This window comes from Cheilinus undulatus, linkage group 5, assembly GCF_018320785.1.
Source record: "Cheilinus undulatus linkage group 5, ASM1832078v1, whole genome shotgun sequence".
NCBI classification, from domain to species: domain Eukaryota; kingdom Metazoa; phylum Chordata; class Actinopteri; order Labriformes; family Labridae; genus Cheilinus; species Cheilinus undulatus.
The window spans coordinates 14,215,973-14,288,061 of NC_054869.1; the positions used below are offsets into that span (position 1 = coordinate 14,215,973).

Genomic DNA, 72,089 nt, shown 5'->3' on the forward strand with positions numbered 1-72,089 from the left:
ACGCTCAGTTAGCTCTATCACTTTCATTGGTTAAACCAGACACTAGGTGCATAAAGAACTTAGTGGTGTGCATATTTTATGTGGGATTGTGCAGCCAGAGTAAATGTGTACAGCTCATCCAGACCACAAACTGCATTGCTTTTGATTCCAAGACAAATCTGGAGATGCTTTGGCAGAAATGGAAAATGCTCTGTTTCATCTCTTTCCCCTGCCACTCCAGCGCTTTGTTCAGTAAAATTTGATCTAATTTTCTTTCCCGTCCTTTGGTATTTCCCTACAGAAATGAAGGGATAGTGATTGCTGGGTACGATTGGAGTGGATCTAATCTTCCACTGCTCTCAGTCATACTCCATTTCACTGCACATCTAATTTGTCACACTGCTGATGAATATGCCACAAGTTTCATGGGAAAGAGAAGGACATAATGAATATAAAACACACTGGGAGAAGGGAGAGGTGATTGCCATATGCCACTAACCACAGCGCATTGTTCACATGTCCCATCAAATTGCTGACACTATGCATGCACTGTGGATTCACTGCTCTCCTCCCTCATGATGTGATCCTGATTTTACGCTGAGGCTTCAGGGTCATTTTTAACTTTGACTACAGGGTCATTCTGTTTGTCCAAGAAGAGCAACATCACCCTCTTCTTGTAAAAAATCCAACCATTTCTTGCTCATAACTGAACACTATTGTTTTAGCAGCTTTATAAAAACAACAGGCAGGTTGTATGAATCAAATCTGCATAATTAAACTTCCTCTTTATTCATTATTTCTCTGGTCGTGATTGTCAGGGCAGTGATACACTCGGCAGTGGTCCAAGCAACAGGCACTAATGTGAAGAGACAGGGTCAAAAATCTGTTCAAATGTTTCCTGGCAACAAGATGTTTCTCTGTGTTGGAATAATTGCTTTTAAAAGTTACCCACTCCAAAGCTGCTGCTGTGTAACTGTGTGAGAAGACTCAGCGAGAGGCAAATTGTCAAACTGACCGTGTGGAAGAATGCAAAAGCATTTCTTTTCTGTCAGTCATGCTTGTGCTAAATTCATTGATGAGTTAGGAGTGAATATCTCTTTAAAGAAGGAAATGATAGAATCTGTGCGCAGAGCTGCTGCATCACCTATCCATGAGACTGGAGAGCGGCTGATGAGAAAGCCCTTCAGGACTCTTCTCTAAATAGGCATGAAATTATATCTCCCTCTGACTGAGATTAGCGTCCATGGAGCCTCTCGCATTCTGCCCCCTCTTTTCCTCAGGCTCCCCAACCAAACAGGCACTTTGCAGTTTCAGCTCGTTTGTGCTCAAGTTTAAGAAAGTTCATTTTCATCAGGAGGTGCTCAGTGTGTCCTTCATCTTCCTCTGTGGGGCCTGCACGATTTGTCACATATACTTAATGCATGTGCTGAACGCTAGCAGTGCTATTTGCTAATGATGTGTGTTTAATAAAGTTGCTATTTTACATTTCAGAGGAAGCCTGTGAGGAACTGTGTTAGGGTACTCTTTCATACAGAATGCATTCATAAATAACATACTTTTAGTTGTTGACTTCACAGACAAAGCTGAAAGAGGCTGGTACATGAAAATGTTCAAGTAAAGCTGACCCTTTAGGTTTTAGTTTACAGTGACAGGAGTAATAGGATGACATCTAATGCAACTGCTTATGTAATATGCTGTACTAACCCTGTAACCATAAAATGTGACAATTCTTGTCAATGTTCAATCTTTGTGTCATTTTAAAAAACAAAGAGTCAATTAATAGTGGAGCTTTATGGCCTGTCAGAAGTGTTTTTTAAGCATGCTTTGTACGGTCTGTCTAGCAGCTCATAGCTTGCTTTGGTTGCACCTGTACCATTGTTTTCAGACACCCTCTGCACCTGTGTTCAATGAAAAGTCTTAGGATGCACTCACACTAGAAAATCCAAGCCTGCTTGATCCCCAAAGTCTGGTTAGTTGGACTAGTGCAAGTGACCCATACCGCACTCAGGCACATTAGACTTCCTGGGCATGAATGGAAGACATGTACTTTGGCAAGGTACTATTGAGCATGCATGTGCACAATTACAGGTACAGCTGTTCTTCCTGACAGTCATTATAAAACAGCAGTGTTATCAGGGATATTTCTGTATTTTTGAAGTTAGGTTGTATGAGGTACTTAGCAATACTAGTGGCATTACCTTCCAGTGATTTCAGTAAGCGTCACCCCTTCAAACAGGTCATGTTCCAAGAAGCTAGGCTATGCAGTGTAGCAGAAGGGTACAGTTTCTCTGCATAATTCAGTGAGTTTTAGGTAAAAATGTGCCAAAAAACAATGCTGACTCAGTCGTACACTATATGAAAAAACTTTTATCATTTTATTTTTCATCCAAAAAGCCTCGGTGTTTGGCACTATTTTGTAATGCAAGCTTCGGCCACAGCCTACGTGCACTTCCTCCGCAGTGTATCTGAACAGCTGTTTGGAATAGCTGTCACCTCGTCAGAAGAAACAACAAGTAACTTCAACAGCTGACACATTTTTTTCATAAAGTAAGCACATTGTACTGACTGTAGTTTGCCTAATTATCAGCCATTAGATGAATACAGTTGCAGCCATGAACTTACTTGGGTGATATATTTCCATTCACTTCTTCTAGTCAGCATCCAATTTATCTTCAAAAACTTGACGAAGGCCCATGAACCACTGGCCTTCAGTAGGGAACTCTGGATGGGGAGTGACGCAGGCTGCAGGCATCTGTGAGCCGTTCTCCTTGGTCAGAAATGTCCTGAAGAAGTGTTGATAAGTTCCACTCATGACAACAGTAGCTCTCGTGGGCATGGGCTAATGGTTTTCACATTTATGCCAGCAGGCAAGCTAACCAGTCTCTACTAAAGTTTATCCCCCCTCTTTCTTACCAGAGTCTACATCTGTAGAAGTTCCTCTGTGTACTCCGGCTCATAAAAGTATCTCCTCATATCCATTAGTAAACAGCTTGGCATTACCATGCCAAACAGAATAGAGGCTTTTTAATACAGCGTACAGTTTAGCCAACATTGTTTTTTGGCCCATTTTTACCTAAACCTCACTAAACTACGCAGAGAAACTATACCCATCTCTAGCGCAGTATAGCCTAGCTTCTCCAAGTGCATTATATCTAAAGGGGCAATGGTCTCTGAGGCTAATTGCACTATTTTACCGTACCCATCTTATGCAAAACAACTTAAAAAAAATACCAAAATATCCCTTTTAGTATTTCACCACTGTACCAACTGGAGACCACATGTCTCTTACACTGTGTGTGCCACATAATGACGTGATGAAACATCTGTGCAGGCCAGCCAAGGAGTGCTAAAGGGTACAAGCATGCTCCAGTGCGGTGTGGAGCATCTGTGCCTACTGTGTGAGACCACACGAAAATCCCCCAAAGTCCAGTTAACATCCATGTTGATTGGCATGGCTCTTCTTTAACCCTTCGAGCCCCGAGCTATTTTTAAAACCGCTTTGTCTTGTCTGGACTTATTGTCTTAAAACACTTGTAAAACATCAACCCGGTGCTGCACACTTAAGCTCTACAAACCCATATTTTTTCAGGACAAGCTGAGCTTTAAGAATATGTGTGCTGCAGTGATTTCAATTATATTTTTAAAACAGTTAGGGGACTATAAAGACAAAAGAGAAAACTAAACGGTGATTGAAACTCAAAGATTCAAAGCACTCTGAAAACAATATGATGGTTAGCATTCTGAGCTAGCAGCATAAACAATTAAAAATTGATCAAAAAATGGATTAAAAGACATTCAGTGTCAGATTTATTGGTGTGGGTTTAATCTTTAAACACTCCAATAAGTCACCAAAGTTCCAGGCCTGCTAGAAAAGCTCCTGTAAGGGATCTGAAGGCATGGATAGTGTCATTTGAATGGCATAATGGCTATTTTCAAGATGGAAAAAACTTAAGATGCTATGATTTATGTTTCAAAAGTTATTTAACTTTTAATAGCCTGTGTCAATTCTTGTTGTATGTAACAACACTGGGCTGAAAGGGTTAAAGCAGAACTAAACATATCAAGGCCTGATCTAAAAGAAACATTTTGGTCTAGATAATTAAGGTTTTTGAATCAGGGTTAAGGCTGACCTCTAGTTTGTGTTTCTGCCTGTTGCCCCATTGAGCAGAAGTTTGTTTAAAACAGCATTTCTGGGGTGCAGATCCTAGTGGTTTAAGGCGTGCCCCTTATACGTGGGCGGCCCAGGTTCAAATCCAGCCTGTGGTCCTTTGCAGTATGTCTCCCCATGCTCTCTCGCCCCTGTCCTCCTCCATCGATACAGGCACAAAAAGCCCAAAAATAAATCTTAAAAAAAAAAAAACTCAACATTTCCAATATGGTAGCCACAATCAATGGACTTCAGAGCTTCAGAAACCACTGGTTGATGTCACTGAGACCATGTCCATATTTTATATGGTTAAAATTTAGGCTTTACTGTTGCTTCTTGAAGATGCCTGGTGGTTGTGTTGAAAAACCTTAAGACTATTCCTGTTTCTGTGTCGATACGAATATTAGCAATGCTAATAGCTTTGGATGTTATTATGGTGTCATGAGTGACACATCGATGACATAATCAGACGTGCAGAAAATCCTTTCAGGAATAACTGGGAGTTGACAGCAGTTCATCCTTTCATTGGGATGTTTGGTGAATCTTGAATGAACATGTTGTCAAAATCCACCAAGGGATAGTTGTATTTTTACAGGAATTCTGCTTGTTTGTATGAGCAATAGGGAAATGAAACAATACTCAAATTTTCCCCCTTTCAGAAATTCAAACAGATGTTGAAGTTTCCGCCCATATAGCCAAAGTCATGAAATAACAGCATGTATGGATATCGATGCAAATCTGCAAAGACCGCTGAAACAAGAGCAAAGCAAACATTTCATACCATATGCCAGATATGATAAATATTTTATTTCTTATCAGCAAAAGACACACAATTGATGCATTGTATCTTTCATGACTTTTCAGTACAGAGGAAAAAACCCAAACATATACACAGTATGGGTATATATGTCAATGGGTGTATTTTAAAGTGCAAGTGATTCACAAGGGTCAATCATGCGTTACATAGCATCAGAAACTTCAGTAATCTTCTTAAATCCTTTTTGAATCTGATAGTAAAATAACTGTCACTTATATTTATATATATATATATACTGTATATGAATACAAAATAAACTTTACTAGTCACTGAAGCTTTTTGATTTTGTTTAAGCACAACATTTATCAATATATATAATATAATATATATATATTTCAAGTCTTGAGAGGAAAGAGTACCATGAAGTGCCAGAAGTGTGGGTGTTGACAGGAGAAATTGTTTCACAAAAGTCACCAAGGGTCAATTTAATAATGCTCCAGTACCACCTTAAACTAAAGTCATTCACTTATTTTTTCTCCTAACAGCCTTCATGGGTCCCCGAACTCGGGCATGTCTTCGTCGAAACAGACATTCAGTATACAGGTACATTCTCTAAAATTACCATTACATTTGACTCAGTGAGGAAACAGTCAATTTGCCCTTGCCAAATATATTTGACACGAGGAGTTTTCATAGAAAATAAATACAAAGACATGGAGAGCCATTAAAATGTAAATGTGGACTGATGCTGAGCTCGCTGTGTGCTGACTGATCGGAGCGGATCTGGACCAGCATCACACAGGGAAGGAACAGTTTAGCAGCAGCTGTTGGGTTTTGGATTTACCCATGGACAACAAAGATACTGACATATGTATCGTTAGTACATGAAGAAGCCCCCGACCCTTCAGGATGCAACATATTTCAGACTGGTTTCCATTCACCGGCTAAATAAAACATGTCTGGATTGCACATGTGCTGAATGTTTCAATGCCCTTTATAGTGGTTAAGATGCAAAGTGCATATTGAACATAAAATAGTAAGCAAGGATATTTTACAGTGTGACTATAGCTCTTAACATCTTGTGTAATTCCTTCAGAACTGCTGCCCTTTCGCACCAAATGACAAAAGAAATGACCATCTTCACAGAAAAAAAAAGAAGTTTACAAAAAAAGAGCAGAAAACAAAAGATGAGCGTCGCCTTCACACTGTGAGTGCAGTATGAGAGCAAACATGCTGCTGCTTTATTCACACAGCATTAGCTGGCACTGGATGAACATAAAGGTCAGTTTCTGTGTTGCTGTGAATCCTTTGTGTGTGAGATTATTGCATAGTTTGGATATTCTTAACATAGCTTGTAAATTGACATTGACATCTCTTTTTCTGGTCTCTTGCTTCGCTCTTATCAGTCCGGGACAATTTAGCTTTCTTCAGACATGACTGGGTTCAGGTCCTTTCAAGAGGGGTCAACAGAAGACAAGCAGAACTTTTAGTACTTGTGTAATAAAACCCTCTGTGAGATAAATGAATGGCAAGGATTGAGCCAAACTGTTAAAGAGTGATCTGAACCCAGCCTCCACTTAATCTGGATTTCATTTCCAAAGTGAGCAGAAAGCCCACTGATTATCTCACTAAAGACCACTTTTATCAAACAGATCTGTTTATTTAAGTCAAACACCAGCATGAAGACCCTTCTCAGTGACTGCTGATTGTCTTGATCATCAACGACCATGTGGCATACAGTCTTGTATGTTCAGATTTCATGTGTTGTACTTCCACTAGATGAAAAAGTCTACTTGAACTTAAACTTGCTGAGTTTAAATTCACTTCTGGCTTTGTGCAGGCATGCATCAGGAATGCTTCACTGACAAGCTTTACAGTTACCTGTAATATTAGCCAGAGAAATGTTTCAACAGGTGGAAGGAGCATTACAAAATAAAACAATCAACTGCCAATTAAACACTGGTTCAGCGCTGATGAAACCTAAAGCCTTGGGAGTATGACTGGCTACACAGTAGAAGACCCTATCCCTCTCCTCAGGTATGTGGTGTAATTATGATTATTTTTCTGCTCCCTATCAAGTCAGAGTCTCCCTGATCTGGAATCAAAAAGCTCAAGCATGATTGATATGTGTGATTCCAGGACAGCATGCCTCTATCAGAATACTCACTATAACAAATGAGAGCAAGCGGACCGGTGTAAGTATAATATCTGCCCAGGGTCCTTTTTCTGCTTGTTATCCTACACAAGATGATTGGCTGTACCTCAGTATGATGATGTGGCACATTTTGATTGGTGTTTTCTGCACTTTTTCTGATTGTGTGTTTTGGGTGTGTCCTATCTTAGCTTGTACATCCAGGTTCATAGCAAGCACAGGTTATCAAAGTCAAATTTGTGTGTTTAAGCTTAGCTGGCCAATTAAGCTGATTCTGAATCAAAAAACACTACTGAAATATGAATTCATAACAGCTAACTAACAACTAACAAAATGAACAGCATGCCCACAGCCAGAACCGCACAAATACTCTACCTCGACATAATATCAACTTTACAATATATACAGTCATCTGCATAAGTTTTAGGCATGTAGGGCTCTCAGGATTCATCACAGGACCACAACCTGGGGCTGGAGAGGGCGGCCAGAGTCAAGCTCGACACACATCGATGCACATGTGTGTTGATTGGCAGTCAAGGTCAAGCTTGACGGCATCTCTTTCGTCCGGGCCTTTTAACGGCCCTGGGAACACGCCTACAGATGTCCATCAGCTGTTTTCGGGCCCGTGGTACATCCACAGCATGACCAGGGGTTTTTGGCAACCCCATTACCCCTCCGGCCATACTTGGCCATGCTTACTCGTCACTTCCACCCCTTACTCCGCCCTGATATTGAGGACTTTGTTATTCTTTCACCAGATTATTCACGGTAATATGAAAGGACATCCAGAGCTAAAGTGAGGTGGTGCCAATGGTGCCCTCAGGCGGCTTACTCGCCACATCTACACCTTACTACAACCTCAATTTTTGGCCCAAACATGCCTAAAAGTTCTTCACAGTACTGTATAGATATATATATATATTAAGGTATTTTTTTAATCAAACATTCTATTCGGGTCATACCCTCTTTTATCTTCTTTTAATTTATCTGTCTGTGTGTAAAGCACTTTGTGCTACAGTTTCTTGTATGATATGATATTTTAAGGTGCTTAAACTCTCTGATGTTCAGCCAGTCACCAAGTGCAGAACTATACCATATAATCACCTTTTTTCTCCAATTTTTTTCTTTTCACAGAACAGAATACACTCCAGGACAGCCAGCAGAGGATGCCAGTTGTCCTCCATATTTGTTTTTCTGTGAGATTGCATGTCTGTGGAATCACCATTGTCAAGTCGTTATAACAAACAGCAGGCGTGTGGTCTCACAGTGGCCAAATCATTTAGTGTGCATGTTCAGAGGATTATAATCATAAAAATGGTTTGAATCTGTCCTTGTGACTGTGGTCTTCCATGTTATGATGTAAAAACTGTCTAGTGTGTAGCCAGCCTAGGGTGTCTAAACTGATGTTTTGCAGAGCTGTGATGCCCTTTGGAATGCACATGTTAAAATGTGTGAGAAATCCTGAGTTATTGTATGTGAGCTTTCCTACTCTGTCAAAGTAAATCCCTGACGGTACATGAAGAGTCTGGTCGGTATCACTTGTCTGTAAATAACTTCACTCACATTGGTAGCTTTTTCACTCTGGCCTGTCTGTAGCTAAATAAGTGCAAACATGTGGACCTGAGATATACTGGACTTACTTCCATGGAGTAAATATGTTTACATATTTCTCACATTTTTCTTAGTCAGTTTTCTCCTTGTGGCTTCCTTCTTATAATTTAGCAATATAAAAGCAGGGCTTGGGTTGAAACAACTGACATACCGGCACCAATCAGGTTCAATGACAGTTAACTAGACACGGTCAGACATCCATAAATGCATGCACACTTGGACGTCTCAGCTGATGATCAGTCAATCAAAAGGCCTCAGTGGTGAGAGCAGTTCTCCTTAACATCTTTTTAAAAACATTTAAAAGTTAATAGATTTTTAGACTTTAAAATAACAGACTGCAAAATTTGTGATTAATTTAGATACTTACAACTGAGAAACAGCAGTTATAACATGTCTTATAAAATGACTAATATCAAGTTAAACATCTTTTAAAGTTAGCCAGTTATGTATTTGTATATGTCCCAGCTATATGGCTGCTAGTTAAAATTACATCATCATTGCTTTTACTTCATACTTCCACATTCATAATAAATTTAAATATTTTAAACCAATAGTTTTGGAATACAGACAGGCCTTATAGATGGCGCACGTGCTTATGGATGTCCAAGTGTGCATGCGTTTAAGAGCGTTTGGTGTCTGCAGCCAGGTGCCAGTCGAGTATCTAAGTTTTTATAAGGTTATTTAACAGGATGCACGATATCATCAGGACGATATTGGTTCTGGCAGATACTACCTTAATAATTCAATTATCACATCAGCAAATAAGACATCAGCACTTTTTTTGTGGGCCCTTATTACCTAGTAATTTTATAGCAATTTTATAGTAGTTATCCTGTCATTTCTCACAAATGAGGTGGTAATTAACTAGTAATAACTCAGTCATATTAAGGAATTATTTACCTAGTATTAATTGCCAAATAAGTCCTTGTAATACTGTTGCAATTCTCTGGTAATTAGGTGGTATTTTACCATGTAATTTCTTAGAGATAGTATGATAATTTTCCATATAAGTTGCTTGATAATTCCCGGGTATGTTTTTCATTTTGGCCCCTTAATTAAGTGACACCTTTCTGAATAATTTTAACCCTCAGGTATTACGGTTTTGTGTGTGTTTTTTCTTTTTTTAGAAAAAATATTATCCTGTTGTCAAACTGGCATTTAAAGGGTTAAAATCCTGAAAATTATTCAATATTTGATTGTTTTGATCAGAACTGAAGTTGATCAAAAGATCCGACCAGAAAAAGCAGAAAAAAATATTAATGTATACTATTTTTGTTGCCGTTTTTGGAAATGGACATTGTTGTCCTTAATGACTCAAAAAGGTAGTAAATTTTACATCGCATATATAATCTGGCCAAACAAAAGTAAAACAAAAGCAAAAATACACAGAGAAAATTACAATAATTGCCTATGCTGGGTACTTGATGCTGGTGTTTGTTTAATTCTGATCAAAAATCCTCAGCAGTCAGTTGTACTGAACAAGCTCGTCAAGCAGCTGCATAAAAACCTCCTTTTCAACCAGAAACTGTGTCAAAATGAAGCTATTGTTATGTCGTGGTCCCTTGTAACACCCAGGAAGTAGATCACCTGACTTGAATGACCAACCTTGTTCCCCTATGGCCAGCACAGAGTCATGACATGGGTCCCATTCAGTCACCAGAGTGTAAGCTCACTCTTTTTGGCATAGAGCTTATGTTCAAATAGGAGCCATGTCTGAACGTGTTTTAACCTGTAAACTAATTAAAACTACAATAAAATGCATTAAAACAAAAAAACATTAAATAATATAGTAGGAAAATAAATATCATTCCAACAAGGCTTTTTTTAAATAGTCATTCTCAATCTGGACACTGGAAGTCAGTGTGTATGTCATGACTTCACCTCAGAGGGCGCTGATAATCAGTCCAAGAGGATGGCTGCTCTCAGTCTCATCGGTGAACGTGCTAATCAGCTACGGCACATACACTACTGCCTCAAAACACAGACACAGACTCGACTAAACGTGGTCCCACGTGCACTTCAGAGCTCAACAGTCATATGCATTACAAGTGTCTGGATACAAGATATGTAAAATGGACTTTTTCTGATAGTTAGGCTTGGCCATGACCTGGACGAAACACACCACCACGGCTACATCCGCCATCAGAAAATCAAAAACAATTCTAAGTGCTATAGCTATACACTGTTTTGGTTTTTTCATGAAGAGCATTCAGGGCAGTTTGTAGTTTTTTGGTCAGTTTAAGGTAACCTCTCAAAGGTTATCATGAAACCTCTACAGACCTCCCTCCATGTGAGCGCTCTCTCTTCTAGAGGGCTAGCTATGGCTGTCTTGGATAACGTGGTTTACAGTACATTTAACTGTTATGTTGGTGTCAGAAAATAGAAAATTATTTCCACATCTCATGCTCACAACTTCACAGGTCTCATCGCTGAAATATTAGATACATCTACCAATAAATTCTCATTCCTATTGATAAACTAATAATAATCAAACTACTGATTTCTAGTCATGAACAAATGTCAAGATTATGAGTTTTGTCTTTTAACGTACATACTTGTGCTCTAGAGGCGTGAACCACTATGGCTGTTTTTTTCTTTTTTTCTTGGCATCAAAAGACTTAAGGATTCAGCTCTGTTGGAGAAGGTGAAGAGGAGTGAACAGGACCATGTCGCACCGATGCAACAGCCACATGTTCGACACTAACTGTGAGCGGACACATTTGAAAACAGTCGATGGAAGGGCCTAAGTGCGGGATCTACAATATAACAACAATCAAATTCTGATGTCGACTCTATGGGCGTTCCGGCATTCCCTAGAGGTGTTTCTGTGACTTCCAGTCTCACGGAGGAATGTATTCTGTCACCCCTAGGGAATAGAGGAGCTTTCACAATGTTTCGAGGAGTGTGAGGAGTTTCTGACTCTGAGTGGAAGTTAGGAGCTGTCACTGGCTGAGCGTTTTTTGCCAAAATGACTGGCGGAGTCTCTGTTTCGCAGATTAGGCTGGATCTTGTACATATGGGGACCCATGGACCAGCGCCAGCTCCCACGGCCCTCCACTCCAGTTGGGATGGAGGCAGCTGCAGCCGCAGCAGTGGATGGGCAGGGCTTGTTCTGCAGCAGCTGAATAAGCATGGTCATCTCTGGGCCCAGCCGCGACACCATGCTGGTCCGAACGCGCTCCACCGTGTCCTCATCGCAATCCATCAGGCTCTGTAGCAGCTTGCCGTAAAACCTGGGAGGACCAAACAAAGCATCACAGACCTGTCCTTTTAAAATGTCCAACATAGTCCAGCTTTACTCCAGCATGAGTTGGTGTGTATTTGCACACTACTCTACAGTCTGATGTCATCCATATGGGAGTAACCGTCCCTTCTCCAGTCTCTGCTAAGCCATGTGCTCCACCCTCCCAGCCCCCTTTTGTGTCCACTCCCAAACTGCAATCCTACATGTATTACAAGAACAATAGGAACAAAAAACATGCAAACTTGATATTCTAGTTTCATTTTCTCTCATTGTACAGAGGAATGCACGAGGCAGCTGGTGACCAAAAACATGAAAATCAAGCCATCTGCTATGCTGCATAAATTGGGCTCTGAGGGTTTTTGCAACATGCAAATCATGTGTATTTGTAGTTATTAGCACAAGTTAGACACACAGCTAAGCATTCCCTTCACTTGTAATGAATGCATGTAATAAAACCCTTGATTTGACATTATTTCTGTAGCCTGTTGAACCCTGAAATTACAGTTATTTGGATCAGCTTCATATTCTGGCCTGTGTTAGAGAAGAGGAGGAGCTCACCTATTTGGGAAGTGACTTGGAAGCTGTGCCACTTCACCAATAGCATCTGGATTCGATCGGGCCACGGTGCAGATATCCAGCTTGCTGTAACACTCCTCTTGGACTTCAGATATCATTCTTTGGAAGGTGGAGCAGCGGCGGATGGTGGGGAATGCCTTCGAGGTGATGCCATTGGCAATGCACTTAAGGCTCTCCTTCACAAATGCTTTACCCTGTGAAAAATAATAAAAAATAACAGTGATGCTTTACATATTCTCCCCCAACACGAAACAGAAATAAGAAATGACTCAAAGTGAGTACCTGAGTGTCAAATTTAGCAGCACTGTATAGGAAGGACTTGCAGATGTCATGCATGCCATCTGTGTCACAAGTCGAGTTTTCCAGGCAGGCGAAGGCTCCACAGCCAACTTGGAGGGCACTGTTGAGACAGCGTGCCACATCTGCTGTGGGCACAGAGAATGGACCATCAGCAGGGGTGCCAACAGTGGCTTCACTGGGAATCACTGCACACTCACTGAGCTCATTACACAAGAGGTTGCCAGGGTTTCAGCTCGAAAAATGTGGCGAACAAAAGAGAATTTTCATACTTTGGTGATTCACAAAAGACATACAGTCACTCGGGGCAAACTTGACTGGAGATTGGACACCTTACAACTGGGAGAGTCTCAGACACTGTTTGGCACAAGTGCTCTTTTCTCTTGGCAGGGACCTGTAGTCCACTGTTTGGTTCCTTTCAGCAGAGCTTGGACGAACAGCACCAGAAATACCAAAGAGTTTCCTGAAAATTGTTGGCATGCCTGTCGACACACACAAAAATACACTTGTACCGCTGGCACACAAACATACACACATAAAACGCACACTGTAACTACAGTCTGTCTTCATTTTTTTTTTTTTTTTTTACAACTTGTGACAGAAAAGCTGGATTTGAGGACTCTGCTTCCAAACAGCATGGATACTCTTCTCTAATAACCAAGCACATTTCATAATCAAGTTCACACAGGGGAATCAAATGATTAAAGCATATCTAAGGCTGATAAATAAACCCCAACATGCATGTTTGCAAGATCTATGAAAAATACACCCAACAGCAGAGCTAATCATAACCTCAAAGAACACCCTTACACCACAGCTAATGCTGTGTGTAAATCAGTGCATACAGATAATTGTCTTCTCATAATTCTTCATTCAAGAATCCACTGCCATGGCAAGCAGCCTGACTCCAAATCCTTTGTAATAACCATTAAGAAATGTCACCGCACAGCCTAAGCCCACTTGGCAGACTCCTGAATCTGGGGCCCCTTATTGACCTGCAGTCAGATGAAGTCTGCCTGCCATAAGGGACCACAGATTGTTCCCAAAACACAAAGAATGAGCTGCAATTCTTATGATGATGAAGCAATTCCTGCAGAAGGAAATCAGCATCCCATGTTCTCCACTGCCTTATCTCACTGCACTCTACCTCTGTGTTCAGCTAAAGCCATGCAGGGTTGCATCGTCATTCTTTGTTGAGATTTTAAGGCATAAGAAAGTATCAAACAGCACAGGTGACAAACTGTCTTTTTTGAGGCACACTGATGGAAAATATTGATGTCTCCTAGTTCTTTTTCTGACTTGAAGGCAGCACAGGAAGGCTACTAGAAGCTTAATGTTTTTGCATTAAAACTCCCCTTTCTAATTCTGAATAAAGGGATCTATGCAGCAGCCAGAGCCACGAGAAAGAGACTATCAGCATGACACAGCCTGCGCTCTCAGGTGTCAGCACCAAGCTCCATGCTCATCTGTTGCCGGCAGGACACCGGCAGAAGCACAGCGTTAATCCTGCAGCCTCCTCCGTCAATGTAGCGCTCGTTCACACACTAAAGGCTGCACAGGCCAGAAAATACATTCATGTGTGTGGAAAAATCTCCACGAAGTGAACAAGCAAAGGTAAATGTGTGCATTGTGGAAATGCTCCTAAAAAAAAGAGCCAGCAGTGCACTCTGTGATTTATGCAAATGGAAGCAGCGTGTTACTTACAAGGGCTGTTGGCAGTAAAGCGTGCTCTTCTGGGCGAATAAGACTCGTTCTGATCCAGTTCATATGCAGATGCGTTTAGCACCATCAGGAGAAAAAGTCCGGTCCTCAAAGGCATCGTCCTCTCAACACAGATAATACAACTAAACGTAAAGACACGGCTCCTGCTCTGTGAGGAATTCATAAGAATAGCGCTCCGAAAAGCTTCTCTGCAGCGCCGGAAACAGAAGAAATGTAAGATATGACAAGTACGCTGCAAGCTCTGTCTTTAGGCTCGACTCCTCACTATCGTTTTGACTTGCATGACAGATAGAACAGATGTCAAGTCTGCATGGGTTTATATGGGAGCGCTGAACATTACGAGTTCTGCGTTTGGACCAATCAGAGCGCAGCATTCATGCCCGTGGTCCCGGTCTTTCCACTACTAATTGATTAAACGATTTAACAGCGGCCAACACGGTGCATGTAATACAGCTCTACAGAAAGTCTGAGCAGCTTTATCATAATTTTCTTTAAAAAACATAAACAGAAATGTGTATTTTTTTTTCTTCGGTAGTGATTCTTCTCTGTGTTTCACTGAAATAACTCATCCTGCCCCTAAAACACCAGCCACACTTCCCTGCATTTCACAGGCAATCAAGGGCGGTTTTATTTATTTGGAGGCCCCAGGCAAAGAGCAAATGAGGCTCCTCTCCTTTTTAAAGAAAATCATCAAAAATCATTAAAGAAATCGTTTTTTTTTCTTTAAAACTGAAGCATTTCTTCTGAATGATCAAAGCCACAGAGCTACGTGACTACAATACAAAGCTAAATATGAGGAAGTAGTGCTCACTCATCACCTCATGAGCAACAACATCAGTCAGAGTCTCAGCATCCCAGTAGTTTAACATGTCCTGAGACAACCGGTGTACTTGAAGTGTCTAAAAGGTGTGCACTACATGTGTGATATCACTTTTCCAGACACAAATCATATATATTTTTTTATTCATTTGTTTGTCTATTTAGGCTATTTATTGCCATTTTATACCCATTGCAGATTAAAGGGATATTTCAGTGTTTTTGAAGTTGGGTTGTAGGCCTATAAGCTTCTTGGCAATAGTATTTAAGACAGTTGTGTTGCAGACATCAGCTCTCTTGAGGACCACTACCGTGAGACACTACATCTGTTAGGATGGAAATACACAGTAAAACTTTGACGATAATTTCTGGTTAGCTTTAAGGTAAGGGTTAAGGCTAGGGTTAGGGTACTAAATGTTAAAAGTAAGACACCATCTCTACAAAACCTAATCACAAACCATTTTATAAAACCAACTAAACAGTCTGCTAACTTGTCCTCCATGGAAACACTCTAATGCAACTAAAGTAGCTAAGGCTAAAGCTAACCAAGCTACATCAGCTACATAAGATAAGTATTTTCCAGACTATAAGTTGCACTTTTTTTCAGTTTGGCTGGTCCTGCGACTTATAGTCAGGTGTGACTTATATATCAAAATATATATAATTTAACATGTTTAAATGTACTGACTGACATGAACCAAGGAGTAAACATTACCGTCTATAGCCGCTAGAGGGCGCTCTAGGCTTGTGACAACTAAATGCTGCTCCTGTACCACTGAAAAAAATTAACTGAAGCATTAGAAAATTTGGAGTGAGTGAGAAACTTGTGAGGGACTGGCAAAAAAACAGAGGTTAATCTTCTGTAATGAAGAAAACAAAGAAAGCTAATCGGGGGCTGTAAGCAAGATGGCCAGAGCTGGAGGAACGAGTCCATAGATGGGTGCTTGAACAACGTGCTGATGGGAGAGGCTTGTCAATGGTGCAGTTACGTCTCCACGCCCTGGTAGTTGCCAAGGAGAGGAATATAAATGACTTTGCAGGTGGGCCTTCTTGGTGTTACCGCTTCATGCAACGCAACCGCCTCTCTATCAGAGCACGGAAAACTGTGTGTCAGACACACACTAAATAAGTGCGACTTACACTCCGGAGCGACTTATAGTACTGAAAATACGGTAGATAATGTAGCTAAAGACTTTACAACTTTTACAGTCTTGCAAATCTCATAAACCAATTTTTATTCATGTAAAATAAGTTACATAGCGAAAGCAAGAGCTAACTTTGCTACATTACATATGTAGCTTACAAAGCTACATTAGCTTTACCTACTTTAGCAACCTGAGCTTTAGCAAATGTAGCTAAAGCTAACGTAGCTTTGTAAGCTACATTTGCTGAAGCTTAGGTTGCTAAAGTAGAAAACTCAAGTAAAACTAATGTAAAACTCATTGTCTTAGGTTGTAATGTTAACTATGTAGCTGGTGTAGCTACATTAGCTAAAGCTAAAGCCGGAAGTAAGTTGTACCAGCATTATGTCAATTCCATCCTGAAAGATGCAGCATCCCACAGTAGTGGTCTGCAAGAGGGATCTGCGGTCTGCAGCCAGGCTCACAGTGCTGGCATTAGCCCAAAGAGATTTCAGAGCACACTGCCTCTTTAAGGAGAGCCTGATGGGCACATTGGCAAGGAAGTTAGGCTATACAGCAGTGCAGACAGGTACAGCTGCTCCACGTAATTTAGCGAGTTTTAGGTGAAATGGTCCTATATCAAAAGATTTTGAAGCAACTTAATTTTCCCCTAGCAAAGCTCAGAGTCTGGCACCATTTTCTGATACTTTGAGGTCAAAAGAATCCCTCCTTCTATTGGCTACAGGCCTGTGAGGTCAGGTAAAGTAGAGAGACATAAAACGCACCAGGGTAGAATCTTAGAGTTATGGATGTGTCATATGAACAAGACATTTTGATATGGATCAGTACACATGTGAAACATGATAAAGCTTCTACTTTTGGGGTTGGCTCTTTTTTTTGTGTTGCCACTGTTTACAATCAGAAAAGTAACTTGTAGGGAGCGCAGATGGTCGAGTGGTTTAAGGCGCTACCCATGTACGTGGGCGGCTGGAGTTCGAATCCGGCCTGTGGCCCTTTACCGCATGTCTCTCCCCACTCTCTTCCCTATTTCCGGATCTATCCACTGTCCTTCCTCTGTCAAATAAAGGCATGAAAGAGCCCAAAAATCAATCTTAAAAAAAAAAAAAGAAAAGTAACTTGTTAATTGAGAATGGATTCAGAGTTAAGAGGAGACGCTTATGAGCAGACGGTTAACAGCTCTTGGCTGCTGCTGGATTCGGGTAGAGAACTACAGAGGATGAGTTCCATCTTTTAAGTTTTCTGTTTTTCTGCAGACAGTCCAACTCTGATGAAATGTGATTGGATGATACTCCCTGGACAATAAATGGAAACCAGAACACCATGAAACACCTGCTTTCAGTATTTGAAGTGCATAGAATCTAAGAATAGAGGTTATGCATGTGGTGGTGATAACAAAGCAGCATGCCACCAAAGATGATGCTAACATGGTGTGAATGAATGAATGAATGCCTATGAATGATGTCTGCAGACATATTTTGTGGACTCCAGAATGAAATGAATGGCTGGAGACATCAATACAAGTCAAAACCATTTTGCTGGCATTCAACATGCATTTCCTCATCCGTAAACCTCTCAGTGGTCAAACAAGTCCAAAATAGTCTCCCTCAGCTTATTTAACATATCCTCCCCATTTCCTCTCCTTGTTTTCTTTGCATTTTATGAACTCCAATTCCAACATAATTTGCTTGTTTTTAATTGCCATGGTTTCTTGTACTAACCTGACACGACAGATAGACTGTTTCATATGTTGTTGTATACTTGGAGTTTTTCTGGGTTTGATGGTGAAGTGCATGACAATAATATAAAGATAAACCTATTATTTGCCAGTGCAGCCTTCCTCACAGCTTCATTCAAAATGGATTGTTTCCACAACTACCATGCCTGTATATGATGAGTCTTTAGAGAGATAGTGTTTGTTTTGTATGTTGCCAATAATTTCCTCTTCGGAATAATTTGCTCTTATAATGTCCAAATTTAATTTAAAAAAACGGACACCCTACTCTAATGAGTAATTTAGGATTCGGTGGAATATTTTTTTTTAGTTGAGAAAAGCTTCCAAAAGAAATAAGACTATTAAGACTTTGTTAAGACTGAGCTCTTCCCCACCCGTGTAATTTCTACATTCCCTCCTGTCATTAAATGAAACGCCCATCACACTACCAACACGTTTTTTAAAGCCTGTATTTATTCAAATGATGTGTCCAAATATCATCCCAGAATATTCAAATGACATGTCTTTTTATCACTCTGGCATTTTCCTGAACCATGCTCAGCGATGACACCATTGTTGCTTTAGCTTAGGGGAATCTTCAGAACAGGGAAATAAAGCACCTGTATTGTTGACATAAAGTGGAGGTCACTGTTGCTGCTGACCTAATTTTCAATGTTGGTTTGGAGTCTTTAAGCTGCATGTGCCATCATAGAAGGGATGGGATTCTCAGTAATCATTATTGAGGGAGGTCTCATGCTACAAATTGTAAAAAAAAAAAAAAAAAAAAAAAAAAATATATAAATTGTAAATTTATTTATTGATGGGATAGCCCCTTGAGATGGATCATCTCATTTTCAAGTTACAAAAAAGTTGGGGCACTGTGTTAAAAGGATTTGCAAATCTCAAAAATCCTCTTTTCTTATACAATGAACAACATATCAGATGTTAAACTGAGACATTTTACCGTTTCATGAAAAATGTTAGCTCATTTTGAATTTGATTGCAGCAACACATCTAAAAAAAGTAGTGACAGGTCCATTTTTACCACTCTGTAGCATTCGCTTTACTTTTAACAGCAATCTGTAAACCTCTGAGAAGTGAGAGGATGAGTTGAAGGAGTTTTGGGAGAGGCATGTTGTCCCATTCTTGTTTGATGTAGGATTATAGCTGCTCACCAGTCCTGGGTCTTCTTTGCCAGGTTTTTAGTTTTATGATTGATCTGGCCTTATGATCTGGCCACAGAACAGTTGTCCATTTTTGCCTCAGTCCATTTCAAATGAGCTTTGAGCTTCTCTAGAACACTTCAAGGAATTTTCTTCATACATACAACAAATGTCCACTCAGACTCAAGCATTATATTTCTAAGCAAAAGCCACCCTGACCTCTTGATCCACCACTGAGCTTTCACTGTCCAGCAGTTATACATCTTGAGACATATAACCCCCTGGTAGTAGTTCTAGTTTCTGGGTTTGTTACTTGGTTGCAAAAGCTTTTTTTTTTAGCTCTTATTTAAAAGTGACATAAGTATTTTGAAGATTAAATTCAAATTTCAAATACATTTTTTACTCTCAGCTTCTCTTCCTGTTAAAGTAAAGGAGGCTTCAGAGGGATGGCTCGCCCTCTTTCCTGTAAATTATGTGCAGAAAATAATATGTCAAAGACAGTCCTGCTGGCTTATTGGTTATGTCAGCACTCCTAAAAAAAGCCGGGCAAAAAAAGTCTGAGAAACGTAAGATTTGATTCAGATGTTGATCCTATATTCATGCTATGAATATGTTGCTGCTCTTGCATTTATTGCTTCCCTTTGCTTTTCATTCTGGTGGACGGGGTTTTGGTGTGTCTCAGCTGAAACTGAAGACGTGAATAGAGATTTTATTCATGAGTTTGGAAGTCGGTCTCGTCCTTGTTAGTACATCACTGCAGAATCTTACTTTTTGGAGCATAGCCACACCACAAACACATTTGAGAAGACCACTTGTGCGTCCTCTGGGGGGAAAAGGATAATGAATTCCTTTGTCAGGTAGAAGGACGTGATTCACCTTGTTTGCAGAAATATAACAGACAACAGTCGCAGGGTGCTGGAGATAGAGAGCAGAGTTCACTGAAAGGACAAATTGGTTACAGAGGGTGAACATACAGCAGACACGTCCGGCTGCAGCGTGACAGTTTGCATGTATTTACATTGAGGTGGACGGACTGATGCACTGATTAGAGGTCACTTTGCATCCAAGCTGAATGTTGCCCAAAGCTTATTGCCATTTGCCTGACAGCAACTTCCTCTATAATTATCGGATTATGAGATTACCCATTATGAGCAAGAGATTTGAAATTAGTTTTAGAAGTGGGAATATCTTTTTCAAGCATAACAAAATTAGTCATAAATATTTCCCATGTCTGCTGTGAAGCTTCTTTTTAACAAGTTTAGATGAGTTACATAAAAGCACCTAAAGGATGTTACTTGAAGTATAGTGTTAAACGACCTATGTCCACAAGAGGGACTTTTATTTTTCAATGTCTTATGTGAGATATTTCTGTAAAGCGACACCTTCAAACATGACTGTTTGTGGTGCACAGATTTGAGAAGTGAAAGGTACACAAGACACCCTGCAGAGTTATAATTACAACCAAGTTACCCTCATGTAAAACCAGCCAGCGGTGAATTTTCTGTGTGTGTTTTGATGTGTGATATTGGGTCAGAGGGATAATGCATTTTGCTTGTGGTGTTCACATGAGAATAACACTTAATTTGCTGTTGTGGGCAGCAATTCTGCTCAGGAAAAGAATATGATGAAAGAAGCAGAATCTATCCATTGTGCTCAGCATTCAGTGGTGCCAGCAAGCCGTTAAGGTTGAAAGACCCCAAATGGTTTAAAGAGGAGCATTGTCACTTTTAAATCCCATCAAAACACTGAAGGGAAATATGCACAACCAAGAAATATGATTGATTTTAAAAGAATGTCACAAATCCTTTAAAATTACATCCATAAATCAAACAAGTTTGTTTCAACCACTGTCATAATTTGTGCTGCTAGAAGAAAAACTATTGAAAGACCAGAAGTGGAGCAACCAAACTAAGATTTGGTTTCTGTGGTCACACTGAACAGCTAACCCCATTTCCCATTGTGAGAGGCCTTCAGTGCTCAGAGCGGCTGAAATTAGCTGACACCACTGTGTGTGGAGCTCATTTTATTGTGGCCCTGCGGAATTCACAATTCTTAGAAAAAGTATGATTCTGACTGACAATATACTCATTGTCACTTCTCCAGAATGGAGGGTGTAGTGTTTCAGTTTATTTTTTTAACAGCGTTTCTTACACTGTAGTATCTGTATGCATGGTGTTTTTCCTCAAACAGATGTCTGCATGACTTGAACATAACGCAAAAACTCAGGGGAGCTGCATTCCTGAAAGGGTATCCAATACGAGTAGCAAAGCAGGGCTATACATCTGGAGACTGGAATGAAAACACTGCTGCTCTGCAGCATGAAACCTTATAGGAGCAAAACATTACACTAAAACTGTTAATTGCTACAACTGTTTTCACATTTTCCATGTGTTGATATGAGACACATGACTTACATCACTTTAGTCACTGTTGTGCAATGAGAATTATACCCAGGAAAATGTAAAATGAACATGGTTGCATGAGATTTACTTTTTAAAATTTCTGCATGAAACAACCTTTTGCACACTTGTAACTGACATTTATTGGCAAAAATGTTTGTTTTTTTTTCTTGTGAAAGAGGCCTAAATAAACTGCATATTTTGTTCAGGTTGATCTTAAAGGATATTTCTTCTATATTCTTTATTATGATATTTTACCTCCCCAGCACTGCCTTCACAAGGGATGTCACCAGAATTTTAAACTTTACATGATACATGGCAAAATCAGTGTTAAAGTAACATAAAACTTCAGCATTTTTGAACCTGTGAATTTGAATGAATCCTATCAGTTATCTCTTATTTTCTTGCAGCAGCTCTCAGTTAAAATGTGACTGAAAATCTGGAATTTTCAAGCTTTAACTCATCATTGAAATAATTAAGATTTTATTTTTTAGAACATGTGGTATCAATATTGAAGCATTGAAGTATTTACAATTATTGTCAGCCTCAAAAATATATTAGTAAATTATCAAAGCAATCCAACATTACTTGGAAAAACAACCAGTTTAATTTAAAAAAATAAATAAACAAGTATTTAACACATAACTGCTGTGTTTAAAAAGGTAGCAAACTCACTTGACACTAAGTTGGATTAAAATGAACTATTAATTTTATATAAAGTGCATGGAAATACCAGAAGACAACAACAACAACAACAAAAAACCCCACAAACTTAGAAAATATTTTATTCATGCCAAAAAAATAAGTTAAACATCAGTCACTGTAGGCTCTTGTAGTAAAGCTTTAACAAAATATTTACTGGACTCTGGAACTGTTGTAGGTTGTATGTGCCAGACATGACTGATACATTTGATCCTTTTATCCTCTTTTAATTTGAAAAAACTGGGATTAGTTACTTAAGATACTCTGTAAAAAAAAAAGAAGAACAAACTCACAACCTAGCTTTGTTCAGTCTGTGTGTGAGTGGGTTGATTATTCTGTGATCTGTTGGTAATGCCTCAGAGCTCCAGCAGGGGCGCTCGCGCTCTGTTTCCACACTCACTACGACGGTTGGAGAAGGCAGTCGCGTTTGTGTTTTGTCCGTTTCTTTCCTGTCCTTGTTTCCTGTATTTAAGGTAAACTACCACACACAAAGCTCTGTAAACTTAAGATGACATTTTTGCAACACATTTTCTAGTGCCGTTATGATGTTTCTTATGTTTTAGCTAGAGTTTTAGGCTAATTCAAAAAATGGTATGCTAGCATCAGGAGACCGCTAGCTGCGTCATCAACGACTTTTGTGCACCTGTAAAACAAGAGATGACAACGGCAGTTTGATCCGACCGTTAATGTTATAGTGGTAAAACTTTTTTAGGTTAAGCACGCGATTCATAATACATGTGCTTGTAATATTTTTATTTGTATAATTTTATTCATAATGAGTAGAATTTTTGCCTCAGATCCCTCAGCTTTATCACTCTGAGAGTGTTAATTAGGGGTGTAAATCACCTGTTTCATACACATACACAAGGTGATATATTGGACGACACATTTTGTCACAATACAATTTCAATATGACTTTATATAAACTTAAAACAAAAAGTAAGGCAATTTGTGTTTGGTACATTATTTCTTTGTTGTAACAATGCTTCTTGGTAATAAATCTTATACCGTTGGAAAGCCTGTTTATTACCCTTTTAAATAATGCCACAATTGTAAGGATCATGCATTTGTGGGATGAGCAGCAGAGCTGAGTATGTGGGTTGCGCCCATGAAAAATCTGCTGAATCTTCTCTGCCAATGCCACACAGCTGATTCTGCCATTGACTCTTGTTTGGTGTTTGGTGGATTGGATGATTGAAGTTTGAAGAAACAAGACATATTGACAATTTAACAATGTATTCATTTAACAAAACGGAGCCTCAGTAGCATGTAGAAGCACCATACACAGCCACAACAGCCTGGCACTTCCTCCTCATGCTGGTCACCAGCCTGGTCACACACTGCTGTGGGATGGCATCCCATTCTTCAACCAACATTTGTCGCAAGTCAGCCAACGTGGTTGTGTTGGTCACTCTGGCACGAACAGCACACCCAAGCTGATCCCACAAGTGTTCAGTAGGGTTAAGGTCAGGACTGCTGGCAGGCCATTCCATCCTCTCCACTCCAAAACTCTGGAGGTAGTCTCTGATAAACCCCGCCCTGTGGGGGTGGGTGTTGTCATCTTGGAGGATAGAGTTCTTGCTGACAGGGTGAGAAAAAGTATTCTTGGGGTGTTGTCTTCTTGGGACGCCTGTCTCTGACATTCCCCGTTATATGGATCTTGACCTTCAGTTTGGAGATGCTACTAGGGTTCACTCCAAAGAATGCCGCAACTTGGTTTTGCAGAACACCAGCTTGAAGTTGCCCAACCAACTGGCCCTATCCAGATCAGTCAAACGTGGCATGCTTGAAGCAGACATCTATTGACCACTGTACCGGGGCCCATGCTCATAGGTGCTGCCAATCAGGCGCCTGATTGGCAGCACCTGGAGGTACCAGAATCTCAAAACAAGAGTCAATGGCAACAGCAAAATCAGCTGTTTGGCATTGGCAGAGAAGATTTGGCACATTTTTCATGGACGCAACCCACATACTCAGCTCTGCTGCTTATCCCACAAATGCATGATCCTTACAAATCTGGCATTATTTAAAAGGGTGATAAACAGGCTTTCCAACGGTATAAGATTTATTACCAAGAAGCATTGTTACAACAAAGAAATAATGTACCGATCACAAACTGCCTTACTTTTTGTTTTAAGTTTAGTAGCTTATGATTGATATCAGGCGATTTTGAGCACAAATTTCACACTTACAGAAAAAAGTTACAGTTTCTGCAGTATATTTACTGACAGGTCTCTGTATTTCACTACAGTAACATTTCTCAATGTTCCAGATGTTGTCTAATTACTTTAAATCGAGGGCTCCTGATTACCTTTAAATTAGGAACATAACAATGGGCACTTGTGATTAAACATGTTGAATTTAAAACAGCAAAAGACTTAGTACCAAATAGTTTTATTTCCTCACGCCCTCTGATCACCCTAAAGCACCAATTTGTTCTTTTTCCTGCAACGTTTTATAATAATAAGCAAACATTTTGGTCTGTTCCCATTTTAATTTTTTTTCTTGAACTTAATTACACACATGTGGACTAGAACAGAAATTTCTGCTCTATTTAAGACCTTCATAGATTAGATATGGACCTATTTAAGAGGAAACGGTTCATGTGTAGTGTATTTGTACATAATGAGATTTTAATGAGATCAAATCTGTGGCATGTGATGTTACAGTGATGAATTTACATTATTTTGGATTTACTACAATCTTGATTATGACAAATGGAGGAGTTAGACTTGCAAAGTTTTATTTCCAAGGACACTCTGGAGATGAGCAGCCTCATAATGAGAGAGAAAGAGGGGAAATGTAAAGAGAGCAGCTGTCCTGCTTAAACCACTTCGAGTTCGGACAGCTTTAAAGCTTTAAGCAACTGCTAGCTTATTGATACTGGGGCGGAAACTGTCAAGGGGCAGAATTTCAAGATTTAAGTGTAGCTTGAAGGTGATGATGTAGATTGATGTTTTGCTTTTCTGCCAATCTGATTGGATGATGAATCAACCAATCAATGTGTCAAACGTCAAGAGATTAAAATTTTTGATTGCGATTGATCTCACAACTTTTATAGTTAACTTGTGATTAATTGCAAATTAATCATGCCATTTTATCTGTTCTAAATAATCCATACAGGAATATTTCTCTAGATTTAGATACTCATACAAACACATAAGTGGAGGAAAATGCTTTCTTTATGCAAATGTTTGTTTATGGCAACAACCCAAAACAAGGGTTAGGGTTAGGGACAGATAATGTCCAAAAAGTTCTCTTGATTAAGCTCAAATATACTGAATGCTCAAAAAATCTGCTGTGAGCATGACATGGTAAACGTAACAAGCCATAAAAGATGAGGATACTGACTTTAATGTAACATTATTGAACAATACCACAATTTAGTGTCAAACTTCAGACTTCTAGAGGTTAAGTTCTCTGTTGTTTTCTGCAGATTAACACACAATGGATCTCATGTATTAAACATGTGCATAAAGTACAAGAGCATCTCAAAAAATTAGAATATCATGAAAAAGTTCAATATTTTTTATCACTCGTTTTCTGAAAGTGAAACCCATATATTATATAGACTCATTACACATAGAGTGAAGTATTTCAAGTCTTTATTTCTTGAAATGTTGATGATTATGGCTTACAGATAAGAAAACCCAAAATTCAGTGTCTCAGGAAATTAGAATGTTGTAAAAAAGTTTAATATTGGAAAGTCATGGTGTCACACCCTAATCAGCTAATTAACTCCAAACACCTGCAAAGGTTTCCTGAGCCTTTAAATGGTCTCTCAGTCTGGGTCAGTAGGCTACACAATCATGGGGGAGACTGCAGACTTGACAGAGGTCCAGAAGACAGTCATTAAAACCCTCCACAAGGAGGGTAAGCCACAAAAGGTCATTGCTAAAGAAGCTGGTTGTTCACAGAGTGCTGTATCCAAGCATATTCATAGGAAGTTGAGTGGAAGGAAAAAGTGTGGTAGGAAAAGGTGCACCAGCATAAGGGATAACCGCAGCCTTGAGAGGATTGTCAAGCAAAATCCATTCAAGAATTTGGGGGAGCTTCACAAGGAGTGGATTGAGGCTGGACTGAAGCACAGACCAATAGACATGGGCTACAAATGTGGCATTCCTCTTGTCAAGCCACTCCTGAACCAGAGACAACGTCAGAAGCGTCTTACCTGGGCTGTGGAGAAAAAGAACTGAACTGTTGCTCAGTGGTCCAAAGTCCTCTTTTCAGATGAAAGTAAATTTTGCATGACATTTGGAAATCAAGGTCCCAGAGTCTGGAGGAAGAGTGGAGAGCCACAGAATCCACGTTGCTTGAAGTCCAGTGTGAAGTTTCCACAGTCAGTGATGATTTGGGCTGCCATGGCATCTGCTGGTGTTGGTCCACTGTATTTTCTGAAGTCCGCAGTCAATGCAGCCATCTACCAGGACATTTTAGAGGCCTTCATGCTTCCTTCAGCTGACAAGCTTTATGGAGATGCTGATTTGATTTTCCAGCAGGACTTGGCACCTGCCCACACTGCCAAAGGTACCAAAAGCTGGTTCAGTGACCATGGTGTTACTGTGCTTGATTGGCCAGCAAACTGGCCTGACCTGAACCCATAGAGAATCTATCAAAGCAACCTGGGTTTCCATTATACCTGAGCAGTGCCACAGGCTGATCGCCTCCATGCCATGCTGCATTGATGCAATAATTCATGCAAAAGGAGGCCCAACCAAGTATTGAGTGCATAGTAATGAACATACTTTTCAGAAGCCTGACATTTCTGTTTAAAATATCCTTTTTATTGATTTTATGTAATATTCTAATTTTCTGAGGTACTGAATTTTGGGTTTTCATTATCTGTAAGCCATAATCATCAAAATTTCAAGAAATTAAGACTGGAAATATTTCCCTCTATGTGTAATGAGTCTATATAATATATGGGTTTCACTTTCTGAAATGAGTGACAAAAATATTGAACTTTTTCATGATATTCTAATTTTTTGAGATGCACTAGTACATAGTCAGCTAAGTTTTAAATCACTTAAAGATCATTCCTTGGATCCTTCACACTTAAAGCATGTAATTTGGGGGAAATGAAGATCACAGAAACATCCCTTTCCACCAAGAGTACTCAAAACAGGATGATACAAAAATAATTAGATGATAAATACAGTTACAGAATTGCACTACAGATTAGTGAGAGAAGTCAAGTCTCTGATGAGAGAATACATGAAGACAAGACAGCCTTTTCATATTTTACTTACAATAATGGCTCTTGAAGAAACTTCTTAAGTGCAGCCATTGAATGTGACTTATTTCTAGCAGAATGTCATCCTCCACAATATTCCTCGGCCTTCAGTCTGTAGCCACCAATTTAGCAAATCCTATTGAGAGTTTGTTGCTTGCAGATTTGTCTGAGTGCCTTGGTTGTAAACTGTGCATCATGGCCTGCCTTTGGCTTGCGGAGTGGCTCTCTGCGTTGGCGGTGTGCTTTGCCAGCAAGTAGTATGGGGTATTTAAGACCTTACGAACTCTGGATAACTCAGTTCACGTTGACTGTAAGTGCAAGTAACTTCAGTCTTATCTGGCTTGATCTTAAAGGTGAACTTGCCATTCAAAAGTCTCTGTCCTTTATCCATTTATACTCCCTTGCTACCATCATCACTATGGCACCGCTTCCTGATCTTGCAAACTACAGGGTGGGTCAAGGTCATACAGAACGTGTGTGCATTTATCATGCGACAAAAAAACAATTGTGGCATTAAAATAGTGCTGGGCGATAAAAGAAAAATAATTGAAACTGACATTTAGAGCCTCTGATTGATGCCAACCTGCCATGTTGGTTATTTTTTCCCCTTGTAATTTTCTCTATTAATTCAACATAGATGCACACACTACTGGCTGGTAGTCATGTGGCACTGCCCCATCCAATCCGCTACACGGTAGCACTACGGAGGAAAACTCAAACTGTGGGGCAGGGGGGGCTCGCTTTGAGCGTTTTCTCTCTCTCTCTCTGCATATCAGTCTGGCATGATGAGTTCCTGTGCTGATTCTGCTGATTAAAATTAATAAACATCAGACTTTCTTGCACAGATCAACAGTTTTAAAATCAGCTCCCTGGTGAAAACAGATAATGTTGACGTATATTTTAATGTGATTTAACAAAAGATAGACTACAGGTGATAACACTTAGGCAGAAACACAGTGAGGGTGAGAAGGAAGCAAAATGGTGTGCAGCTGTGTGTGAGGAAGAGAATGGTGTAGGGGAGGGGGCTAGATAAGTTTATGCAAGTGTTGTTTTGCAGCAAACACCAATAAAACAGATAGCATAAATCCTGATTCATTTGCTGTGCTTAAGATAATTATCCCCCAGTGGTGACATTTTTTTCTAATAATAGACTCGAATGAAAATCAAAATTATTATCTTTATTATTGCAAAAAGGAATATGATCATTAAACGGAATGATTGTTTTTTTGCCACATTTTTTAGATAAAGGTTAGTTTTGCAGAAAGACAGGTCTGAGGTAGTGTTTGGTATATTTTCCTTGTTGGCGACCTAATTGTAACTCAGATTGCTCCTTTAGTATGTACCTATCACTGGTTAGGATTTGGAATTTCCCCTTGGGGGACTATTAAGGGAATATCTTATCTTATGAATTATAAATTGCAGACATTGTATTGATTATTGTTGTTAATAATTTTTACCCACACTGATGAAATCGGCAGGTGGTTATGTGAAGGGTTCCGTTTCTTTGTTTGTATGTGTACAAGATAACTCAAGATCACAAAGTCGGATCTTCACCAAACTTTCAGGGAATATTTGGTTAGTGACAGGGAAGAATTGATTAGATTTTGGGGATGATCCGTGCGCCCGTTCGATTTTTCTCGGATTTGGAAATGTTGAACACCATAGTAATCAATGGGAGCGTAAGTTCCTCGGTGGCGCTGCTTAGGTGTGGGTCTGCCGCCTCAGACGGCCATCCTAGTTTCTTTAGATATCTTTTGATACATTTTGAAGGTGTAATGTGTAGTGAGTATGTGGGGGGTGGGGGGGTAAAGATAAGCAAAGTTTGGAAAAGAACTTTCTGATATCAAAGACAGTTTTTAAGGAAAGAAAATCTGTATCATCCTAAGTCTTCATCAGGAGGTCAGACCATGAAAATTCATTTGAAATTAGCCAATCAAACTGGAATCAGTGCCTCTTTTGTTCTAAAAATGTACTCTGGTAAAAGTAAAATTATTGCGCTATAAACTCAAGTAAGAGTAAAAAGTAATTTATGTGAAGTTTACTCAAAGTACTGAGTACTATTTTATCACAATACTTAATGCTGAAACGATTCTAGAAACTTCAGACAATACTAGTTTGACACTTGGTACCTTTGGGTAAGAAGCAGGGTGTTTACAAGGAATGGTCACATTTTGCAAATGAAGGTTTAACAACCTAAAGTGTAAAAAACATTTAGTAAAGTTTTGGTTATTTGATTTGTATTTATTATGACTCCTTTTTGTATGAATATTGATTTAGCATGCTTTATTTGTTAATACAGTGTGCTTATGCAAAACAAGGACACTCAGTGAGTTAACAAAGTTGATTTTAAATATATATTTAATACCTTATTTCATGTACATCAAGGACAATCTGCGGTTAGATTTTTTTTAAATTAAATGTGATTCTTTATGAATATTTGATTTAATTACATTTAATACATAAAAAAATAGTCATTTTAGGCCTGCCCTGCACAATGCTCAGGTCATAAATCAAATAGATTCTGTTAATCTGTGAGCAATTTATGAACATTTCAGTGCGACACTAAAAGCAACACAGTCATGTATTGTATACGTTTGTTTTGATTACAAAATGGAAAAAAATGCAGGTAGTATTTCCTGACTTTTCATGCAAATTTTCTGTTGCAGGATAATTTTAAGATTAGTCTTTAAGAAAAAAACTCCACAAATTCATACCATAAAGAAGTCGTTAATGGAAGGTTCTCATTCTTTTACTTAAGCAGCCTCAAAGTTATACTCATAGTAAGAGATGGAAAACGTTGAAGACAACTGTACTCCAGTTAAAGTACAGTTACTTTTGTAAAAATGCACTTAAGTAAAAGTAAATTACTTCTCTATAAATCTAAACAAGTAAGAGTAAAAAGTATTTACCCTAAATACTGAGTACTGAGCAGCTACTTTGAAACGTTGTATAGTAAAATAAGATGTTTTCTTAATAACAACATGAGAATATGGATTCTTAACCAGGTTGTCAGTGCACACCTTTATAGTAAATTGAAATGAACTGGCTAACTTTTCATGTAATGTAGATCCATTCTCTTGGTTTGTGCTACTGACTGCTATGTGTAGTCTACCTAAGCAAAACAACTGGCCGGTTTCGTTTTGTTGACAGAGAGCTTAGACCTCCTTGTTCTGATTTCTAGTTTTTAGTTTTTGTTCTCAGTGCTTGATGCTTTTAATAATTTAGTGAAGTGCAATACCTGAAAAAAAATGGTAAAAGTAAAATTACTGATTTCTGAATCAGTAATCCATGCAGATGAGTTTAGACACCAGTTGCATATGTTATGTCTGTTTCCCCTATTTGCAGGTAAAACATCATTGTACCTTTACATTTGTAATGGTAAAGTTAAGAAATTAGATAATATGGAGATCAACTCTATCAGAAACTAAATGGAAGAAAACCATATAAAGTAAACACCAACATGTTTTTGTTTTCAACTGTCACATTGTCACTGTCAGCTTTGGGGAGTAGTATTGTTTTGCATTTCTCGTCAGACTCTTGAATTCCATGTCATCAAATTTGTGGTCTGTCTGAGTTTACTACCATGTGTCAGAGTGTGTGAAGCTGTGGATGTTTAGAAAGATGTCATTAGGAAGCCATAATGCTTTGCTGTCATATAGTACTGGTGCTCCTGAAGGGTCCTTGTCTGGGATGTTGAACCTCAGGTGCCAGTTTGTTCTGTAACTCCTTCACCTTCCTGTAAGACAACTGGGATGACAAATGTCTCACCAGGGTATTAAAAGGATGTTGCTTACGCAGATCAGAGCCTGGATACACTTTACAAGGACAGAAAAATGCAGTTTTGCCATCCTGCATTCTTGTTGTGTGTGCTTTGCTGCAGTTTTCTGTTGCAAGCTGCTAATTCTGATTGGAAACATTTCTGAATGCTTTTGAAGTAAGATAGTGGAAAAAAAGATTGTGTAGTTGCGTGACCCGTGCTATTAAGGATACATTTGTCATGTGTTAATATATCAGAGCCACACCACTACCCAAAGGGCTGAGCCATTCACAGACTTCTGGGAATGGCAAACTTTTCAATATGATTCCCAGAGTTCCATCACTCTGATTCATGCTTTTGCATGCACTGTCTGTTAAATAACCTGCTCTTTCAGGTTTTTGGTAACATCCTCTGGTATACTGGCATATTTGGCATCTTACACTCGAGTGTCAATTGTGTTCTGTTCCCTAAACTTTTTGACCTTATTTTCTGAAAATCAATTTACAATTTAACATAGAAATTGAAGGAATTGGACTGAAATGCTGCGTTTTTTTTTTTTCAAAAAGAGGAACGTATACCTGGAAATATGTCCACGGGGGTACACTAAAGCCGGGCATAACTTGTCCCTCACATCACAAACACTCACCCCGCCCCCTTCAAAACAATAACAGCATGTCAAGCAGCTGCATGAAACACCAGCAAACATCACGTAGCTCAACACAGGGCATTACAGGGCGACATAATGTTGCACCATCAAGAAAACTCATCCATGCTTCGAGTTATTTTTACCTCACCACACCAGAGAGTCACAGAGGGAGAGAGAGGTACGTCTGCGCACAAGGCACACTGCTCTCCCCTCGGGGGCTTCAAAATCGAGTTGAAGTCTAAAGTCCCACAGGCTAAATGGTGTTAAATTCAAGTAACAGTTAGATTAATAATTCCTCCCGGAGATACTGTAGTACCCTTTGGTTGCTTAACAAGCCAATATGTAGTGGTTTGATATGAGACAGACGGACAGACAGCAATGTATGGAGAGAGATGATGTGAGAATGGTTACAGTCAGGAGTAAAACAATGCTGCATCACACTGCATGCACTGTTACATATTAAGAGAGTAAAGAAAAGTTTAGGTAACGGGTTTACTTTTAATCATTTAACCTTAATGTGACCTTCTTATTAAGTTACTATCATTCTGTGTTTGAGAGAACAGAAGGATTTCTTATTTCACATTATAAACATCAGTTAGAACGAGGGTCGGGAACCCGCGGCTCTCGAGCCACATGCGACTCTTTTGCAACCCCCAAGTGGCTCTCTGCAGCTGTGCCAAATTTAAAATAAAGAAAACTTTATTCACATTAGACAAATATTCTTTGTAATGCTTTATAGAGATAGTTCTGTATATTTTATCCAAAAAAATGTAGCTCTTTTATTCACTTCTCACTTTATTTTTACAAATAGGTCTATTTTATCAACTTGAATACGCGTCATATCATGCCTCTATGGCGCAGCACAGACTGGCAATTTCCTGTCTTGGGAACAAAGGTCTGGACGCCGTCTATTCAGAAATGACACCTGAAGCAGGAGTTTTGCTCATCATTTAAGTTAAGTGTTGAATTTCTGAGATCTTGTTTGGCAGCAAGAGGGAATGTCGGTATGTGAAAACGACGATCAACTTTGATAAGTTTCATACTAAGCTGGTGCGTCCGTCAAACACTAAGAGGACTAAAGTAGTGTCAGAAGAGGATATGAACATTGATAACATTAATGACAGTGTGAAAAACTAAGACAAGTTCACACATAACAGCATCAGTCAGGTAAAGAAAGAGAGAAAGGAGGCCAAGAGATCAATAGAGGGCTGTTGGAGCAAAATAAACAGGTAAGCTCATGTTTTATCGTTTTTTTCTACTCTGTGGTGAAGTCGATATTATCATTCAGAAGATTGACAAATTTGATGCTTACACAAATATGTTTGCCGTTCAATGAATGCAAGGTTGTGTGCGAGTGTGCATTTGTGTTGTAAAAGATCAGATTGTTGATGTTTGAGCTGAAAATGTCATGTTCGTCAATGTGGCGCTGTCCACGGTGCTGACATGTCACACAGAGAGGGAGTAGGGCCGTAAAAGGCCGATTCTACTGTCATGGATATTTGGAGTGATTATCGTGATTGCTCTGGTTTTTCCTTCTTACTGTATTGTTGATTTAGTCTGTGACCCAGTGATCATGAATGCTGTTGTTTATTGATCAGGCCAAAACATGTCTTTCCTACTGCATTCCTGTATGTGACCTAGACAGGCAGACAGCAGCATAGAGAGAGGAGATGAAGTGGAGAAGGTTTCATCCATAGGTGAACAGTAGGCTACTACGATATCCTGAATTAACTCTGTCTGACAGCAGGTGTAAGGAGTGTGTTTTGATAAATAATGAAGTAATGATAATGATTATATCAGTATCATTAAGAATAAAAATAGATAATCACTGGCTGATAATCGCACTTATAGATGAAAATAAAAAGTATGTTTGCAGTTGTTTCTATTGTAGTTCTAAATCCATTAATCCATCAAAATGAAAATTATGATTAAAATACAAAGCAAGAATAGAATACCTACCAAGTGGAAAGTTATTAGTGAGATCAAACATATCAGTGGATAGCCATATACCTTTGCTCAATCAGCTACAGTGCTTCACAAATTTATTAGACCACCCTAACCCTAACCAAAGTAAGGTTTATGCCACAGCTGCCCTAAATTAACGGCACTGGTAATTACCAAAATCATTTTTTATGTTTCTGAAATGGTTAATACACCAATATGTAGAAGCTCTTTAACCAAAGTGATATATTTAATGCTAAAATATAATTATTATTGTTATCCATGAATTTTCAAATTGACTGATTTACAAAACAACTGAAAAATAGTAAAGCACATTATTATTTCTTGATTCACATGTCAAATTATAGTTATTTACTTGCATTCCTGAACAGAAAATGAGTTTTAGTGGTTGAATGTTATGCTTGATTAATTTCAGACTTCTCAGAGAAGCCCAGTGAGCAGGCTCAAATTTGGGTGAATTCAGTTTGAAATCCCTCATTCCTGTTCAAAATGGTAAAACGTGGAGAGCTCACTGAAAATGAAAGAGTCCCCATTAAAGCACTTCATGATGCTGGATGGTCTCTGAAACAAATATGACAGGTGGTCTAATACATTTGTTAAGCACTGTATGTCGATAGACAAAGACGTAGGCTAACGGACTAGGTCACCTTCATTGGAAGGTTCAAATGTGTTTTGCTGCTCTTTAGAGATTTTCTGGAAGGGGGTTCTGGAAAAAAAGGCTCTTTCAACCAAAGAGTTAGAATATGATTATACACGTGAATGTGTCTTGAAATATTGGAAATATCGTGACAGTTACACTGGTTATAATGATTTTATATCAGGGTTATCCAAATAATGGCTCCTGGGCCATCTGGGGCTCTTTTTCAGTATATTTAAGGATATTTCTATTTAATTAGTGAATATTTGATTCATAAACAAGACACTTTTTTTTTTGTAAAATTAGAGGAAAGGTTGAAAAATGGAATTCCAAAACAATTAAAATGGAAAAAACAGAATCTGGCAAAAAAATAAAATCATAAATAACAATAACAGTTTTAGTTTTAAACAAGTTTTTGAAAGATTTCTAAAATATTTATGTTTTCTCGTTTTTATGACAGGTGGTCTAATAATTTTCTTAAGCACTGTAATTCCTTCACGTGTTTAAGAGAATACAGCTGCTGTAATTGTCTCTGTTAATGTGATTTGATTAATTCCTGAGCTACATTAACAAGAAAGGAGAAACAATGATAAAAATGACCAATTATTTCTCTCTAGAATGTAGACTTGACGGAAACTAAGTACATGTAACACCTAAATAGATTTTGTCTTACTTAGGCTAACAAACATAAAATATCAACTCAACCATAAATTAAGAAATGAAAATAAACACTAAGTGTAGAAGATTTGTTTAAATAAACGTTATAGATAATGGATGTTTGACTACGAATATAAAAGTTAAAACCCATTAAAGACAAGGTAAAAAGTCATCTTTAGATGTCAGTAACAGGTTTAAAAAAAGAAAGAAAAAAATCTGTATCATCCAAGAGCTTTATCGTTGGGTCAAACCAGGAAAGCTCAGAAAATTGTAATTAGCCAATTAAATTATAGTCAGTAGACCTCTGATTTAATTACTGCAGGAGAAATATTTTTAAAGAGAACTGAATTTCTGTAGATAAAGCCTCTTGATTTTGTTTTAAAAATGCACAGAGTGGGTGCACTAAACTTCAAAATGTCAAAAATTTTCCAGCCCTGGACCCCCCTAGAAGATTCAGGGTCTCCCACCATAGTCTCCTAGAATCCTATGGGAAACACTCGAGAGATGGCCTGTGAGACCATATTAGGGGCAATATGTACAAATTAATCTTAGCCAAAAACAATATTTAGATTTGGTTCAGACCAAAAACATCAGTCCATAAACAACACTACTTGAAGTTCTAAGATGAACAAATGAACACATTTCAGTCGTTAAAAACACGATAAAGTGTAAGGAATGAAAGGAATGATGATCAATAAAGAAAAAGACTGACGTATAGGTCTGTTGGTGTAGCCTAAAACTTCACAGATTATTTGTACACCCAATATTTACAGCTGGTATAGACAGATTTTTCTATCTGAAATATTGGTCTGATAAACCCCTTTAAAGCTACTATCTGCCTATACTGATATGATAATATGCAGCCCTAGTTAAAAGGACAATGTCACGTACATTTTCCTGAATTAACCCACATTTTTACATTGCTCATCCCAATGTCATTTAGAAATTTTTGTCAGGGCTGGCTGGTAGGAACAATTTCAGTGGATTTGGGGTGAAAAATCTGGTCATTCACATGAACACATGCAGCTTACCCTGAAATTTTCTCTAAAATTTGAAAAGTATTTGAAGTGTGAAACACCTTTTATAGTAACTTCAAAATACTACATAGACAGTGCAGTTATAACAGTGTGTTGACCTCTGACTGCATTCTTCAAGATCCCACTGAAACATAAAAAGCAGATTTTGAGATTTTAACATTTTCAGTGATTTATTCTTTGTGTCAGACCTTTAAAATCCAATGTCCTGGCTTCTCTGCTGAACATCTTATACTAACAGATCAGTCCAAATGCTGGGGGTCAGCTCCAGTCTGCTGCTGCCAAAAGAATCTGACTAAGAATAGTTCAGTGTAAAATTCATGCTTTTTTGTTGCTTTGGCTTTGCATCATAAAGCTTTCAAGTAAGTTATACTTTAACTTTGTTGCCTGCTCATTCAGCACTGAGACAGTCAGGTTGAGTAATTCAACAGACATGTTGTCAAATTAAACTTTCCCTCTCATGCATTAAAAAAATTACTGCAATTCCTCTCCTCTTGCCCAAGCACACTTTTACAGTTGCGCATGAGAGCTCCAAGCACACATATGTTTTCACACACACCAGGCAAAATCATAGTGCCTGTACCATAGAAAGAGTCTCTGTATGCAGCAGTAGTACCTAGGCTATGTTCTCTTCACCCAGCCATCTGGTTTCAGTTCAGACCCATCTGGATATGTCTCCAGCCCAGGCATCTCAGGAATACATTTTGGAGGGGTGCCCACATCCGTTCACACAGACAAGTGTTTTCAATTACTCAATTTTAAATGTCTCTAAAAACCAAGTGATTGAGCCTTTTTTTTCTAAGGCCGCAGTAGTGGTAAACACTACGTTAAAAGGGCTGCTTCACAGGGAGGTTTCTGACCAATACGCAAGTTTTAGATTGAGTTACACTCTGATGACTTGTAGGAGCATGTCAAAGCAAAACTTAGCAAGCATCCTTCGTGATCACAACACATGCTTGTTGTTGCTGATTTCTGAGCTACCGCAAACATCCTTTCAGCAAACATGAAGCAAACAGAGAGGCGAGATGTGATGAGCATCATGCAGAAAGCTCATCTCATATTGCAACTGACAGGACAATTTCATGAACTCCCACAACATACGGCTTGAATTAGCTTTATGTGCAGCTGAGGTTTGGATCATGAAAAACAGAAGACATGTTAGGTTTAGGACCATTTAACAAATTTATGGTGTTAAATTTCTGATGGATGTACAGCAGTCATCAAAATTTATGTCATTGCTTTTTCCAATCTGCAGGAATATTAAAATGTAGAAATTCAGATTCTTCTTGAAGTTCAAGTGTATTGCACAACTCTTCTGGTGTTGTCTGCAATATTGTCTGCCACTTGTGTCTTAACAATGTATAGAAAACATGCATCAAAAAAACAAATCATTTTATGTGTATCCTACCCAGCTATACTCTCTTGCATAAAAGCTTACTGATTTCTGTAAGAGTCATGAGCATGACTGTGCATGTGACTATGTGCACACACAAATCCATCCTGGTGGATTCTGCTGTGTCAGAGTGAAGCTCATACCTGAATCTATTTTAAATTGTGACAAACAGCACTTTTTAATGACTTCCACGACTAAACCAGTGAAGACCTTGCTCAAGTTGCCTGTGGGCATGTACTCATACAGCTGCACTATTTCACAGGACTGTGTGATAAGGTCTATAGTGTAGCACTTATACATTGTCACAGGCAGTGACAGTTAATCCAAAGGAAATACTGCCCCTTTTTTCAATTTGCATGCTAATACCATTGCAGATTTAATCTGATATGAGCTGCACAGTGGTAGCCCTAATATAAGTTCCCCATCAGGCATCCAGCCCCCGTTGTTCACATCTATCTTTCATTAGTCCAGCAGCAGCTCCCGGCATCCTTTCTTTGCCAGATGTTTTATGCCCTCCTTCAAACTGACAATAACACTGCATTTAAATATAGTGCTCTCATTAGTTCATATTTAAGTACTGTCTTATGTATAGAAATAACCTTGCAAAGGCATTGGATTGGCCAGATTCCATGTCTGTCATTAGGCAGATCCATCTTGTAAAGCTTCAAGCTGAAACTTTGTGGGAATGATCAGATCTGTCAGTGTCATTTGTGGAGAACAAGGCTGTAGCTCCAGGCATGATTTGGTTTAACTGTGAGCTGGTAAAGGATGACCACCAGTGAAGTGATTAGCTTGGATGTAACTATAGGGACAGTTTTATCAGAACTGGACAATATTTCCATATTAAGAATAAATAAAGAACCACAATTCAAGCTTTTGTTTGCAGAAAAAATGTGTTTGCTCTTCTCTTGGCCAACTTTGGCATGAGTTTGACTAACCAACTGGCTCCACTGGTAGTAAACAATGATAGCAGCTGCCCAGCAAGCTGACGTGATGTAGTTTACTCTCCAAAGGCTGCACCTGCCCACTGCATAGGGATGGGTACCTTTTACATTTGAACCAGTATGATACCGATGCCTGGTACCTGCAAATCAGTACTGGTACTGATACCCATTTTTGGTACTTTTGTGTGTGTGTATGTTTTTAAGGTTGTAAAAAAAAAAAATCTCAAAACTTCTGAATTTTAGATATTAGTTTCTCTGTATCAAAACATTATCAAGTATCAAATATATCAAAACAACATCAAACACTGTTTGTAATGGAACATCACAAGTGTTTTTACAAATTACTCAAACATGAAAAACCCAAACTACTCTAACCACCCAGTAGTTTTTCCTTGTATTGAATATATTAGATCAAAATCCAGCCCACCTACCTTCTCTTCCTCTCCTTTCCCCTCTTGGAAAAATGTGTGTTGGGTCCATGGAGGGCAAGTAAGTTTATAACAAATGAACAGTAGAGGATAGATTTAAAAGAGACCTGCTGGAAAACATATAGGGAAGGGTCAAAAGTTGGTCGCAGCCGGATGTTTAGAGCTCAATCAAGGCCATGAATTTAATAGTATTATCAGTGAATAAGTAAAACATTGAATATTCCTGATAAGAAACTATTAACAGCAGGTTGTTTTGTGATGCATGCTATGCTTATGGCAATGGTTCTTTGAACCAATAACATCATGCCTATATGCTTAAAAAAATTAAAACAAATTTGCACTTAGGAGGCTTATTAACCAGATACCCTAATCACTTGGCCTCTGGTGACAGTAATGAGTAGAGATTGTCCTCAAATCCCTATATGCAGGGTGTCTGAGCTCCTAAGTCCTGAGTCCTGAGTGCGTAAGGCGGAGCCCAGACACCCTGCATATAGGAAACTTATTTTCTTACATCCAAACTCTTTCTTTGAATTTTCTCAGACCTCATCTATGTTCTCCAGTGGTAAATAAAAAAGTATAAATTTGTTTGGCCGGTTCTCTTTTCACCTCAATCTTCATGTACCGTGCATGCATTACTGCAGTCTTGTTCACACTCATGGAAGACCCTGAGATACTGAAAATTGTTTGTTTGAGTTACTTACTTTTGTTTCCCTGTGAAACTGCAAGCTTTGTTGTTAGGGGCCCCATCCCTCTCCCAAGGTAAATCTGTCTCAAGGGAAGGGTCCAGACAAAAAGTGATCCAAATGACAGTCATTAATTTGCCAAGATAGAGCTTTGTTACCTTGCTCCAGGGAAAATAATGTCTCAACCTAAGACAAACCTTGGGGGGAGGATGCTGGGGGCCAGGCCTTCACTAAAAATTGGATACCTATATTTAATATAATATTAAATGATGTTTAAAAAGTATTTGGAATTCTTACCTTAATTTGTAGATTCTTTGGTAAGACAATAGTTATAGTTTTGAAGATATCTTATTAGGGATGCACAATATCAGATTTTTGATGATATTTGATATGCCGATGATTCTTAACTCATTTCAGCTGGTACTGCGACTGATATATACACAAGTAATTAGGATGAAAAAATGCTGTAAAGCTTAGGTTAGGTATGTACAGCCAAATATAAGCAGAAATGTTCATATTTACAATTTTTGATCTAATATCTGCGGATTAGGGATGGGAATCACAGGGTGCCTCACAATAGGATACCATACGTGATACATGGTCCACGATACCAATATTATCACGATACAGCGATACTGTGATAATTGATACATTGCAAGATAATTGTATAATGATACATCACAAAACATATCTAACTAGAGATTACAAATAGTTAATAATTTTGAGTTAATGCGGAATATAACAAAATAGAATTAAGCTATTTAAAAGAATATGTAGTCCTGCATCATCTTGCATTTAACTATCTTTGTGCAATCTGAAGATGAGGATTTTCCCCATTTCCTGCACTGAATTAAAATGGGATTTTTTTTTTTTTTTTAAGAAAAGACGAATAACTCAATACAGAGTAAATGTACTCCAATCTTTTATATTTTACGTTATATCAGTTTTTATGTCACCATGAAACGACCTAACCTTGCAAACCAGATGGACACGCCCATTTCTGTGTTTCTCACTGGCTAATCAATCTTGCAAACAAGGGGCAGTACTTTCGGTCGTGACGAAGTCATGACGTAAGCAAGCAGCAGTGAGAGGCCGGTGCAGTTATGGTGGGAGACATTATTGTGGATGCTCCTAAAGCGCCAGTTTTATCAGAACTTACATTTCTTTGTTAAAAGAAGAACAGAGAACAGCATTGAGTTGTTTCCTTTTCAAAAACAACAAAAGTCATGTACTGACATGTCTACAAGTTGCCATGGTTCGCGTTATGCAGTTCTTTATGGAGTTTACCCCTTCGGTAGGGGTGCAGCTCATTAGCGGCTACATCACGTGTTTCATTGCTCGGATTGGCCATTAAGATGTGACAGACAGAACGTTCATCCAATCACACTCCTAGTTTTTCCAAAGGCTCTGCCTTTAAGCTTAAGTTTCACTTTCACTTTTGCAGTTAAAGTGAACTTTTTCCGCTGCATCTCCACTGGAGCAGAAGGAAGGGGAGGGAGAGGGATTGGGGGGGGCAAAGAGCGAGAAGTAGTAGAACCGATCCTACAATAAAACAGATTAAGCAGATCGCCAAAACATTCTATTTCTTCGCTATCTGAGATCGTCTTATCGCGCACCCCTAGTGGAGGGAGACTATGGGAGATGGGCTGATCGTCACGCCCATCTTTAAGGACTGCTAGACTGTGTTTTGGGGAGGGCATGCCGTGACAGGCCAGTGTTTTATTATTCATATAACGGAAGCCTTCATTCTTAACGACACTACACAGCGCAGGCCCTTAAAAATGAAACAAAGTATTGACTGTGATTATGGTTGTTTGTTGACGTTAGCCTTTAGCTGTAATGCTAACGCTATGATGCCTAATACGCAGATTCGTTGCGTTGTCTATTTCATTCTGGCGTGGCATGTCTTGCAAACGACTTGACTCCTGTCTAAGTTCATGCTGTCTTTAAAGTTTTGGAAGCCAAAATAAGTCAACATGTCTGTTATGAATGCAGCAGAAGCTACTCTGCTGGGTAGGCACGGGCAACCAGCTCGCTCAGACCGGAAGTCTTGTGTGATCTCGTTGTCTAAAGAGAGAAGAGGCAAGAGTCAACTGCCTGCTGCCAGCTTGCGTTGGCTGCATCCAACTTGCGGTCAGGGGGTAAAATTACACCACAAAGTACCACACCAACAAATTGATAAATTGATAAAATATCGATACTGCGTTTTAAAATATCTATACAGTCTTGTGCCAGGAAATAGCGCAAAATTTCAGTGTATAGATTTTTTGTCCCACCCCTACTGCTGATAATGATATACAGTGCTTAACAAATTTAGTAGACCACCTGTCATATTTGTCTCAGAGACCATCTAGCATCATGAAGCGCTTTAATGCGGACTCTTTCATTTTCAGTGAACTCTCCACGTTTTACCATTTTGAACAGGAATGAGGGATTTCAAACTGAATTCACCCAAATTTGAGCCGGCTCACTGGGCTTCTCTGAGAAGTCTGAAATTAATCAAGCATAACATTCAACCACTAAAACTCATTTTCTGTTCAGGAATGCAAGTAAATAACTATAATTTGACATATGAATCAAGAAATAATGATGTGCTTTACTATTTTTTCAGTTGTTTTGTAAATCAGTCAATTTGAAAATTCATGGATAACAATAATAATTATATTTTAGCATTAAATATATCACTTTGGTTAAAGAGCTTCTACATATTGGTGTATTAACCATTTCAGAAACATAAAAAATGATTTTGGTAATTACCAGTGCCGTTAATTTAGGGCAGCTGTGGCATAAACCTTACTTTGGTTAGGGTTAGGGTGGTCTAATAAATTTGTGAAGCACTGTAATTGTGATGATATTGTGCATTCTTGTATCTTATTTAAAGTCAAATATCAGCCGTTCATTAATCATATACTATTAACATATTTTAAATGTTTTATAGCAGTCCCCTGGATCAAAATGAACAGAATGAAAAGAGCACATTGTAAACTCAATGTGGGTGTGTCTGTGTTTTTTAAGAATCCCTAACACTATTTTGCCACTTTGGTTAAGATTTAGATTTCCAATGGACAATTTAAAAATCCTACCTTTATTCTGAATTTGTGACTCTGGGTAGGAATCAAACCATAGATGGGAATAGTTATGATTTGGCCTTACTGAATTAGGGTGATCAGTAATACAATTAAACATTTTAGTTTAAGCTCAGTTAAAATACATACCTCTGTTACTTTCTTTTAATTCATACAAAATAAAAATTAGTTCATGCCCAATAAGAATAATCCTTTACAGCTTTATCAGGACATAAATTTGAAACTTGAATCAGTTAAAAGTCTTCATCTGACAGACACTTTCATTCAGATGGTTAGAGAAAAGTCTGAGGATTCTGGAAAACCCTCAAAACAGTGGTAAGAGTCGTAAAACAGCTGTGTGGGAGATGGTTGATTTGGCTTTCACTCTGTGCTGGGTGGCTTCTCTGATTGCATTAAGAACCAGTAGTGAAGTGGGTAAATAGATATGACAAAGTTGATGCATGGGTTTGAAAGTCAGAAATCCTTGCCAGTGTTCCTGGTGTCTGCTAGGAACACAAATTGAAAATAAATTCTTAAAAATTCCCACATACACCAATGAACCATATTTCTCCCTATTATGATCATCCTGTTAGATACTTTTTATGTAAAGATTTTATTCCAGTGACCAGAACTTGAACAGAGCTACAAATCTGATGGATTGTGGTGGTTTTGATTTATGATGCTGGAGTGTTTCTCAATGGTCTTGTGGTATTCATCTCATCTGTGCATAATCCCTAATCAGGGTTATGTACATAGCACTCCACCAAGAGCCCTTCAACATCTCTCAGAGAATGTTGACTCGGTAATTGAATTTGAGCTGAGTTTATGATGGGAACATAAGCCAGATGCCGGGATGTTTATGGTGTAGTTGCTTTGTGGGCAACAGTGTACACAACCCCTGTCTCTCTCTGAAGCCAAATTTTCCATGCCCAGTGTGTCCTTATGGTCAAAAAAACATCTTGAGAAATTTACAGTAATGAGCTTGGTTTAAGTAGTGATATGCATCACGTATGTTAATTACTGCACTGTGTCAGTGGCTTGGAAAAAATCTAACTGACTTATTGTTCTTGCTCAAAGGGATCCTCAATTAAAAAATGATGAATCAGAACAAATGAGTGGAGCAACAATAGATAATAATGATTCCGCACAGGGCATGACCTTGACGCCATAACCTTTTAAGTAACCAGGTCTCAATCAGAACGTGATATTAAACAGGGCTTTCTCCTGCTCTTCTCCATATTTCTTCACAACAGTCACATTTCTGTTAGAGTGACAGCGTTGTGCTCCACAGAGCAGAACAACACAGCTTTTCCAGAGCTTTCTTGTTTAGTTAACTAACACATTATTTGTTGTTATTATGTTTATTTGTAGCATTTGAAAATTCTCTATTTTTTCCTCTAGTGTTGTTCCATAGATAAACGCATTACAGCAGAGCACATGCAATGCTTTTTGAATAATAGATATTGAATTAATTGATATAATCAAACAGATGAATTCCTTAAAGCAAAATTTCGGAATAATAGAATAACAGTTAACAGCAAAGCAGCTTGAGATTGTCTGTTGATGAGTTATTTTCAGTGAAGATTTTCAAACCTTGCTTTCACCACATAAATGATACATTCCTGAAATGTAATTCTGTTGAGAGTGACACAAAAACAACCACAGTTCATGTGGAAACAGACATTGCCTACCCACCCCCATGGTCTCTGTTCAGGTGTTAACCCAAACCAGTTTTCGTTTACACATTGGCACAACACAACAATAGTGAAGAAACAGCAGCCATTCTCTGAGTCAAAATAACCCCTAACATTGTCATAGTTCACCCCCCGAGGTTGTTTTAAGTTAATTAGGAAAGAAATAAAGCATCGTTTGTCACTGAGCCCTTGCAAATCTGTTAAACTTAACTCTGCATCCGCCACCTGATAAAATGTTGCCACAAAACACCCCTATGCTTTTTAGTCTCCACAGATGTTGCTTTAGCAGTACTCGTCATGTTTCATTGGCTTTCTTCTTGTTGACAAGTGTTTTATTCATCTTTCTACACAAACCTTTGAACATGGTCACGTGATGCTGCACCTGCACAGCAACAGGTAGAGGATCGTTTGATTTCCTTCTCTGCTGTTTATATTTGCAGCCCTGGGTTGAAAAGCCGTGGAGCTGAAAAAGTATCAAAGTATTGTGGGGTGTTTTTTTGACAAACTTGCGCTGCAGTGGCTTAACCAAAGGTTGCTCAAAAGGACAGTAAGGCATAAGTGTAATGCCGATCAATTAGATGAATTTGACTGTCCTGGCTGGAGTGAACACTAGGGCTGACTGATATACACTGCTTTATAACCATTATATGCACATGTACAAAAAGTTGCATTGCAGGATGTGCAATGTTAGTCCCATGACCTGAGGCACATTGCACTGCAACTTCTGTGCTGTTTGATGCTGTCCAAAACTGCAAGTTTTCTTCTTTTGATGACTAATCTGCACCAAAAAGTGTCTGATATCAGAGAACTGAACACTGTGCATGCAGTCTGTCTCCTGTAGGCTAGAACATACAGGTTGCAGATGACTGCTGCTGCCACAGATGCACCAGCATGAAGTGGGCAGACACTCATAAGTGAGGCAGATCTTAAGTGAGTATTTCCCCCTATCAGCAGGAGCTTGTCTTGATTCTCATCTTTATAAGGTCCGTTAACAGGCACGAACACAGGGATCATTTACTTTAAAGGTTTTGTTGCGTACTACAGTGTGTGACACTCACAGCTGCTGAACACAGTGGGCTCCCATTCAATCAACAACTACAGTGACGAAGCTGATGATGTAGACTAAAGAAACTTTAAACATTAGAAATGGTTGATGATGTTTAAGCAGAGATGGAAAAAGTAAACAACTATTGTACTCAAGTAAAATTACTGTTACTTTGGATGCAGTTTACTTAAGTAGAAGTAAAAGTACTAATCTATAAATCTAGTTAAGTAAAAGTAAAAAGTCGAGTCTATAACCAGGTTGTTTTTTAAAGGTGTGACTTAACCTCAAGTCAAATGCAACAGCTGTTTCAGGATGAAATGCGGAATCACTCTCACACTACTGACCCGTCATGTGCTAGGAAAGTCAAACTTCTGGCCATTTCCTTGTTTGCAGAAAGCTAGAACTTCTTTGTTTTGGCTTTGAGTGTTAATTTTTTTTTACTCAGTACTTAATATTTTTTCAAATGTAATGAAGTACAATACTTCCCTCAAAATGTACTTGAGTAAAAGTAGTGATTTTGAAAAGTACTCCAAAAAGTACACAAAAAAAGCTGCTCACTTATATTAACTTGAGTAAATGTCATAAGTTACTTTCCACCCCTGTGTTTAAGTAACACAAAACAAGCACATCTATTTGTGAAGTTTGTGAAGAAATGTGTCATCCACCTTTTCTTTCTTCCACCTTTTCCTCCTCTAGAGCAGGGGGCTGACTTAGTGTGTGATATTTAAAACCAGAAAGAGACATAATACCCAAATAAAAAACTATGTAGTCTCTTGATTTAAAATTAAATTAATGTACACAAAGGCACTGCATTTATCAGGTATAATTACCTTTTTTTGTTAAAAAATGCAGTACGCATTGCAGAAAGAATAAAAATCACAATTTAAACTTTTTCCAATTTTGAACACCCTGAATCAACACCTTACTTACACACTTTTTGTAAAGGCTGATTAACCCATTATCAACAGTATTCTGTTTGAAAGCAAAAAAATGTATCTTTTATAACAGTAAGAATGCGAGGATCTCTGTGCTTAAGTTTTCCTTATATGAGCTGTGGTTGAACTATACTAGGAAAACTGACATTGCAATATTTTGTCTTTCTATTATTTATATATTGTGAGTTTTTTTAAACAAGAAAACTATACCATTCATTCAGTTTTCAATAAATACAGTTATATGTTTTTTTATTGGATCTTTTTTGTCATTTTTTCTTACTTTTATCACACTCAAGTCCTCTGACAGCACACATGGGAGGAGGAAGAAGAAAGGTGGAGAGATACAATGTGCACTTTTTGTTTCTCCATGGAGCAATTGTTCTTCAGATGGTAAAGTCCCAGTGAAGGCATCCAAGCCAGGTGTATAAGGAACATAGTGCTCCATTCACCTTTGTTGTTTACTAGCCTTGTACGACTGAGGAGTTTTTTCAGTCAAACGCCACTCATTAATGAGTATCTACAAATACATAAACAACCATTGTCATTTCATGATTGAATATCATACATTTCAGGTGGAAAAGCTGTTTTTAAAGTACTGACGGGTTTGCAACCCAGTCAGACATGAGCTACACACAAAGCATTTTGGAAATGTGCAGCTTTCCTTCCTCAACATTTGAAATTCACCCATAAAACAGAAGAGTTGGTACATTGTTTTTTGTAAATATACTTTGTGGACTTCACTTTTTATTGAAAAGACTTCTTAATTTGATTTATTTGTATTATTTTATTTAATTCATACACCAAGGAAACAACAGGAATCCAACAAGACAGCCAGGGAATGATAGGCGCATGAAAAGGACATCCCAGGTAAGCTTCCAAAAGCTTTTAAAAGGGTGTCCTGACATGAAACAATACCAAATACACACAATACAAAAAAAAAACAACAGTTCATTAGTCCATGACTAATTTAAAGTGTATCGAATCCTTTCTTCAATAGCAATAGCATGAAGCATTTCCAAGCTCCAGAGAGAGATGGTGAACCATGATTGAACAGCCATCAGTAGGCCAGTGTCAGTACATTTAAAATGTAGTTTTAGTTCAGAAACAAAATAAGATAAAAATGCCTCCAAATACCATTCAGATATAGCAGCATCAGTTAATCATACATTGATAACAGCAGCCTCTTTAAATTCCTCTCGAAAATAGAGAAATAGTGTGACGTTTTAACACTTTCATCAAGCTCAATCCATATCCGTGGTCCCCTCAGACTGGTAGATTTAAGCCTACGTTTTTTCCCTGTAATATAGTGTTTCTTCCTAGTGTTGTATGAATGCAGAGGATGGCAGATTGGAACGAGGTCACATAGCTTACAGCTCATACCATGAACAACCTGATGTATAGTACATGGATTATGATAAGCACTGGTCTCAGTGAGCCTAAATAGACCGTATCTGCAAAAGAACGGGGCAGTGAGAGATCTACTTCCAGCCCATGACAGGGCACGTATGACCTTCTTTTGCAGAGTTTGTAATTTTATTAAATGGCTCGGAAAAGTTTAACACCATATAATAATACAGTAGTTTAAATGAGGCTCAACTAAAGATCTGTATGATGTTAGCAGGGCTGGGGGTGGGAGAAAATGTCTACATTTGAAAAACAATCCAACATATTTTGACAACTTAGATGTTAACTTATTAATATGAAACTTGAAGTTAAAGAGTTCATCAATATGATCTCCCAAAAATTGTTTAAATTGTGTAAATTTCACTCTGATAATATCTTGTCCATTTATTTTGAGACAGATATGCTCAGCATTACTTTGCTTCCTATAAGACTATTTAAAAAGGCTAGTATGCAGTGGAGGTGAGTGAAGCAAAACACCTTGTCTTGGACACCTTCAGTGGGGTCGTACTGTTAAACTTTAGAAATAAACTTGATGTTTGCTGTTGTGTTACAGAAATATCTTCAACTATTTCCAGCAATGTTCAAAGTTCAGTCCTAACCATCATCCCTGTGATTGTAGCTCCTATTCAAACGAATGTTCACTGTTTTCAGCTGCTGACTGTGGCTTACAAACCACAGCACACACCTGCAGCTGTGTTGTGAACATCAGTAGAACATCCATGTGTTTATACAGTATATGGGCCCTACCAATAAGGATTTTTGGGGGCCATGCCGATTCTGATATTAGGCAATATAAAATTCCAATATCAAAATATATTGGCCGATTAAAATTTTGCATGAATTTTTTTGATTAACAAATAAGAACATTTCACTATTTTCAAATACTTTTATTGTCAAAAAAAGAACAATCATTAACAAAGTGCTGTGTAAAAATGCAGTAAGCTGCACAAATAATACAGACTATATAACAGATGCCCTTGCAAAGTAGTCCCACACCTATTTCCACCTTTTTTGCTATCTGTAAATAAAAAAAAACAAAAAAACAGAAATGCATAAATATCAGTTAGTAAAAAATAAACTCTTACAAATATTTCAGACATTAAGAATTTTTCTTATGTTTACATGAATCTAGCTTGTACATTCTCCGGCCATTTCATTAGTCTAAACTTATTACTTTGTAAATGTTGTTGACTGTCAGAAAGTTAATAATTCTTAATAAGGTGGAAGTGGGTGTTGGTGTGAGGAGCATCCTATTGAGGAGTCTGTGATATTTTGCCAACCCCACTTGTGTGTATCAGAGGGTCAAAATATTAGGAACATCTCATACAACAGTAACACCATAATCTCAGTAATAAACATAGAAGAATGAATCAGCTCTCTGACAGTGTCATCATTTACAAAGTCTTACATTTATTGAATTCATGGTAGAGATGTTATTGGTGTGCATTACATTGCACTGATGTGTCTAATGAAGTGGTCAGTGAGTTTTTTTAACAAATAATTTATTTATTATTACCTGTAGGTAATAGGGAAGTAGATAAGCACTGTCATAAAAGTCACTGGTAAAACATGATTTAAAAAGCTCCTCTCAGATGACCTCTAAACATGCATTCCCATTTTATGTCCTCTATCGATCAAATGCCAACCAGAAACACATGGCTTGTGCCAGCCCTATGCCAGGCCATGGCACACAAGTGTCTTTGTGCTTGTAGGTATGTGCTTTTGTTGTTTGCCAAATTGGCCTGACATCATTAACAGGAGTTCTGTCGTCACTTCTAAAGCATCTTTACACACAGACAGTGGTGCTGCTGGACACATACTCTCAAAGCATTTACTAAACGTGCGCTTTTTACGCAGCACCGTCTTCACAACAGTAATTAAAGCAAAACCATGGCTATTTTTTAATACCCTGGTATGCAGTATTACCATATTACCGCACAGTCCTAGGTTGAATTATACTAGCGCTGGCTCTAGCCATGCACAGACACTGGAGAAAGGACAAACTGTGAAAGTACTGCCAATGATCTTGAATCTAAAGAATTGTTAAAATTTGGACTTAATAAAATCTCCACCAATTAAATAAAAACAACCTCAGATTTAGTTGACAGGCCAGAGTTGGCCTGAGAGCTATAGATTGGACTATCTTGATATAAACTAGTAATATTTAGGCTAACAGCAAAATATTTCTACCATTATAAGATATTCATTAAGAAAATTGTGAGGTTTTATACTAGGGCTGCAGTAATAGATTCTTTTTGTAGTCGAGTACTCTATCTATTCTTCTGACGATTAATCAAGTACTCTAATGCTGAGTTTCCGTTAGCCGGTAATTGCCGGTCATTGGCCGGTAAAAAGGGCGGAAGTCCGGCAGATAAAAATATAACCGGTAAAAATGTCCGGCAGAAAACATGCAAATGACTAGATAAGTAAATACTGAATACTTGCATATTATATTTTGTGTAACCTAGAAGATATGTTGCGAGAATGCGTTAATATAAACTTAAAGTTACCTAATCTAACTACATCTACTGTCCTGCTGGGGTTGTTTTTCTCCTCAGACGGCAAGCACATGGCTAATTATGTATGCACGATGATGCCAAAGCATATCTATCTCTCTACTGCGCCTGCTCATTACTGCTGGAGACTCTGCAACAGTCCATGCTCTGCAGGGAAAGTTTGACCAGAGCTTTCGCATAAAGCAGAGTTTTAATCTAAGTGAGGTTTTCCTGGTTGACCAAAGGCTTAATATCATCAGTGGTATGGAGGGATTTTGAGCATGTCATTGCTGTGAGTAATGAAGAGGCTGAATCAAAGGGAACTGTACAACTGAGCATCTGAAACACCGATGCAGCAGTAGAGAGAGAGAGGCCTACGCTGGCTTATTAGCAGAAGTAGTCTTGGATAAGCCGCCAGTGAGAAGAGGTTTGGACCAGACTATCTGCTTTGGAGCTTTTATCTTTTCGGGACTAGTCCAAATAAACCAGGCTGCTTGGATTTACTGCTTTATTGGAGGTTACAGTAATATCATCATGGGGACTGATATCAGCAACTGACGGTAAGACTGATTTTTCATTTGAAATATAGAGTTGTAACGCAGTGTCCAGTTAAGAGAGCACTTTTGTTATGTGTTTGGACGCTTCGTTGTTGTCGGTGTAGGATGGTATTTTGCTGATGTAAGCTACAAAGAACTTAGCGACTAATGAGCTAACAGGCAAACGGTGCTAATGTGACGCTAACTGTTGTTTATGAGTTTAACGTGGGCGTATATTGTGTAACTGACTGCGTGTGTAAGCAAAAACATGCAGCCTTTTGATACTTTAAACCACTTACACAAAGAAAAATAAGAGAAAGTGTTTGTGCAGTCGTTTCTAGTGTCTAATCACGTGTCTACCAGTTTTCAATAACGGAGTTAATAACTAGTCAGGTTTGCTGTTGGCTTGGGTTAGACTGTCTCGGTTTTGGGTCAGATCTGGAAATAAAAACGTGTCCTCTCTCCCGTTTAGCGCAGACTTGTGTATCAATGTATCACAGGATACCAGATTTATGCGTTTTGCTGCTGTTAATGTAGCAAAATAATGTTAAAGCGAATGTCCGGTAGTTGTTCTAAATGGCCGGAATTCTTGAGGACTGCCGGTCATTTTGACCGGGGACAGAAAAAGTCTAGCGGAAACACTGCTCTAATGAGAAATATTGCTTTTTTTTAATCAGTCACTTTTGCTTTTTCAAGAGAAGTAGTACTAGACAAATGAGAAAAGACGCTGAGTCCCTTAAATGTACTACTTCTTTATTAAAAATTGTTATTAACAGGTTTTCTAAGGAAAATATATTTTACAAAGTGCAATTAAGTTCTGATGACAGTTTACATTTCTTAAAGTTACAAGGAAAGGAAGTTAAATCATTACATTAGATTATGCCATATTTGGGCTTTTAGGCATCCTCTCCCAGGAAATTTTGGGTGCTAACACTTTATTTCTTCTATAATAGTTTATTTTTATTTTCCAATTTGTCATTAAAGTAAAGGGACACTTAATCATTTTAACATCCTCTAGTTAATGCATGAATGTAATATTTCACATTCTAGCAAGAATAAAGCTCCATCATTCACACAGCGGTCTGATAATGTCTGAAAGGTGACCCTTTAGATCAGTGGTTCTCAAATGGGGGTACGTGAAGGCACTCCAGGGGGTACATGAGATTTTAAAATATATTCCGGTCTATTTCAGAAAATAGCGCCTTTCTATGCATGTCAGAAGTGACACGATTTTTCAAGTATTTGACATTCTAAAATTACATTCGTGCTGCGAATGTCTGCGGTGTGTTTTCTCTGTCCTCTAAAAAACAGTGATATTTATTGGAGTCCTTCACTCCATCTGTAACGCTGCACTTTTACACACAGCCAGGACATCAGTGCCGTTTTGTTTCACTGTTTCATTCACTGTGCCAGCCAAGTTTGTAGGAATGTCAAATATGATCAGTATGAGTAATAAGGCACAGCTGAGGGTCGCTGTGAGAGGAGTTAACTCACACAATGCGCACAGATTGGCTCACCTGTTTGTGTTCCAGACTGTTCAGAGGAGTAATTTCAGTGAGCTGGTTGATCTGTAGCATTTATAAGTGGTATGGCTGAGGTCAGAGGAGACTGTGTTGGTAAATATTTCACTGGAATAAAGTCCCGTTAGTTTAGAAACAGCTCCAGCTGTGCGAGTAGCGCATTTGCGCTCATGTGGACATGTCGGGCTGCCTGCTGCCTGTCTCCCTCTCTACCAGGCTATGTGAGTCAAAAACACAAGCACTGACTACAGACACATATGCGAAGAGGACAAATATCAGGTGGTGTTAGAGAGGAGAACGATTTTTTTCCTCTGTCTGTCTTAAAAATCGGCACCACCACCATGTGCGCTCGTTGGAGTGAAACTTTGATAAAATATCTGCAGCAATATCGCGCTGCGAAATGGTGTTGCAGGTGTGGAAGCTTGCATTGATTTACCACAGGTTCGAAATGTAAATATTTTGTGTGAATAATTTGCACGAAAAATTTGCGTCTGGAGTGTAAGGACTTAAGTTTATGAAGTGGAGTTTATATTTTGTAAATTAATTAAATTTAATGACCCTAAAACCCCCTGAGTCTCCCCTGTTGGCAGAATGGTTTGACCCACACTGGCACATGCCTGTCAATCACTGTATTCACAATCACTTCATTCATAAAAGGTTCATTATTTATTTTTGTGAGGAAATGCTGATCTACAACTAAGTTCATGATTTCAGTTTGAGAAGAGATCTTTACCATGATCCCAAAAAGGGGCACTAAGTTGTCTTTATTAGTTCTTTCTAGCTCTCTGTTTTTATTTCCAAATTGTTCGAGAGAGACCACTGCAGCCGATCAGCGTTTTGCACACCTCTGGGTTTAAATGGTTTAATGCCTTTCCACTCACTGTTTTCAATACATTAATTTGAATTCCCACATTTAGTGATGAGAAGATGTGCCATGAATTTAGTCAAGCATTTTTAATATTTAAAATGTTTGGAAAAAAAAATTTGTAATTTAAAATTGTTTATCAGTTACAAAGTTTGATCAATCAGACGGCTGTCACAGCTCTGTTTAATGTCTTTCTTTTTGGCCAAAAAGCTTTGCGCTGTTTAGGGGGTACTTGACTGAAAAAATACTTCACAGGGGGTACACGACTGAAAAAAGATTGAGAACCACTGCTTTAGATTACAGGAATATGGTCTGTTTATGAAAGGGTGTTCACTTTTAATTTTTGCACATTTTTGTTTGTGAGTTCATCCACCTTAATAATATGACCTTGAAGACCAGCCACTGACATGGAGAACACATTTTAATGGACAAAGCTGCTTCTATGACCTGTCGAATCCTGACTGTATGATGATGAACTTCGACCTATTTAATATCAGTCACTGTCTGTGGCAATAGCGTGTTTCTGTTTTATTGGTGTCAATTCATTATCAATATAAGTCTTATCAAATTATTCGAGATGCTTAAACTAATACGCTGCAATCCAGACGTCAGTGCGCTGAATTTTAAATAATTTATAATTAAATGTATAATGTGCACATGCGGAAGAGGGAGAGCAAGGGGGGGGGGGGGAGAGGGAAAGCACCAAAACAGGACTTGAATCGTGACGCCCAACGGTTTTCTGTGAAACTGTCAGATCAATCAGAGAAATTTATGAAATTCCCTGAAGTCTGCAGACACAAACTAAGCGCTGTCTCACACCAGTGAGTCATGCAGGCAAGATCAACTCGGAGATCTGCATAGGTTCACCGGTGTAGGCGTAGTGCCATGTTTGCCATAAAGCCGCGACAAGTGGATGCGTAAAAACACAGGACGAGTGCCAGTGTAACAGCACTGCACCAACTTCTCTTCCTTCGTAATATTGACGCCTCATATCATGCATGTTACGTTATAGTAACAGCGAAAACAAGTGCATTGTGCCACACAAATAGCCGTCCATGCAAAACACAGCACGCCATGCAACACTCAGTGTACGATGTCCAAGAGTACAGCATGGGCGTATATGGATACAGGACTGATTAAAGGGAAGCTTCCTCAAGAAATTTTTTGATTCAAATCACCTGAATAATTTGAGGAATCGTTTCAGCCCTATTTTAAACCTCTGGTACCCTTTGTGCCAAAAATGCACACTTAGTTGATTTTTTTCTTTTTTTAAACTTTGTCCTCTTTCACAATCAATACTATCATGTATTGTATTTTTGTTCATTCTTGCACAGTTTTCAAAATTCTGTCTCAGCCACAACAATCAGCCCAACATAAATAAAGTAAACCTTTTTTATAGCGTTAATATCCCTGGTGTGCAAAATGAAACCCATTCAAACATCTTCTTTTGATCTATACACCATTAAGGCATGAATCATGCATTTTCTGGTTTCTGGGCTTCATTTGAGAGTTGGGGCTTTACATTTGCACCTGGACCATTTTTTTCACCCCATGACGTCACTTTTACCATATATGGGCGAGGGCAGGAAATACGTATTTTTTCCACCAGATTTCAGTGTTATACTGCCCTTTGCTCCCCTTCTCACTAACGCTGTGAGGTTTTCTTTAAGTGCAGACCAGCATGTGAGTCTGTGAGTGTCTCTGTGCAGTAATCGAAAATAAGTTATCTAATTTTCATGTAGTAACTTGCAACAAATAATTTTTTGTGTATTTTGCTTCTAAAAATGCAGTGACATCATCAATGAAACATGGCATTTAAAGGGTTAAAAAAATTAAAATGAATGACTATTTGACATTTATGATTAGGGCTGACCTTAAATGAAAAAAATATAATTCAGTAACAGTAAAACAATTTTGAAATGTGTGATATTTATAACATGATTTAAGGGTGTGCATTTTTTACGCAGAAGGGTGAAAAACGTGAGTATTTTAAAATAATTAACCTCACAAAAAAAAATAATAATGCATTTTAACCAATGTTGCTACTAATCAATGACATATGCCAGGCTGCAATCATCCATAAATAATTTATTCACTTTTAGTGTAGTATCTGCAAAAAAATTTACTTGTGTTTTTTTTTTTTTATAATTAAAGTAATTAAAGGGTTAAAAGATATGACAATTATTGAGTATTTGGTATTTTTGTTAATGGTACAAGTTGATGAAACAAGGAAAAAAATAAACAATTAAAAATAAACTAATATAACTTTTTTATTTATAGTAATAACCCCCTGTGCATTTTTTGCACACTAGGAGGACAATGAGGCAGCAATTTGTAGGGATACCAGAGGGTTAAACACTTCTATATGTATCATTACACTGGGTCTAGATTGATGTTTATAAAGAAATCTTTTGGTTCTCTCAAACACAGAATGATGGTAACTGAATAAGAGGGATGGAGTGTAATGTTAAATTGTTAAACTCCTAACTGTAATGGTCTCCTCCTCATCTCTCTCTACACTCTCTTAACTTGTTTTTATCTGTAAAGTGACCTTTAATGTTAAGACAGGCGCTTATAAATAAAATTTATTATTATTACACACTGTCTGTCTCATATTGAACCTGTACTTTAAACACAGACTCGTTAACAAAAAACAGGACCTACAATATCAGTGAAGTGAAATGCTTCACTTTATGAGGGAAACTTTAAGCAGAAGTTACAGAGGAAGCTAAACGCGCTGTTATTTCACTGACCGTACACTGACAGTGGTGGTCAGTGGTTAATTAGCGAATCAGTGAAAAACAGAGGGGGGGAGAGGGAAAGATAAAGTGAACGAGGATGGAGAATTATGATGACTGATACTCATATTAACATGGTATAGCCTACAGGCCTTCATAAAAACACACAAGTCCGACCAAAGTCTAAAATCTTTGGGGTACGGGTGCAAGCCAAGTTTCAAGTCACAGGTTTTCACCTGGCACAGTCACACCTCACCCTCTTTATGACTCTCTGGTGCAATGAGGTGAAAGAAAAAAGTCATTGCACTAGTGATCTTGAAACCTGTCTGCTATTTGGCAATGACAGAAATTTCTGGTGCATCAGGTGCAGCCAGTGGTTTGCAGTGAAGTACTTCAGGTAGAGTCATTCCATACATTTTCATGTGCTCTACATGCTACTTGCTACGTGAGAATGGGGTCTGAGTTCACAAACAGCAATTAAAAGTGGATTATTAGCTGCACTTACATGCAGACATTTCTCTGAAAACATGAATCAAAGCCTTGCCATTGTTGGGTGACTGCCAACAGATCCCTGGATTGTATTACAGTCAACATGTTTCACTCTTACTCCACTCAGACTTAACCTGCCAACAGTCGGTGCCCGATGAAATGCCAGAGGATAATACCATTTTACCACAAACAGAAATCTGAGTATTTCCAATGTCAAAATCTGGTCCCTAACCAAGAGATTCTCTATCTTTATACAGAATTTGTAAATAAAGATTAACTCAGTGGCAGTGCACATGCTTTTATAGACTGCTGCAGTGATCTCGGCCTGTGCCGCCTTGGCCCTCCTTTGCATAGTTGAGCTTGAAGCAACAAAAAAACAAGAGGCATTTTACTGAGCCACAGCCTATTTGATTCATGGCAACCCCCCTAACCACACAACTATTGCTGTGGATAATGGAGAAAGCAATGGGATTTGTAGTAAAAGCACTTTGCATCCTCACTGAAATAAAGCATCCATGTCTTCCAGAGCCTCAGCAGCTTGGCCCATCTCAGTGAGTGAACGCAGATGGGAGAGATGCCCAGCAGTGGAAAACTGGGAATAAACTGGCTTAATGAAAGCATCATGGCACAGTGAAAAGCCAGTCTAAGCCGTCAGTGAGAATGTCCCGCGGGTAGGAAGATGGGCTGGTGTGCGTGCTGGGGGCTGGAAGCTTGCCTAGATCCAGGAGCTCTGTTGGCCCTCTGCGGGCTTATGGTAGACCACTCTCTCACTACACAGTACCTCCTGGGAACAACCAGAAAGCTGATATGCCATGTTACAGGTTAGCCCACAATGTCCTTAGTACCATATCAGGAAAAACTACATGCTTTGATGAGAATGGGAGAGGTCCAGTCTTGTTTCTCTTGTGTGGAGTTACATCTACATTCAGTGTCCTTGACAGTGTCAGGAAGAGAAAGGCTGGGAAGATTCATTTTCTATTTTTTTTTTACAGAATGGCTTGACAGTTGTGATTTTTTATGGTATGACTAACGTTTATTATTGGCTGTTTAGGAAGAATTTAAACTAATCAATATATCTTGCCTTGTAAAGGTCATGCAATTACCGCCTACCATTTATTATCATTATAAAATCTTGGACTTATTTCAAAGATAATGCCTCAGGGTGTTTTTTCCCATGCTTGAGTATTGGATGGTTAGTCACACTTTGTTGCAGCTGACTGTCTTAATTGGTGAAGAACATGAAATCTTCAGTTTCTGATTTAACTAATTTGTATGTTTTATAGTTGCAGTTATAAATATTTGCAAAAGATCAGTGGTTGAAATTTTCATGTGAAAGGCCAGTCAGCTATGAATCCATCATTGCCAACTCTGAAGTTTCCTTTCAAATCGGTGGTGCTGTGTAGCATCTTTGAGCTCTTTGTTTTTGTGTTGTGACCTGAAGCGTAACTGTTTTGGTTTAGTGTCAGCACTCTCACCAAACTTGTGTCCATGTTTTCTGTGGAAAAGAAAACTCTGAAAAATCAACTCTCTATTATCCATCTTGCACCAACGGCAGATGAACAGACAGCAGATGAACACTGTCAAACACTTGTTGGTTAAAAATCAAGAAAAACTGAGACTGATGACTGCGCCTGTTGATCCCTTGTCAGGCTAATATTAGTGCTTTTTGTATTTTATCTTATTCATATATATTTTTAATGTTTGGACTTCCCTGTAGCATTTATAAGAAGTGTTGTTAAGGAAGTCTTGTTTTCTAAAAGCAGCAACCTCTGTTGAAAGAAAACGAGGGCAATGGAGCAGTGTAAGTCACTGTTATTTTAAGTGTCTATTTACAACAACTGTATGAAAGATGATTTTTTTATACACATCCCTCATTTTTATGATGAGGGGTATAAAGATAGACATCGCAACTCCATCACCTCTTGTTGCATGACAGTGAAGCCAAAATACCATCGCTACGGGAGGTAAAATATTTGTTTTTTTTTTTGTGACAGTCTGCACTGTAATGGTGCTCAGTCAGAGTACTGACTGTCTGAGTACTGACTTTAAAAAGAAAGGTGAAGTAAAGCTTCCACTTGATTCATTGTTCTTAGCTCAGTGTTCATACTGAGTGGACAGCACTTCCATTAAGCTTCACATGATCTCCTCCTTCTTAGCCCTGCCACCATGTTGAGGAAAAGAGATTTTCCTGCCCAATCAGGGACACTGTAAGTAGAGGCACAGTGGTGGGGTTTATCACATTAGTACAAATGAAAGAGGACCAATGGATTTTTCAAGTTTGAGATAAGATTATGTCTGTTCCAAAATACTATAGAAATATGAATAAGTCAACTCCAAATCAACTTTGGGCTGCATATCTGAATGAAGATCAGTTCTTAAAACAGCTGCAGTTCGTCATAACACCGAGCCATGGGAGGGGGAGGAGATGAAGTGGGACACTGAAGGACAGATTTGTGTTGGTCTAAGAGATGGGTGTTCAGGTGTTACATCAGATTTCACTTACTCCTGTGTGCACACTGAGTCTGTTTTTTCGTCCAAATTTCTTACACATTAAAAAAGGAAATCGAGATTATCTTGCTCTAATCATGTTTGCACGCTGATGCTGAAATTTTTCATTTTATGCAAAATTATGCATCAATCCAAGTCATTTAAATAGGTGACTGATGATTCAGATCAGCGCCTCCTCCTTCATTCTCTCTTTCTCACCCCCATCTAACCCCTCCCCTCTCTCGCTCTGCTCCTGCTCCAAAACCTCACTTTAAACACTGTAGTTAGCTGGTGTATTAGGTGGATCTCAACCGTGGTAATATAACAGATAAGGGTATACATTTGTGTCCTACTCAGGGGTCATAACAGAGACTGGTTGCTCCCCATCTCTCCAACTTGGCTGAGCGCTATGACGCATGAGCATTTGCTGTATGAAGCTCTCCATCAGGATGGATGGATCCAGTGGAATTTTAAAGGAGTGACGGAGCTGAAGACTCGGAATACAAAACATTTTGCCACATTCTATGAATTTTCATAGTGAAGGCAAATAACACATGGGACTCAGCGTGCAAGGCTCAAGGGCGTGATGTTTTTTTGGATTACCTATCTGAAAAAAAATGCATCCGAAAGTAATGGACCCAGTGTGCACAGACCTTAAGTGTTAGTATTGCTAATCCATTGGCCACAAGGAGCGGCATCATTGGACAGAGCTAACACTTGTGATATTTTGCACCATTTTCTGTTATCAAATAACGGATTTGATGAACAAAAGCAGCTTAATGATAACTAGCTTACATGGTGCATCATCTACATTAATTATCATATTTAGATTAAGACTGAACATTTCTTGACACGTTTTAATTCAAGTGTTTGCCCCATGGTCCATCTGCTCTTGTGGGGGAGGCATAATGGAGTTTAAGGATTAAGAAGACCATGTAAGATAAGATGAGATAAGATAAGATAATGCTTTATTGATACCCAGAGGGGAAATTCTGGGATGCAGCAATACAACAAAGGAGAAAGGTAGTAAAAATACAATAGAATTGAACAACATAGATGAACAAAGGCTAAATAAGGAATTAAAAATAAGAGAAAGTAGGTATATACAAATAACATTCTTTGCATGCAAAAGCAATTAATAGCATGTCCAGTGGAAAAAGAAAATTAACATCTGGATGTCTGAGCCCGCAGTCATTGACTTAGGTGTGCTTGTTTTTGAGTGGGTTTTAACCTTTTCTCATTGACTTTTATCCCTGTGACTATAAATAGTCTTTCAATAGATGCTATTTTTTCTATTGCACAGGGTGACGGCCACCTTCATGACGAAGTTATGCTCTGCAAGGCTATGGTGCACAATAACAGCTATTCACTACTTACTGCTGTCTCTGTTTCACAAGTTTCTTGCTCATCAACTTGCGTCATCATCCATTTGTATCAAAGAATTTCATTGTTCAGCACATGCAGGCTGTTTTTCAAATTCTGTCAGCTGTATTAAACATGTATGGCTAAAGTTTTTCCAGTAAACACGCTTTATGAACCTTAAACTGTCTCCACCATTAGTACATTTATTCAAAAAATAACACACCTAGGTAACATTCATAACATTCATATTACACATAAAATTCAATCTGATATGTCATACAGACACATCAGTCATATATATCAACAGTTTCTGAACCTGGGGTGTAGTGTTGGCAATATTAATAAAAAGCATCTGCTGATGTTGAAGTCATATGAAAGAACCAATGTTTGGAGTATTGTCCTCTTGTGAAAGGGTGAAGTTTGATCAGCTAAATCAAAAATGGTGCAGATTTTATGTTTGCACGAGCCAATATTTCTATTAAAAGCAACGTTTAAGCTAAATCAGCTAGAATTCAGAAATATAAAGGCTGTGTCTGTGGACAGTATCGGGAGTTTTCTCTTTTCAGTGTCAGTGTAAACCCTTAAAACTTGCTTCCAAATATCCTTGTGTATTTTTCTACAACTGACAAAGTTAGGCTGCCACGCATTTTCCACTGATCCATCAAAACCTGAATCAAAGCGTGAGAGCTATGGAAGAGCAAACAAGGCAGGGCTGGGTCACAGTGTCTGTTCTCCGACTCTTTTTACCACAGAGCGGATATTAACCCTAAAATAGAAGATAAGTCAGATGAATTAAAAGGTGGCACAAAGGGAGAAGATCCACTCAGGAAAGACACGCTCAGCTTTTTTCATCTTATCACTCATCTCTGCCAAATCAATTTCTCTTGGATGAGATTGATAACCTTTGTTGAAGCAGAGTAATATTTTCCAGGGTGTTAAATGATTCATCCTCTCCTCACTATATCTCATGCATGATGCTGAAAGTTGTTTAGGTACGTATCACTTCTGTCCTTCAGAGTTTGGATTGTGGACAGTATTGATAGATTTCTTTGGAATGTTATGGAGGAAAAAAAAGTTCAAGTGGCAAACATTCTGGTGAAAATATATCAAGCCCCATGTTTCCTTTGAGTTATGTTTGTTTCTCAACCTTATGGAAAAAGTCTAAAGCAGCTAGTTCATCATTCATTTTTGAAATGCTGCACACAAGTTGTTTTAAACTACAATATTTTGAGTGATTTAGCATAATATGAGCTTGAACTTTCAGGGTTAATCCAGCTGAATATACTTGGTAAGAATAATAAAAAGTAAGAACATAAATGGCACACAGAGGTATAACCTCTTCAGTCACAGCTCTGGCTTGATGACTCACAACAGCTACTAGGGAGGACCAATGGACAGACCATTACCATGGAGTCGTATTGTACTGTTAGCTGTTTTTAAGAACATCATGCCAGCAGTCAAATATGGTGGTGGCAGTGTGTTGGTCTGGGGCTGCTTTGCTGCTTCAGGACCTGGACCACTTGCTGTGATTGACTGAACAATGAATTCTGCTGTCTATTAGAAAATCCTGAAGGCAAACATCCGGCCATCATTTCGTGCCCTCAAGCTCAAGCGCTCTTGGGTTACGTAGCAATACCCTTAAACGGGCAGTTCATGCTTGAAACCCCTCAAATATGGGTGAGTTAAAACAACTCTGTGAAGAAGAGTGGGCCAAAATTTTCTCCACAGCGATGTCAAAGACTCGTCACCAGTTATTGCAAAGCTTGATTTCAGTTATTGCTGCCAAGGGTGGCACAACCAGATATTAGGTTCAGGGGAAATTACTTTTTCACATGGAGCTGGCAGGTATCTTTTGTTTCATCTTTGAAAGGTCACTTCACCTCCACAAGGTCCCTAGTATTTGGAAGGACTCAATAAATTTTCTGGTGCCCAAAAATAATGCATCGAAGTTACCCAGTGACTCCAGACCAGTAGTCCTTACTTCTCTTGTGATGAAGTCTTATGAATTTCGAAATTCTTAAAACTGTGGAGGCAAATCTGGACCCCTTTCAATTTGCATATAGGTCAGGTAGGGGTATTGAAGATGCCATTGGAACCTTGTTAAACCTAGTCCTGACACATCTCGAGGGTGTAATAACATTTGCTCAATTTGTTTTTATTGACTTTTTATCAGCTTTTAATTGTATACAGCCTCATATCTTAGCAGCCAGATTGGAGAGCATTCACTACTTAAACTCAGTCCTGATATGTTGGCTGACTGATTTTTTAAATCGTAGATCTCAGGGTGTGAGGGTGAATGGCATCTTTTCAGATGTCCTCCTCTGGATCACCTCAAGGATGCATTCTCTCACCTCTTTTATTTGTTTTGTACACTAATGAGTTTCAAAGCCGCTAAGACAACCATCAGATCATTAAGTTTGCTGACGATTCTGGTAACATGTCCCTTCTCAGAACTGATGATCCTGACCTTGGTCCTGTTGTGTCTGATTTTGTTGACTGATGTACGTCCTCCCTTCAAATGAATGTGTCAAAAACAAAAGAAATGACAGTTGATTTTAGGAAAAGTTCAACTGTTAACCCCTCCTGTTTTTATCAATAACCAGGCTGTTGAGGTGGTACAGAGCTATAAATACCTGGGCACAGTCATCGACAACAAACTCACTTTTGAATCCCAGATGGATGCTCTCTGTAAAAAAGCACATCAGTAAAATAATAAATTAAGAAAATGCATTTTGTATTTACCTGGATTGTCTTTTTGAGATATTAAATTGGTTTAATGATCCAAAACAAGTGTTACAAATATGCAAAAAAAATCAGGAATCAGAAAGGGGGCAAATACTTTTTCATGGCACTGTATGTGCAGGTTGGGAATACAAAAAACCCTACATCCACCAGTTTTGGTTGGCCAAGGGATCAAAACTGATACCAATATTGTTAGATTTTTATCTAGTATTGGACTAGAATTCAAAATTCCAATCAGCATGCATGTTTACGATGTTCGTCATCGTAAACAAAGAGGTTAAGCAAGTCGCCTTGTGCTAATATGCACTAAACACAACATACACTTTGAGCTGAAGGGAATGTCTTCATCTTTTCAAATATTTCATCATTATTTGAAATCATTTTGACAAATTACTCTTGACTTGATATTCCTGTAATTTTATTATCGCTGGGGATGAACTGATGCATTGGTTTAACATTGGTGTCAGCCAATATCAGCCCATTTGACAAGCATTGGTCATCGGCATGAACCAAGGTCAGTAGCAGATTTTTATCTCTTATGTCATATCAGTATTATGCTGCCATCCATTATACCTAACTGCTGATTTAGAGAAGAGATTTGTTGTTTGACAACAAAACAACCTGTTGGACAAAGACTGATCAGTTTTCATGGTCAAACATGAGAGAAACTGATGGCATTGTGGGAGGACTAGACCAAAAGAAGTGTTGAAAAAAGCATTGGTATCAGCCACTAGAGACATTGTTATTTTAACCAACTGTATTGAAATCAGCCCTGATTTTTACAATTGGTGCATCTCTAATTATCAATCCAAAAGCTACTGAGCAATTTGTTCCTAAGCTGAAGAGGTGGACCAACTCACATTCTCTGGGCTAGAGATGTTAAATGATATAGTAAGAGCGGGTGACAAGAACGTTCCAATACGTTTAGCTGAAAAAAAAAAAAAAAGCCATTATCAGTGACAATTCATTGTTTAGAGACTGATCATCTAGCTGTATGTACCATGCCCTGATCACAGACTTTAAACCAGTCCAGAAGATTTGACACATATTTACAATATCTTTCTGTCTCTTCATTAGACCAGTTTTGGAAAGTTTGAAACTGGTTTACTCTAAACTGTCCACAATCATTAAACCACAAAGAAGAGGAGCACGAAAGTCCTGCTGAAGGTATTTACTTGCGTGGCTGGTGTCTATTTGTGAGTCAAAGGGAAAGTAAATGAGAGCTGTTTTTATGACTCCTTTTCTGTAGCACTTTGGTCCTGTGGGTTTATATAACTTTGGAGCACAAACCACATCGAACACTTTCAGTGAGTGGGACGAATAACGAAAACAAGAGGGGTCCTTGTAACCTTTTCATGTGAGCATTCTTGGCAAATCTGAGTTCATGTCCCTGAGACATTTTAAGTTTCAGCCGCCCAGTTGGAGAGCTCTTGAAAGGATGATGCACACTCTAAATTTAGTATGAGATGTGTTGGACAAGAAATAAACATGTGCACATAGCTTAATTGCTGAAGTTCCCATAAAAGATTGAAAAAATTAACTAATTTGATAAATAACTTACATTTAATACCCATGGTTAATTATCAGAGTTCAACAGACTCAACCAGTTCTGTTCACTCTGTTCTCTCCTGGTGTTTGTTACTGAGTGAGGGAGTGTTTGCATTCTTGTCTTGTATGACAGATAAACCCGCTTTGCTTGCATGAAAAGCAGGACTGGAGAATGGCTTTGTGCACAGTGGGGAATGCATAAACCACATTTGTGTCTGCAAATGTCCTCACTGGACCTCGGCAACGTCCCTGCTGTTTCGAGATGTAATGGTTTGCACTCATAGCTGGCAGCATGACAATCATTGGCAATCATTCAGGTTATATTTGATTTAAAGCGAGTTTGCTTCATATTATTTAGATCTGGCTGTGCTTGTTTAGAGGCTTTGCTTTTATGGTGGAATTACAAAGTTTTTCTTACTGCTTTATGATAGCCATCTCTTTATCAGTAGTGTCAAACATTTTGATATTCTTTCACAAAAACTGCTTTTTTGAAGGGTGCAGACAGACATTACAGCAGTAAGATCTGATTCCTCATTTGAGAAGTGAAGGGGTTCACATGGACTTATTGAAATGCTTGAATCTGTAAAAAAAAAAGAAAGGGTTGAAACCCAATCTTGTTATGTTAACCTATGTCACATAAACCTCACTTAGGAGAGATGAGAGACAGAGGGAGGAGAATATTCATCCTTTTTTGTTAGTCTCTATAGAGAAACTGTTTGTACAACTGTTAAAAGGACTAAAGTGAAGGCTAAAGTGAAGGATTTAATTCAAGGCTTTTGATTCGTGGCCCAGGCACAATCACATTTTAAGCTTGGCTTTCTCTAAAGTGGTTTCAACTGAGTAAAGAAATGAAGATTTTACAGAGTCTGTCAGTTTCTCTAATTTTTTCAGTCATTCTCTATTCATGACTAATTTAGTACAGAAAGAATAACAGTTAACATTCTATTCTATTTTTGTACTTTTTGTGCATTTGAAAGAGGAGCACAAGGTTATTTTCTTGTATTTCTTCATCTTCTATCCTCCTCTCCTTCCCAAAGTGCACTGACTGGGAAGAAACTGCATTTTCAAAGGAGTTTTTATTAAAACGTGTTCAATTTCGAGACAGCAGTTTTATGTGGAAAAGGAGAGGCGTGCGTTTAGTAACACGTCCAACAACTCTGGCGGTGACTTTGTTGGGGGCGAATATTTTCCATTAAGAAATTCATGAGCTCGTAAACAGCTCAGGTCCTGGGAAGCATGGTTACATCTGGGATGATTACTAGCCTGTTTGGAGAAATACCACTCACTTTGTTTTCATTGACATACCCTTCTCTGTTTTCCTGCACAAGAGTAGCTCCCGGCTAACTTTGCAATAATTCCTGTTGGAAACTCTGTGCAGGATCCTGGCCTGGTATTCACCTCTGCTTCAACATTTTTGCCTTTTTTCTTCAGTAGGTTATAGATTAGCTAAGTGTTACTGCATGTTAGCGTGTTCTCATTTGTCTCTCTTTTTCTGTGCTTGGCAGCATTTGGCTGTGTGAGCGTGCAGGTGCACACAGAGCCGTGTTCTGGTGAAGATGAGTCAGTACAGAGTCACTTAGCTGCTTTATAGAGGATGTTTGTAAACTTTAAAGGGCCACCTGTGAGCAGCCATAAAGCGGCCATTGTGCCAACCGTGTGCGAGCTGAGTCACATCATTCTGCCATGCTAGCCTTGCAGTTTTCATGTCTTCCTCTCCGGCTGAAGATGTTTGAGGTGACTCTGCTGACTTAACAGAATGAAGTTCCCTCATCTGTGGATGACCTCTGATCGGCTCGCACGCAATAGATTTTAAGTTTTAAATGTAAAAAAGCACTTAAGAATTTAGAGTTCAATGAAGAATACTTAGATCAGAGCTTGTTAAAACCACAGAAAGCAAATGAGCAAAAAGAACAAGAGTGGTCTAGTAAAATTTTAGTACTACTTTAGTACTACAGGGGTTATATTAGCTTCATGCTTACAGGCTGAAGTTGAAGTGATGACTAAAACTGGTGTTTATACATTAGAAAATAAATCTATAAAGCATGATAACGTAAGCCTATACTTCATATCCAAAATACTTCAGCATTGCAAAGTAATAAGTTATTCTGGTGGATATTTTATACCATATTTTACTTATCCTGTAATGCCTTTAATTGGGTGTAAAAGTCTGGCATTCATTTTCTGTTCCTCCATCGCCTTGTGAGGTTTTCAAATTAACCTTCCTGGAAAGTATTGGATATTTTGCTAAATATGAGGCCTGCTGTTACTCACTTTAGTGCCTCTTGTACACTTTATTTGTGTGTTGTGGAAAGTCTGGCTTTCATGATCCAGCACAAAGTGAATTCTTGAAAAAAAATAGAAGAAGAGGGAAGGAAAGCAACATATTTGAAGGTGGAAAATAAAAAGTAGCAGCAAAGCCACATTTTTTATGAAACAGTCAACATGCCAACTAAATGACAAAGTATTTTATTGTTGCAATAGTGATAAATGTGCACAAATACCAAGAAGTTTTGAATGACTGCCCTCTCGACATCCAGGATCATTAACATCAACTATTCGCATCTTGAATGGGAAGCTGGGCAGCTTCCTGTTCACTTGACTTCATTTCCTCCTGTTGCTGTTACGGTATTGTTTACGTGCTGTTTCTTCCTCTGCAAGTCTATCCATCACGAACACTTCAAACAACTTGCCCCTCAGTCTCAACTCAATAGTCTTTCCCTTTCACACTTAAGTTGGTTCCCATGTGTTTGCAAAAGCTGTTCAATCCTCACTTGCTCATACTGGGACTCATCAGCGTCCCCGAGACTCCATCTCTCCGGCCTTCTCAGGATGCACAGCTGCTTTTCCTGCGCTCCACTTGCTGGAACGTCTATTTTTGTGCTGATAATATTAGCTACATCCCCTGTTTACTCAACGCTGAAAACTGAACCATTGTATTTGGAGCAGTCAGGGTCCCTGGTGGCTCAGAGTCACGGTTACATGCAGTGTAAAGGGCGTAGGATTCCCTCAAAGATGAAGGATAACACTGTCCTACCTGAACAGTGACTCAAGGGGTGGAGAGAGAAACTGCAGAGAGGGAATGAGATCCGTGAGAAATGTGATGTGACAGTGTTATGTCCCCTAAAATGATTAAAAACAACAAATTAGCTTCTGAACATAGAGTTAACGTCTATGTAATTTGTAAATGCTTATAAATTAGAAATAAAATGCATGCTTTACTCTTTTTAAGTGACTGTTATCTCACAAAAAGATTGTAGTAAAACTTTGATTTCTTCCCCATATAGTTTTGTCAAATTGTTTTAAATTGCTATCAGTTTCTAAGTGTATTGCGAGTAGAGATGCACTGATGTTGAAAATTATGGCCAATACTGATACTGATGTATGAAATAACTTTAAGCCAATTACTCTTTACATTTTCTCTCATGTTTGACCACAACTAGAGATGCATCAATGACGCTTTTGTCAGGCCAAGCACTAGTACCTTTATCTCACTGATACCAGGTACAAACATGAAAGTCGGTAAATTTTATTTTAAGTACCACTTTTCATGGACATAAGTCACAAAGTTTTTTTACCATGACAATATCTAGAGAATATGAAAACAGGAACATTGATCAGCACAATAGGGATAGTACCAAGACAGAAAACACAATAGCAAAAAATAAAGAGAGGCTGTCTCATTAGAGCATAAAACATAGTTACCTTATACTGTAAACAATAAGATTTATACATATTAAAAGGATAAATGCCTGTCTTAACAGGTGAGTCTTTATCTGGCACTTAAAGCCTTTAACAGATTTTGCAGAGTGCAACAACAGGGGCAGATCACTCCAAGGTTCATCTTGAGTCTTTAGGTGTGTGCAAGGAAATGGACAGTAACTGGAGTGTTTGACCAAAGGGGGCAGGGTGTCTGATAGTGGTGAATTATTTCAGAGGGATAATCAGGAGCTTGACCGTACAGGTCACATAGTTACATAGTTTTTAAAATCCTCATTTATACTAATATGTCATCAAACTGCAAGCATGGCTCCAATTTGCCTACCTAAGAGGATAACGTCATGCTGTAAAATGATTTCAGGTGCAGTATCTTTAATGTTCAGTGAGCACAAGTATAAGTACTTATCCTGCATTCAGTTAATTTCAGAAGTCTAATGTCAGAGCTGAGAATTTGTTACATGAACTAACCCGAGCTGAATGCACTCAAGTTACTATTTCAATTTGGGAGGGACTTAATACAAGTGGATGATGATTAATCTTACATGTTTGGAAATGTGAAATGCCTTTGGTGAATAGACTCCATGATGTCGTCATGTAATTTAAGGCTGAAAGCAGGAGTCAGATACTGGTGGTAGTGATGGAAGGATATAGGATGAGATGAGCAGTGGATTCAGACAGACACCGATGAGATGGCTTTGAGGTGGGGATGAAGGATTCGGATTGGACTTCTAGGGTTCTGGACCTGTGTACAGATGAGATGTAATAGAGGTGGCTGGGGTGGTGGAGGGTTGTAGCAGTTGCACTAAAATGAGAGGCTGATTACGGAGGAGAGGAGAACAGATTTTGAAATGTGACAGAAGTAAAATGATTGGATTCAGAGAAGTCGTGGCATGTTGCGATTGGATTCGAATTTTATTTAGTAGATGCCCATACCAGCTGATTACCAGAGCAGAAAAACGGTCTGATACGTGAATGAGTGATAATGAATGAAAGAATACATGGAATTAAAACAGTCTTCCTGCTTGAACTTATATGGATATGTTCTGCTAGTACAGCATTATTATCAAGTATGGAACACTGAGGAATTAAATTTTTTTGCTTGATAACTTTCATTGTCAACACTGAGTCGACATAAACATAAAATTGGGGAATAAACCTCCTTAAACCATCTCTTAAATCCTTGAAGTTTGAGGGCCAAATATTGTTGAAAAACAGAGCAAGATGCAAACAAAGTCCTATCACTAAAACAGTTACTTAAATCTATGCTACCATAATGTGAAAAAAAAAAATTACCCAGGTTAATTCTACATGGTATTGGACATTTTTTTGACTGTTAAAGTCAAATTGCGATTTAGCAGCAGGGGGTGTCTCAGCTCTTCAGAGGACAAATCCGAAAGTCCACTCTTATATTAATGGGTTAGTTCCTCATTAAAATATTTATATGTAGTTTTACTCTCTTTTAAGTTTCTCAAGAAATTTGTATGCTCTGCCAAAAGTTTTGAGTTGTAATGTAGCAACGTGAAGCTGTTCATTCAAACATTCAACACACCATAATTGGTGCTGATGTAAGGAAAGTGTGGAAGTGATACCGCTTAGAGTGTACTTTATCTTGGTTAAACATGACTTCCAAGAAAACCACAATGAGTTATTTGTAAAGTGGGAAATATCCTTCCTTGTTGCTGCTTTGTGACTCAACATGAATAAGGTGGAAGTGGTACATGGCGACAGGGAACGGTGCTTTCCCCATCTTGTGAATGTTACAGTCACAGATCCTTTTTTAACTACAGATCCTCTTCCAAACCAAACTGGACTAAGGCCCACACCTACCTCATAAAGCTGCTGTACAAATGAGATTCAAAGTTATGTGTGGCCCACTGTGCAGCTTGGATGTTGATATAAATCCTGTAATATAACTTACTTTATAATACTAAAGAATTCAAAGACTGACAACCTTTTATTTACTGGAGGTTTTCACCTCTTCCAGCTTTCTTAAACCCAAGATCAACAACATCCTTTGTGATAGGCAGTGGACTTGGCTTTCCTTGGTGTGTTCTAATTCTCCTGGAGATATTTTAGGATGGTCTGTATGAATTAGACAGTGTTCACTTTTCTCTCTGTGGGGCTGTTCAGATCTACCTGATTCCAGAGTCGCTATTAGCCTCCTAATAAAGGCCAGATTGTGGGAAAACTGGTTGTTAATGTGACCCGGCTGTGGCTTGCTGAAAGACGTTCCCACAAGTGGTGTAGGACAGAGGCTGCTCCATTTTTCCTATCCACAGGAAAAATGCTATCTGTTCCCTTACTGCTGCAGACTCTTTACTTGCATTATTTTCCCCTGAGAGATTTAATAGCTTTCTATCTTACTCTTGACATCAGCTGTGAGATTCAATGACTCAGTTTTCAATATGAGTCCATTCACAGCTTCTGTCGCAGAACTCAACTTTTCAGACCTGAATACAAAAACCCAGTCATAAGTCTACAGAATGCTGGGAACATTTCTTATCATGCAGATTATCTACAAGGTCTCAGGCTTTAAGAGACCTCTACTACTGTAATAGGGCTGCCCCTGACTAAGAATATTCATGGCTGACTTTTTTTGTTTTTGTTTTTTTAGAGCAAAGACTGTATAAAAGATGGCTGACATCACAGCTTAGCAAAGGAGAGTTTCCTTTCAAGATCTGCATCCTTTGAAGGGTGATCCAGCTCATCAAGGACCAAACCTTCATAGCCCACATCAAAGTCATAATACTTTAGGATTTTTATTATGTTTATGACCATTTGCCAGAGATAGCCAGAGGCCAAGGGCATTGTGGTTTTGGGTTATATGTACCGGACACAAGTCTGTGTTGGCCAATCTTGATACACTGTATTGCCAAAAGTATTCACTCACCCATTCAAATAATTGAAATCAGGTGTTTCAATCACTTCCACGGCCACAGGTGTATAAAATCAGATACCTAGGCATGCAGACTGTTTCTACAAACATTTGTGAAAGAATGGGTCGCTCTCAGGAGCTCAGGGAATTCCAGCGTGGTACTGTGATAGGATGCCACCTGTGCAACAAGTCCAGTAATGCAATTTTCTCACTCCTAAATATTCCACAGTCAACTGTCAGTGGTGTTATAACAAAGTGGAAGAGATTGGTAATGACAGCAACCCACCTGCATCCAAGCCATCCATCACCAAGCGCAATGCAAAGCATCAGATGCAGTAGTGTAAAGCATGCCGCCACTGGACTCTAGAGCAGTGGAGATGCACTTCTACATCTTGCAATCTGATGGACGAGTCTGGGTTCGGCGGTTGCCAGGAGAACAGTACTTGTCGGACTGCATTGTGCCAAGTGTAAAGTTTGGTGGAGGGGGGATTATGGTGTGGGCTCATTTTTCAGGAGCTGGGCTTGGCCCCTTAGTTCCAGTGAAAGGAACTCTGAATGCTTCAGCATACCAAGAGATTTTGGACAATTCCATGCTCCCAACTTTGTGGGAACAGTTTGGGGATGGCCCCTTCCTGTTCCAACATGACTGTGCACCAGTGCACAAAGCAAGGTCCATAAAGACATGGATGAGAGAGTTTGGTGAGGATGAACTTGACTGGCCTGCAAAGAGTCCTGACCTCAACCCAATAGAACACCTTTGGGATGAATTAGAGTGGAGAC

General features: G+C 38.6%; 1 protein-coding gene and 1 long non-coding RNA gene across 3 annotated transcripts; one reads left to right on the top strand and one right to left on the bottom strand.

Annotated features, from left to right (window-relative positions):
* Nucleotides 1-4,959: 4,959 nt before the first annotated feature.
* Nucleotides 4,960-14,756, bottom strand: stc1 (stanniocalcin 1). 2 transcript variants are annotated; one of them, XM_041787818.1, is made up of 4 exons: nucleotides 14,468-14,756; nucleotides 12,749-12,888; nucleotides 12,449-12,660; nucleotides 4,960-11,879 (listed from the first exon to the last, which is right to left on the bottom strand). In XM_041787818.1, exons 1-4 carry the CDS (start codon nucleotides 14,646-14,648, stop codon nucleotides 11,579-11,581), a joined length of 834 nt encoding a protein of 277 aa, XP_041643752.1. In that variant the 5' UTR covers nucleotides 14,649-14,756; the 3' UTR covers nucleotides 4,960-11,578. The 2 variants fall into 2 exon arrangements, with proteins under 2 accessions (XP_041643752.1, XP_041643751.1); XM_041787817.1 differs by having other exon boundaries at nucleotides 12,749-12,891.
* An 8,064-nt stretch (nucleotides 14,757-22,820) lies between these two features.
* LOC121510487 lies at nucleotides 22,821-60,523 on the top strand. The gene is made up of 3 exons (XR_005991947.1): nucleotides 22,821-22,891; nucleotides 57,105-57,399; nucleotides 60,369-60,523. It is a non-coding gene; the product is annotated as an uncharacterized LOC121510487 (long non-coding RNA).
* The last annotated feature ends 11,566 nt before the right edge of the window (nucleotides 60,524-72,089 follow it).

Coding starts and splice junctions, on each gene's coding strand:
- stc1 (XM_041787817.1), bottom strand. CDS start 14,648: ATGAATTCCTCACAGAGCAGGAGCCGTGTCTTTACGTTTAGTTGTATT. Junction 12,892..14,467: donor CTTTACTGCCAACAGCCCTT/GTAAGTAACACG, acceptor CTGTGCCCACAG/CAGATGTGGCACGCTGTCTC. Junction 12,661..12,748: donor CTGCTAAATTTGACACTCAG/GTACTCACTTTG, acceptor TATTTTTCACAG/GGTAAAGCATTTGTGAAGGA.